This window comes from Hydra vulgaris, chromosome 11 (assembly GCF_038396675.1).
Source record: "Hydra vulgaris chromosome 11, alternate assembly HydraT2T_AEP".
NCBI classification, from domain to species: domain Eukaryota; kingdom Metazoa; phylum Cnidaria; class Hydrozoa; order Anthoathecata; family Hydridae; genus Hydra; species Hydra vulgaris.
This window is the reverse complement of record NC_088930.1, coordinates 9090340-9162428: the sequence shown is the minus strand read 5'-3', so window position 1 is coordinate 9162428 and position 72089 is coordinate 9090340. Positions and strand designations below refer to the sequence as shown.

The window sequence follows — 72089 nt, the reverse complement described above, 5'->3', positions numbered from 1 at the left end:
GTTTCATTTATAAAAATAGAAGAACCTTTGTTTGATGAAGAAACAGCTTTTAGTATACCAGTCTCAAGAACAAAGTAGTAGCATTGACCACCACACTTGCTTTTGACAGTAACTGATTTTTGAGTCTGATGCAAAGTTCTTTTATCAGACGATGCCCTTCTGAGAAGGGCATCGTCTGCCAGTTTTTGATTAAGTGAATCATAGTTTTTTTAAATTTCTACTGAGAAAAACACAGCGTCATTGTCACTTTGAGACAAATAATCATAAAGAAATTCTTCACTTTTATAATCAATTTCCGAATTTTTGTCTTTTTCTGCTTGAGTGATGTTTTGTGTAAGTTTTAAATTGTCATTATTTTTCTCGAGTTTCTCTTCTTCATTACAAGAAGATGATTCTGCTAGAGCTAGAACATTAGAGTGGCACTTTCGCCAGTTTCTTAAATAAGCCATTAATTTCTTTTATCATAAGAACAAGTAGAAATTTGAATACTACATAAAACATTTTTGAAATTTTAAAAATTTCATACATTAACACCTATGTGTTGCACATTATACTAAAATATTATTTTAATTACTTTTTTCGCTTTAACTAATTTTACTCTAAGCATCAACTCAACGTACAGTTTTTATAATTGAGTTTTTTTGTCAACGTTGATTTAACGTTGAAACAACGTTTAAACCGTAACGTTGTGACAAAGTTAAACAACGTTAAAACAACGCTTCAACCAAATTTCAACGTTTAAACAACGTAGAGATGCTGGCTTATATACGAGTTTATAAAAATACAGCTTTTTACGCCGTGACTCTTTTAATCTAAAAAAACATTTATTTTTTGAACAATAGTGTGTTGTTACGAGTAAGAAAAGAAACAATAATTCTTCATGAACTTTTAATAGCTGTCATAGTACAATATCTTATGCTATTGTACTGCACATCTTGTTACAGCTTTCACTTATTATTATTATTAGTATAATTAGATAACTTTATATTATAATACTAACTGTTGTTATAGTATACCAAATAATCTGCCCTGTACCATTTTTTTAATGCAGGTAGCTAAATTGAAAAGCAATTATTGAAAGAAGAAATTGAAAAGCAATTATTGAAAGCAAATAAAACTAAAAAAATAATTTTTACATTTTTAGAACAAAAACTTATACAAAATTAAAATTATTTTTAAAACAATCTTGATAAAAATATGATATCTTCATCATCAATATCAAATTCATATGTATTTTTATTGCCTTCTGTCATCAGACTCATTTTGATTTTTCCACGATCCAATCAATATGGTGCAAACTTCAAACAGTCTAAATTATATCTTTGTGCATTGTCTTTTTATTTAAGAACATCGGGTAACTGCATCTAAATAAAAATAAATTTAAAGTAAGGTACATTTGAACATTTTACAAGTATTATTATACTTCACATTGTTCACAAGCGAATGTGAACATTAAGTGATCAATACAAGGAAAAACGATATCTGTAATTAACTGTACTTATATATTCATATATGTATATATACATACATACACATACATATACATATATATATATACATATATATATATATATATATATATATATATATATATATATATATATATATATATATACATATATATATATATATATACATATATATATATATATATATATATATATATATATATATATATATATATATATATATATATATATATGTATATATATATTATATATATATAAAAATATATATACATATACATATATATATCATATATACATATATATAAATATATATATATATAAACATATATATATATATATATATATATATATATATATATATATATATATATTATATATATATATATGTATATATATATATATATATATATGTATATATATATATATATGTATATATATATATATGTATATATATATATATATATATATATATATATATATATATATATGTATATCTATAAATATATATATATATATATATATATACATATATATATATATATATATATATATATATATATATATATATATATATATTATATATATATATATGTATATATATATGTATATCTATAAATATATATATATATATATATATATACATATATATATATATATATATATATATATATATATATATATATATATATATATATATATACATATATATATATATACATATATATATATATATACATATATATATATATATATATATATACATATATATATATATAATATATATATATATATATATATATATATATATATATATATATATATATATATATATATATATATATGTATATATATATATATATATATATATATTTATAGATATACATATATATTTATAGATATACATATATATTGGTAGGAGCAGCACAAAGAAATATCTGGTTTTTCAGATCTTAATTAAGATTTTGTTTATTACATTTATTTTACCATCAACCTGTGAAATCAAAGTAAATTTAATTAAAAAAAAAAAAACAGTAAATATACAATCAAATCACAAATAAATTAAATTAATGAAATACTCAAATCACAAATTAACAAAAAATAATGAAATCATGGCAAAATAAATGTAATATACAAAATCTTAGTTAAGATCCGAAAAACCAAACATGAACAAGGTGGCCACTTAAAATTTTTATAAAAAAAAAGGATATAAGAGGATTTTAGAGGAGATTTTACATCTAATTTAGAGGGTTTTTTTTGCGTAACTACGAAATTTTGAAAAAAAGAGAAGATTTTAGAGGATTTTTTTTTACTATCATTGTCTGTGTTTCTACACTTGTGTGGTTTGGACATGTTTCAATAATGCTATTTTTCATGTTAAATGACATCGATTTGCTAAAGCTATTCTTTACGATCCAATGCCCTTTTAGATGTTAACCATTTGCAGAACAGGAGTGGGTATTTTAAAAACTATACTACCATCAAGAAATTATGAACTTTATTAGATGACTTAAAAAAAAAAAACTCATAAATTTACGATTAATGAATGCGTTCTTTAAGTTCTACCAACTTTACTTTCTTGCATTTTAGTTCCCTAAGAATACTCTCTTTATCAATTGCAGCCCTTCTCAAGGCATTACATTTGAATAAGATTGTTAAATCGTTCTTTTTTTCCTGCCTCAAAGTCAAATGCAAAATCAGCTTCTTTATTAAGCTCAATAATAATTTTCTCCAAAGTTTAATTTTAAATTTAAAGTTTTTCTTGAATTTCAATCTTAACCTCTTTTTCATTTTTCTCTTTAAAATTTTCTTTTCTCAAAAATTTTTTTTGCAAAACGTTTACGGATTGTGCTTATTTTTATCCTAAAGAATTTAAAAAAAAAAAATGTTATGAAAGGTTTTCTTTTTCAGAATGAAATTTAAAAAGTTCAAATCGAATTTCCACCTCAATATAAGAAGTTCTCCACCTCAATATAAGAAGTTTAAATTGGAATTTTGAAAAGCTTTTAAATCTTTTAAAAGAAGCAAAATATCTATTTATCATTGTTTGTTTAACTTCATTTCATTTTAGATTTATGAACAAGTGATTGTTGATATTTTTGACAAGAAGATTTGACATAAATTAACAAACTCCATGAAATTAGAAAACTGTGTGGTTCAAAGTTTTTTCATTTCATTGCCTTTTCTAAACTACCTTTCTTCAAAAAGCGGCTGTATAAATTACGAAGGACATTGTCTAATGATGGTAAGAATTGGAATCATCAGATTATCAGTTTGAAAAGTGATTAAGAACTCATTTAATGATGCTGCAATTTCCTTAAAAAATTTAAGTTTCAGCGGAATAGCCGGATCTTCCACAGCTTTAGCAAGACAATCGAAACTGGTGCTTTGTCCAGGCTTTCTATTTCATTGTTGCTTCTATTTTGGTAAACTTTTCCAAAACTTTACAACTTCAATTATCTTGGACCAAATCATTTGGGCGCGTTTGGCAACACTACTAATTTCAATACATCGATATGCGCAGAACTTAAGAGGATAATCTGAAAAAGTAGCAGCTATTGAACATTCATGGTCAGCTCTGCGGGAAGGAAGCTTATCAAATATTTTATACATAGAAATAAGTAAATTTTTAATTTTCCAGTCACTAGCCTTTTCTCCAGTTTGGAAAGAACAATGATATATAATGATATGGAGACTACATATCCCAATATTAATTATAAGATCAAGTAAATAGTCTATTCTGCTTTCATTTACCAGATTTAAAAATGCTAAATTTATATTAGGACCACCAACAGAAACTTGGAGGACTTTAGTATGATCCAAAGAATTTAAACAATTATTATATTTAGAAAAAACATCAACCGCTGATCCTTAACCTAAAAACTCAGAACTCTAACAAGTTGGTGTAATAAAGGACTTTGCTTAAATCATTTAGCATCGTCTATTTGACAAAAGGGGCCACACCATGACATAAAATGTAACTGCATTTTGTTTTTCCACATGTGAAACTTTCAGTATTTTTACTGTCTAGAAACATGGAACAGAACAGTTTACTTTTTGACTCTGAAGAACGGTAGGAATATTTACATCGTAAAACTTCTAGTGACCAAAACACCTTCGCATTTAATGTCTGATCTCTTGACATTATATCAATCAAATTCACTTGTTTTTGAGTTAGTTTCTTTTCAAGTGGATTAGTTACTGCAGATAACTTTAAAAAAAATTTGTTCTACTGCTATCACATGGACATCTTGCCACATGTTTCTTCCCTTTAGAATGCTGTTTTATATTTTATATTCCGCTGTTTGCTGAAGGACTTCGAACAAACTTTACAAAATGTATTTGTTTTATCCTTTTTATCTCTTTGCAACCAGCATTTGAACTCATCTTCAATGAGCCACAAGTCTTAAAATTTACTTTTATATTTAGGCATTATTTCTACTTTTCTAAAAAAAACAAATAAATTCTTTATGGTAGACATAACAGAAAATAACTACATTTAAACCATTTTCTACACTTAAAAATTGCTTAGCTCTATAATATTTTATAAGAATAATTAAAGATTTTCAAAAATCTTTTTAATTAATATAAAAATTTGCTAAACAATAACAACATTATTTTAAACAATTAAAAAAAAGCTTGTGAACCTAAAAAAAAAAAAAAAAAGGAGTTAAAGAGGAGATTTGATCACATTTTTAACTTTTTAGAGGAAAATAGAGGATTTTAGAGGAGCTGTGGCCACTCTGATGAATACAACTTAGAGGTTAGAGTTAGTAGACAAAGCAATCTAGACTAATTTATATAAATGTGATTTGATACTCGACAGATATATTGAAATATTAAAAAAAGAAGAAAGAAAGTTAAGGGAAAAACTGTTTATAAACAGCTTTTTCCCTAACTTTCTTTCTTCTTTTTTATAAATTTTTTGCTGTTTTAAAGTCTGTTTATAAGATATCTTAGCTCTAATTTGAGCATGCTGTTAGCAACTTTAAATAACTTTTTCTTTTTTTATAAATACTAACTTTTTATAAATACTAACTATTTATAAAATAATTAAATTTATTCACTGATAGTACCGCGCTCAACTTGTTTCTCCGCACAGTGACCTTGTTCGTCAAGGTTCGTTTTTTATAGTTATAGAGTTGAGAGAGGTTTATAACCACAATTAAGTAGCCTCCTCGCGTATAGTAGCCTTCTGGGTCTTAGGAAGGTAAATTAAAAAAAAAAAACGAAAACATCAACCTACTTTGGAGTTATGTTAACGCCTGCAATCTAGTTTATATACGTTTTTACTTTACCTGATGTTGTTATACCAATCCCAAACAAAAAGAATACAATACATACTTTACATAAGATTTGATAAAGATTAAATGGTCTTTAATACTACTTTTATAAATATAGATATGTTATAATCATTTATATATAATAGGTTATAATACCTGTAGTTTTATCACATTTTAGTTTAAACTTATACCAACCAACTGTTGTGTCATATTTTAATTTTTTACTGCAAATTTCACATTTCGATTCGGACAATTGACAAAACCATTCTTTATTAAACTTGATGGATTTTCATTCACACAAACAACATTGTCTTTTGAATATATAAACTAAAACATACTGGTCCACATTATAGTTTCATAATTATAATTAGACTTTGATTGTAAATTTTACATATATATAAAAACATCTTTAAATGATTTAAATTTCATCTCTAATCCACCATTTTTATATAAAATATGCAATTTAAAGTATTGTACACAATGTAAAAAGACTTTTAAAATGCTTGTGTATAATGCAAATTCTTATAAATTTTTGTAAAATTATACATCTTTTAATGTTTTTATTTTTATTACATAAATTTTTTTTTCTTTTATTACAAAATAATACATATTTACAATTTTTTCTTAAAAATTACACTAACTCAGGTTTTCTATAATTTTGCAATATATAGTTTTTTCAAATGTTCGTAAATATAGACATTTTCTTTTTTTTTTTTATTTTATTATATATTTTTTGTATTTTTGTATTTTTGATTTTTTTGTGTTTTTTGGTTTCATTTTTTTTTTTTTTTTTGTTTTTTATTTTTTTGCCGTTATGCGGAAAAAAATCGAGAGTTTGGATTAGGTTAAAAAAAGGAGAAATTCTAAAATAGGTTAAAGAAAGATTCATAAGGAAAAAAAGATTTATATCAAAACAAATTAAAAAAAATTACAGGACTTTTACACAAACATTACGTTACGAACACTATAGATAAACACTTATGTGTTAAATAATATTTCATAAAATAAGGGCTGGCAGTGATTTTCTAATCATATGTAATAATAATTTTGTTGTATAACATAGAAAAAATTGCAGAGGGAAGGAAATCTTTACTAAACATACAACGAGCCGTTGTTTTATTTCAGCTCATATGTTTAGTTTCAGATTTCTATTCTCTACTTGACAGAAAACATTTTTAATACAAAAATACTCACAGAAAATGTCCGCGGTGTTTCTACGGACATGATAATTATATTTTAAGGTAATAATATTCCTGATGTTCCTGATTATTACCCTGATCACTACCATTGGGTCAATTTTTATGTTACTAAACATGCAGCGGCATCTACTGTTACATATTGCACACATGATGGTTTGAGTGAGTGTCAACAGCAGCTGCGAAGTGGGGTTTTTCTCCGATTAACTCGCTGTTTCAATCGAGAAAATCGAATTTATCGGAGAAAAATTGTTTCGGGATGTCAAGGAGTTATATACATGTTTAAAATACTTCCAAATTTCAACAGAAGGAGGACATAAGGCAAAGATATGGATATTTTCCTCGATTTTACCACAAGTTTTGCATTTGTTATTTTTGACGATCTGTTGCCTTGTGCTTTTGGCTAGCAAGGCTGCAGAAGGTAAACTGCTGTGTAAAAAACGAAAGAGGATGTTTTGATTCGGTCCGCATGCGTGGGAGGTGAAGTTTTTTTTCCAAATTTGGGTCCACGGCATTATTTTTTTTGTTGAACCGTTCCAGAAAACTTCTGCTGGCACAACTGTCTTTTTGTTTTATGCCACTTCTAAGTAAAAATTTTTTGTTGCTTTTAGGGGGATGTTTAAAAGGGACCCGTTATTTGCCTAAAATTTCGATTGTTGTTTTGTAGTACTGAGACGTTTTGTTGTCCCAGTGTTTTGGAAAATTGTTCTGCTTTAAATAGATCCAGGTTTGGTTTTGGTTCGTAAATTTTATAAGTGAACTCGCCAACCAATACTTTGAAAAAGTAGTAATAATCGTGAGCTTTGTCCTCTTCGCATTCTTTTAGTTGAAAGAGTGTTTTGAGGCGAAGTGAAAGACTTTGCTCCTTCGGTGATAAAATTCCGAGACCCCCGCTTTTGATAGGTAAAAAAGTGTCTCTCTCTTGACCGGATTGAAATTGGTCTTTTGCCACAGATTTTCGAAAATGGCTCTGTGCAGACGTTCTATTGCCCATTCGAGAACGGGCAGCACGTTTGCCAGAAACCACACTTTTGACATTGCTAACTATTTATCAACATAGTCTTTCCCTTGAAACTTGAGTTTTTTCTCTATTTTGTTTAGAGTTACTAACCAGTTGAAATTGGTAGTATCGCTCAGTCTGGTGTAAAAAGTAACACCTAATATTTTGAAACCGGTGTTGTTGTTCCACTCTATGTCGTCCTATTCGGGGTACATTTTAGGATCAAAACCTCCAAGGGCGAGACCCTTGGTTTTTGAGGCATTGATTACTGAACCACTTGCTTTTTCAAACAGTTTTATTTTTTCGAAAAAAAAGCGGACTAATTTTACGTCCCTGGTAAAAAAGTTCGAATCGCCTGCGTACTGCTGTATTTTGAGGGGTTTAGGTGTACCTGGTAACGGGAAACCTTCTCTTTTGCTGTCTGCTCTGACCACCAAAGCGAGAGCTTTAGCGACAAAAACAAACAGCAAGAGAGAGAGGGGTCGCCCTGTCTAACTCCTCTTTCCGTAGGAAAGGAGGCTGACAGGAAACCGCAATTTAGAACAGATGCCGAAACTTCTGAATATAAGGTGTTGACAAAAGATACAAAATTTTGTCCGATATTGAATTTTCGGAGAATCTGAAGCAGAAACGCGCGATTGACTTTATCAAACGCCTTTTCTTGATCTATAGACAAAATGAAACTAGGTAGATTTTTAAATTCCGAGTAATCTATAAGATCACGGACTAAATGTAAATTTGAGAATATTGTTCTACCTGGAATTCCGCAGGTTTGATTTGGTTCTATAATTTTCCCCATTACTTTTGCAAGTTTTCGGGCCAGCGCTTTTGTGATTATTTTGTAATCAGCGCCGATTAAAGATATGGGCCTCCAGTTTTTTCATTCGGTAAGATCTCCTTGTTTGGGAATCAGTGAAATAATTGATTTTTTCATGGCTGGTCTTTTTTTCTATGAAAAATATTTCGTAGGCAAGTTCTTCAAAATCTTTTTCTAAAGTGTGCCAAAAGGTTTTATAAAGTTCAGCTGGAAGTCCGTTATAGCCCGAGATTTTCCGTTTTCAAATTTAAAAAGGGCTTTTTTTAATTCCACACCGGTTAGGCGGGTATTTAAAAATTGATTTTCATCATTACTTAAACGTTTAGTGATGTGTGACATAATTTTGGCTGTCTTTGCTAGTTTTGGTGTAAATGCTTTTATAGTATGAAACTAGGGAGTTTAGTATTTCACCAGGTTCATACGTCAATGTGCCGTCATTCTTGCGAATTTCGGTAATTGACTTGTTCCTCTGTTGAACTTTTTCCAAACTATACAAAAATTTTGAAGGGTTTCTCCTTCTTCAATTAGTTTTTGTTTCGTGCGAAACGCTCTGGGAAACTGGAGCAAGAAAAGATCATCGCGTTTTTCTTTGATGCTATCTAAATTCGGGTTAGCGTTTTGTCGCTCCCGTTGGATTTCGTTTTCAATCTTTTTGATGCGTTTTTTGTTTATCGCACTTTCCTGTATCGATATGTGTTGTAATTTAGCGTATCGATATGTGTTGTAATTTCCTGTATCGAAATGTGTTGTAATTTCCTGTATCGATATGTGTTGTAATTTAACCCTAACAAAAAGTTTGCAGTCGTCCCACCATTTTAAAATTGACGTATAGGACCGTTTTTTAGCTTGCCAATCTTGAATTAAGAGTTCAATTTTCTTCCTATGCACCTCCAAAAGGGAGCAATTTAATTTCCAGTATCCTGGTCCTCTCCTGGTTTTACTAAAATTGACAGTTGTTGATACAAACTCGTGGTCGGAAAAAGGGTTGGTGAGAATTTTTGTGTATGTTGTTTTTTTGGCGACTTTATCAGGGCAGTAGATTCTGTCGAGTCTACATTTAACCGTCTGATTGCGCCATGTGAATTCTCTTTTGTTGGGAAATTTGTAACGAAAAACATCTACCAGGTTATACCTATCTTGGAAGACCCCGAGTTCAGCAATGCCGTAGGTGTGATATTGTCATTGTTTGAGCCTTCTGTGTCAAGAGGCAGGCTTTCAACTATGTTGAAATCCCCGGCCATCAGGACGGGTAGTCCTGTGTCCTGCAAGAAGTCTCTAAGGTCGCCAAAAAAGAGGCGCCTTTCTCTTGGCACATTAGGCGCGTAAATATTCAGCACCTGCATTTCGTGTTCGTCAATTTTTATCATGACATTTAATATTATTTCGTTATTGTCCCTTTTTAGTTTTTAGTTTAGTTTTTAGTTTTAGTTACATTAATACTTTTAATAAAAGTATTACATTTATACTTTTATTAAAAGTTTTTAAAGAACCTTCCCACGCACGCTATGAGAAATATTAAATTTTAAATTAATACCTATTTTTTAGTACATTTGGGTCGGCAAACTTTAACTTATTTTCGACGTTTTTAACTAAATTTCAACGTTATTTCAACGTAATTTCAACGTTAATTCAACGTTTATTTTCAAGGTTACTTCAGCGTTTATTTTTAAAGTTTATTTTTAGTTAAAAAAAACGATGAATTAACGTTGAAATTTTCAACGATTTTTTTTAACGTTAAACTAACGTTGAAATAACGTTGAAATTTAGGTCGTTATTTTCAACCATATATCAACCATTTCGCAACGTTGAAATAACGTTGAAATAACGTTATGTGCTTGCTGGGTATTTTTTCATGCAAACTATTGATATTTACTAAAAACTACTAAAAAATTTCTAAATAATTTGGAAATAATTTCATAAATAACATCATTGAAAGGTTCACTCAGCAAAAATAATTTCTGATTAGTCTCGGTGTTTAAATATCTTTTAGTGAAGTTAAAGAGGTGTTAGAACATTTTTTTTTGCGAAGGTAAGGAATTTTTGTTTAAGTTTAAAGTACAACATTAAAATTTACAAATGCAATTATTTTTGCACCAGTATATATGGGTAACACAAATAATGTTGATTTTTTTAATTTAAGTTATTATATATAAAATTCCTAATAATTCCATTCCATTCGATTCATACTTAAAAACTTATGATAAATTTATGGATGAAACTGATTTAAAACTGAGTGAGTTGAGAACTGCTTTTAGCAGTCTTAAAAGTAAAAAAAGTTAAGGTTTTGATAGAATAAGTGTCAATATTGTAAAATCAGTATTTGACGTCATTAAACCTCCTTTATTTCATATTTTCAATCTCTCATTTAAGTCAGGTATTGTTCCTGATTAGTTGAAAATTGCCCGTATTACACCAATTTTTAAATCAAATATTTTAAGTCAAATATTTTAAATTACAGGCCTATATCAATATTACCATGTTTCTCAAAATTGCTAGAGAGAATAATGTATCACAGACTTTATAATCACCTGACTGAGAATGACATGTTGTATTGCAAACAATTTGGCTTTAAAAATAAACATTCTACTGAACACGCAGTATTTGAAATTTCCAATCAAATATCTAACGCCTTTGATAATGACTGTTTTACATTAGGAGTTTTCATTGATCTGTCCAAAGCTTTTGATACCGTAAATCATAATATTCTAATAACAAAACTCGAAAACTACGGAGTGAAAAACTTACTTTGGTTCAAAGGTTATCTGACAAACAGAAAGCAATTTTTATACTATGATCAAACAAATACAATTCCATACTCCATAACTTGCGGTGTTCCTCAGGGATCTATCTTAGGACCCCTTTTATTTCTGTTGTACATAAACGACTTATACTTATCAACAAATCTTTTAGACCTAATTTTGTTTGCTGATGATTCTAATCTTTTTTTTTCTCACAGAGATGTTAAATCACTTTTTAAAATAGTTAACGAACAGCTATGTAAAGTTAGTGAGTGGCTTGAAAGTAATAAACGTTTACTAAATGCGGATAAAACAAAATATATACTTTTTCATAAAGTATATAAATCTGAAAATATTCCTCTTAAATTAGCAGATTTTAAAATTAATAACACTTTCATTATAAAAGAATCATTCATAAATTTTTTTGGAGTAAAGTTTGATGAAAATTTACAGTGGTATTCACATATAAATGGTATTGAAAAAAAAATCTCAAAAAATATTGCAATGATGTTTAGGGCTAAACCTTTTCTAAATATATCATCCCTAAAAAAATCGTGTTTTGCCTTTATCCATAGTTATTTGTCTTATTGTAATATTGTGTGGGGTAGTACTAACCATACAAAGCTAAAGAAACTCTACAACAAACAAAAACATGCGTGCAGAATAGTATTTGGAGCCGACAGAAGTGTTCCTTGCGAACCACTTCTACGTGTGCTTGGTGTTTTAAATGTGTATAAACTTAATTAAACTAAGTTTTATTATTTATGTTTAAAACAAAAAATGAATTATCTCCAAAAATATTTCAATCTCATTTTAATAAAATTAACCATAAATACTCAACAAAGTTTTCAGATAACAATTTTATTGCTCCAAAATATAAATTAAAATTAACTTCATATTCAATTAAATACCGCAGACCTAATCTGTGGAAAAAGTTTCCAGATATTGTTAACAATAAACAGACTACATTAGAGCAATTTAAGGACGAATCAAAACGATTATTATTATTCATGGATATACCCAACTTTAAATGTTTAATTTAAACTAAAAACAATCATATAAAAAATAGATTTAATTGTATCAGTAATTAATATAAATTAATACAAAATACTTAAAATAAAAATATTTATATAAAATATCACTGATGATGCTAATAATTTATCTAGTGATTATATCCCTCTCAAGTTGCCTATCCTATCTCTAAATGATATACTAGTAAATAAGCAATCCAATATCAATACGCTCCTACGTCAATAAAAATAGTCTTAAATTAATCTACTTTGGGCTAATTCATAGCTTCATCAGCTATGCAAACATTTCATTGGCAAGTACTCAAGCGGCAAAGATTAAAAAAATTTATAGTCTACAAAAACATCCCAGAATCATTTACTCAAAAAATAGGCGTGAACACGCTAAGCCCTTAATGAAAGATATGAAAATGATGAATGTGTTTGAAATAAATATCTACCAGCATTTAATTTTCATGTATCGTTATAATCACAATATCTCTCCTATAAGCTTTAATAACAAGTTTAAAATAAATAAAAATGATAGCTATAATCTTATCTGTCCAACACATATAAACTCGGATGATAAACAAATATTCAGAGTACAGCATTCTATATCGAGGTCCAAAAGTATGGAATACTTTTCAAAAAGGATTCAAAGGTACGGTAAATTCGTTAAGTTCATTCAAGTTTTTAACAAAAAAAGAAATTTTTAAAATATAAGAAACGTTTTTGGTTAATGATACTTTGAATAATTTCTCATAAATCTGTTTTTGTTTTATTTCTACTTTTGTTGGTTGCTTATCAATTTTATTAGCGAATTACGCGTTTTATTACGATATTTTATTGAAATTTTTTTACGTATATTGTAACATATTACGATATTTTTTTGAAATCTTGTTATAGGGGCTCTATGAAAAGATTGCGATAACGTACTGTCATCCTCATCTTCTTTGAGCCCCTATCTGTTTTACTTATTTTATTTATTGAAATTTTATATTATTTATTGAAATATTATATTAAGACAGAGAAAGAAAAAAAAAAAAAAAATATTAATTATGAAATTTCATTTTTTGTTGTCTCTTATCTTCAAGTAATTTTATTTTTTTGACTTTTTTGTTTTTTATTAGTATATTTGTTAAACATTTTAGCAATTGTTTTCAACACTTCTTAAAAAAAACTATTTTTTATTTCTAATTATATTAGTTAATTTCGGTTTTCATTTCTATTTGTTATTTTATATATATTTTTACGCTACGGTAATGTAGAATTTATTGCTATTATTTTTTTTAAATAGGGCTCGGCGATAAGGCTGAATACGCCTTCTTTTTGCTCCAGCCAATAGTTTATATAAATGTATTTGCAATGCAAACATCTTTAAACGGCAAAATAAATTATTACAAAAAAAAACAAAAAAACAAAAAATTTTTTAATCAAATTATATGATTAAATTTTGATTTTCTTTTTTCTTTATTATTGCTTGTATATTAGACTTCATTGTATTTTATTTATCATTATGTTTTATTATTTACGAATGTTCCAATGACTTCATTGAAAAATGTGTATATAAACTATATCAAAGCATAATCAATAAAATAAAACGTAATTAACAATAAAAATTCTAAATAAAATATAAAATTACAATTAAAAATACCTAACTACATCATGCATTAAGATAATTAAACTTTTCAGTTTTTATTTGAAAATGGGAAAAGTAAAATGCATATCAAAATTGACCAAAACAATTTTATTCCAAAGATAGGCTGCACGATATGTAATACAAAACTTATTAAACTTGGTTCGACAAAAGGGTTCGTATATAAAATTATTATTTCTAGGTGTATATTTATTTATTGGTTTCAAATAAAAGAGATCTTTGAAAATGGGTAAAGATATGCCATTATTCCACATATATATAATGCATAAAACATTAAAAACATAAAGCTCATAAATATTGAGAACTTTCATTTCAATAAAAAATAGTTTGAAATGAGTGTATCGATCCGCAAAATTTATTCAACGGATCACATGTTTCTGACAGCTATAAAGACATTTCAACTTTTTTCAGTGCTTCCCCATGCAACATTAGCATAATTTAAATAACTATGAATTAATGAGTAATAAAGTTGAGTTAGACTTTTTTAACATATATATATTCTAGTTTTATATAAAATTCCAATATTTTTAGAAATTTTTGTACCAATATAGTTGATATGCGTTTTCAATGTGATGTTTCATCACATTGAAAAAGTGATGTTTCATCACATCACAATGAGTTTTTTCATCACATCAAGAAAAACACCTAAGAACTTTTTTTTTTATAGTTATATTAGGTGCTCCCAGAAGTCTTTACGGTCTTATCAAAGAGCACCATAGATGAGCATTTAATTGGAAGTTCACGCCTCCCTCCGTACGAATGTTGCTTATTGGGCTAGAGCTGGCGTTGAACCTCGGACCACTGGGTTCTTAGCCAGAACTCTAACCACTGCGTCACGGCTGTTCGAGCTATTGATGATGTTGAAATAAAAAGACATAATGTAACTTTGTTACATTATGTCTTTTTATTTCAACATCATCAATAAAAATTTTAGGCAAACTTAGTGGTAAATAAGCTTTTTTTGAGACTGGGTGGCAGAGAGACGCTTCTACAAATAAAATGAGAGGGAGTGGGGGGGGGGGGGTCAAAATGTGAAGGGGTGAATCCTTAAAAAGAACGACTGGCTTCTAAAATGAAAAAAAAAAAAAAGGTCCTCAAAACTAAAATTTACCCGACTGAATTGTGTCAATACCCGACTAACCAACTAAATTCATAAAAAAAACCAAACTATAACTTGAAAATCACCTTTTTTGGGGGGTGGCACATCCCCCCCCACCCCCACACACGCACACCATTTTACCATTTTAAAACTTTACAATTTATTCTATAATATTCTAGCTTGTGCAGTTAATTTTCACGATCAACTTTATCGAATGCGTTCTGTCGATGAAAACACCTAATGTGTATTTATATTTTTTAAAAAGAATTTGAGATTTTACGTACTAATTGAATAACTGCATGTTCTGTAGAATAATTTCTTTTAAAGCCGAACTGATAGTTGCTCCGGTTGATTTTATTTGTAAAAAGAGATTTGAAAGCTTTTTCAACTCTTATAAAGGTAGTTCAGAAGATAATTCGTTGGAACCAATGCAATTATGGTTTTTTAGAACAGGTGAAGTTCTAAAAAATCTGTAAATTTAGCATTTGTATAAGGAACTTTGTTTACTAGTTTCGGACCGATATCAACGAAGAATTTATTAAAATCATGAGCTATAGCGCTTGATTTGCATATGTTTATTATCAACTAAAATTGTTTTGGGAAATGAACCTTAGCATCTTTTTTATCTACCATTAATTTCATTCATTATTTGCCTTGTGCGTTTTGAGTTATTTTTAAATTTATCTACGAGTCTTGAATAATATTTTTGTTTCTCAAGTTTTAACAAATTTTTTAAATAGGTATTTGTATTATTTATATATTTTTTCATTTGCAGATGATTTTGTTTTAAGATATTTTATATAAAGCTTTTGCTTTGTCTTTGATGATTTTTAAAATCCCGAGGAAAAAAAGTTTTATAGAATTTCTATAAACTTTTGAAACATATAGCTTATAAAAGTTCTACAGAACTTCTATAAAATGTCTATTAATTTCTATAGAAATTGCTATACAACTTTTTTTTCTATAGAAAAAAAAAGTAAAAAAAATTTCTATAGAAATTAACAGAGGTTCTACAAAAATTCTATAGAATTTCTATAGGCCAAATGTTTCAAAATTTTATAGAAATACTATAAAACTTTTTTTCCTGGTTCCCCTGGTCACCCAAGGGTTGTTTATATTTATTGTTTTCACAATGATAAGAAAGTTAGCGTCATACACTGAATGAAATGTTTAAAAAAAAATTATCGTAAATTTTGTCTGCATAATCATTAAAGTTAATATGCTTCCAGTGTAGGAGTGATAATTGGTTTTTAAATTGTTTTATATTGGTTTCGTTATAAGTGCGTATTTTAACTTTATTTAATTTAGTTATATATATTTAGTGCACCATTAGTAGAAGCCACTATAAATAGCAAGTCGATAACTTTCCGACATGTTAATAGTGGCTAGTCATCGGCAAGCCACTTTTGGCGACTGCCACTAATGGTCCACTAAGTAACTGATGAATGCAAAGTTGTTACAAAAACTGGCAGATGTGCAACATGGCATAAGTGCGCCAAAAGAATTTGCAAACATTGGCATGAGTGCAAAGTGACATAAGTGCAAATCAGTTACAAAAATTGGCATAAGTGCTAATTGGCATAAGTGTGCCGAATAAATTTGCATAAGTGCGAAGCAGTTGCAAAACTGACATAAGTACGCCAAAAGAATTTGTAAACATTCTATTTCATTTGTAAACTAGCATAAATGTGAACTGGCATAAGTGCGAACTGGCATAAATGCGAACTGGCATAAGTGCATAAATGCGAACAGTTGCAAAATCTGGCATAAATGCAATCACTATGGCAATATTTTAAAGTTCTTTTGGCACACTTATGCCAGCTTGCTTTTGTCAGTTTTTGTAACTGCTTCGCACTTATGACAATGCTTGCAAATTCTTTTGGCGCACTTTTCTAATGTGTTTATAAATTCTTATGGTGCACTTATGCCAGTCTTTATTGTGCCAATATTTGAAAATTCTTTCGACGCACTTATGCCAGCATTTAACTAGCATAATTGCTGTTTGCTAATTCTTTTGGCGCACTTATAGCAGTTTTGCAACTGCCACTTATGCTAATGTTTGCCAATTCTTTTAACGCACTTGTCAGTTCGCATTTATGCCAGTTTTTATAACTGATTCGCACTTCTTCCAGTTCGCACTTATGCTAACTCCCACTTCTGCAACTTAGACTTTTTCAGTTGCCCCTGAGTGCGTATAAAGGAGAGGGGAGAAGGTGGATGGTAAAGACAGCGGTGTATTATCGGTAAGAATGTTAAAGACAGCGAATACGTACATACGTACGCGGTTTGGTTCTCCTAAAAGCTAATTTCTCTTTTCTTAACAAAAGCATTAAGTTATCAATTGAGAAAATATCGAACTAAATATAAGTTAATTTTGTTTTTAATGTTTTAAAAAATTCATGCACTGGGAAAAGGTGTAGATTGATTTTGTAATAAATAATGCGTAAGTTCGCAGTGGGTGGTGGTATCGTTAAAAGCGTACAGGTCAAGGAGGTCCTTAATCAGTGGTTATACTGCTTTCGTACTTTATGGTTGCACCATAGGCTGAGTAAAAACACAACAAAATCATTTAAATTCGATTGAAATTAAGTTTATCTATATACATACATACATACATATATACATATATATATATATACATATATATATATATATATATATATATATATATATATATATATATATATATATATATATATATATATATATATATATATATATATATATATATATATATATATATATATATACACACACATATATATACACATATATATACATATATATGCATTTATACGCACACGCGAAACTAAGGTGTACGAAGAGTATCCTCAAACGCTTTTGATACATTCCAAGATTGTTGTATGTTTAGAAGATTCTCTTGCACCCTATCGAATAAGCTTTTATCGCAAGTATTGGATTCCCTAAAAACAAAACTTTAAACACTTACATTTCAAATTATTTTAAATATAAAGAAATATATGTCACACATACATGTATACAAAACATGTGGTGAAAAACGCACATAATGAGCGGACATATAACACTTGTTAAAGTTTATTGCCTATTGTCGCGGTTTTGCCATTTTCTCCGGTAAAGAGTTATAAAACTGACAAGGAGTACGCTATAAAGCTAATAGGTCGGGTGAATAAAAATGAGCAATTGCTTTTACTCAATAATTGGTCAGCTTTACGTGAATAAAACCGTTAGTAGTTTTGCTTTAATTTTTATTCACGTAAAGTTAAGCAATTTACTCAGTAATTGTTCAGCTTTACGTAAACAAAAACTTAAACAAAATAGGTTAAGTTTTTATTCATGTAAAGCTAACCAATTACTGAGTAAAAGCAATTGCTCATTTTAATTCACCCGGCCTAATATTTATATTTTTACTTATCTTTTGTATTAGTAAGAAGAAAGGTAAAGATACCTATGATGGCATACATGCTTATACCAAAACAAAATTTATTTTGGGACCAAAACTAAAAATTGTAACTTAATAAACTAAAAAAACTATAAATATAATTTTTCAATTAACCTTTTAGGCCAACTAAAATTAGTCAACTAGCTTTTAGCTGGAGACTATAGAAGACACAAAAAGATTTAATTTAGTTTCAGAAGTATTTAAGTATTACCAGATTTTACATGGGGAAAGGGGTGGTTTGCTACTGTGTGACGTGACAAATAACATTTTAAATTAAATTTTTTATCACAGCGTAAATTGGTAAAATTGCTAACTCGAAGATGCTTATATATAATACGAAAATTTTCAAGAAAATGATACGCAACGACTTCACAAGTGGCTAGCGTTTTTTGTTTGACGGAGTCATAACAAATGAAAATAAAAAATTTAAATTAGTTTTTTTACACGTTCACCTTAAATGATCGGAAGAGATTTATCTGAATTTACGCCATAAGAAAATTAGTTGTGGTTAGGAATTGCATCTCGAAAATCAAAACTCGAGAATTCCGGAATTCGTTTTTATAATACAGTTTCGAATTTTTTCCAGCGAATTCCGAAATTAAAATTTATTTTTTCGTGCTCTCTCCAACTTTTAAGTTGTGTTTTTGTTTCTTTACATATAAATAGAATATAATTCTACATTCTAATTCTATAAGAAGAAATAAAGAAAACAATTGTAAATTACATTTATCCTGCATAATACAATTAAACACAGAAAACATTCCTAAATTGCAGTTAACGGTTTCATGTCTTCATTTCATATCCACATAAAATTTTTATATTTGGTAACTTCGCGTTCGTGTTTTATATCTTACAATTTTCAACAGTGTTGAGATTTGCTTATTGGAGTGCAGTGTGTATTGAATTATATGGATCAATATTTTTTAAATAGGTGAGCAAATAATAGCAGGAACGATTAAAATGAAATAGTTTGATAATTATTTAATTTTAATTTTGTTTTGTTTAAGTTAAATTATTATTAACAGTACATCCAAAAATGTCTTCAAAGGAAAGTCATTCGGAATACACAAAGTAATCTAAAAATCAAAATTTTGTTTGGATTCATTTTTTAAGAGGATCAAAAAAACTAACAGCAAAATGTAAAATATGTTATAAAATAGTAAAAACCGGTGGTTCAACGACAACACTGCATCACAAGCATTTAAAAACAATACACAATATTAATATATTAAAACAGGATGTTGTGCAAGATGAAGGTCCAGAAAGCAGCGCATCAAAAATGATGATTACAAACTATTTATTCAACAAAAAAGATAAATCACTTTTTGCAATCGTATCACGAATGTGTGTCTTAGATAACATGCCATTCAAAGTTTTCTGTACGTCTATTGATTTGAGAAATTTGTTTTTGGCTAGAGGCGTTCGAGATTATGTATTACCAAAATCACCTAACTCGATTCACAAAATGGTTTTAGAATACGCACAAAAAATGCGGGATAAAATGATGCAGGATTTTATAAATTTAAAAGAAGTTGGAACAACATTTTGCTTAACTCTAGATGAATGGACATCTTCAATAAACCGATGTTATCTAAATTAGAATGTCCGTGGCAAGAAACAGTTTGTGAATTTAGATTTAGTACCTGTTAAAGGACGTTTTCTGCAGAAAAATGCAACACGGCTCTGAAGACCACATTGCAAGAGAACAATCTAAATATCGATAAAGATATTACGTCTATAACAACTGATGGGACAGCTGCGATGCAAAAAGTTGGACGGCTTTTACCATGTAATCAGCAGTTGTGCTTTTGCACATGCGATACGTTTAGCTGTAATTTATGTTCTGTATAATAATTAGAATACAACTGAATTGGTGGCTCAAACATATACAGAAAATGTTAGTGTAGAAGATCAAGTAAGTGACTTCGATGAATCGGATGAGGAATACATTGAAGATGAAAATGTTGGTTTGATTGAACAAACTTATAATAAAGCTGAACTTGTTGAGACTGAAGAACTTAGATTTAGTTTTCTCATCAAAAAAGTTCGTTCGATTGTAAAGAAATTTTATTTTTCAAGAACATTAAATGATATTCTTCAAGTATACGTGAAATAAGAATTTGGAAAACAATTGAAATTTATTATGGACACTAGAACTAGATGGAATAGATAGTCGAAATGCTTGAAAGGTTTAACAAGCTAAAATGCTGTGTTACAAAAGCATTGATTGACATTGCATCAGATATCGTTATTCTAATGCTGAAATTTTTTCGATTAAAAACATTATCTCTGTACTTCTCCCAGCGAAGTTTATTCAGTGAAGCCTTTTGTCAAGAAGATGCAAACCTGCTTTCTGCTAATGCGGCATTTTCTTTTATGCTTGAGAATTTCGGATCTGATGAACTTTCATTAAAATTAAAGAAGAAATTAGAAGACCGAATAAGCCAAAGACGAACTAATGTCTAGAATTCTTCAGTATTTACACAATGGCAGAAAAAGTGAGATTCACACGTCTTTCACTAGACCATTGAAAAAAACAATAGCCAGAGTTATTGAAAACTTTGCACAAAGATTGATATTTAACACTAACATGGAAACTTCCTCAGGCGAGCAGTCAGAAGCTGACGATGTGATGGAAGTGATGTTGGAAGAACAAACTAAGCCCTTAACATCAATGCAAAAGTTGGAGAACAAAATTCAATTGAATTTATCGTCCAACATAACGTCCAACTCAACTCAACAAATAATAAATAGGAGCTTAATTTCTGAAATGAAATTCTTTGAGGAGAACAGCGTTCATGGCAAAATATTAGAGTCCGTCTACTCATATTTTGATTCCGCCATCGAGCGTGGAGTCTGAGCGAGCCTTCTCAATTGCTGGTAACTTTAGTACAAAAGTTCGAACGAGACTCGGAGACGCAGCTTTAAGTGTTCTCTGCTTCCTCAAGGCATATATTAGACAAATAAAACAATAATTTTATATTTTTAATTATTAAATGATATATCATATTAGAATGTTTCTATACTAATTGAATTTGGTATAACTTGATGTTCCATTTTTATTTTTAAAGAAAGTATTTTTTATGCAATAAATAGCAATGAATTATCTCAAATAAGTTATTTTTATTATTTTTATAGACATAAGTTTTTTTTTAATATTTTCAGAATTCGACCGAATTACGAAAAAATTTAATTTCGAATTCCGATCTTCTTATTTTCGTCAAAATTTGCATTCCCTACTCGTGGTAAATAAGAATTTTGATCCTACAAACATAAAAAAACCAGACAGTGGGCAATTATTTATAAGCAATTTGTTGTTGTTGTTGTTATAGATTAAAAATGTCAAGTGAAAAGAACAACTTTACAAATCAATTTAGGGGAGAGTGGGGTTATGGCGAACGCGGGGTAACTCCGAACATGGTCAAAACAGCATCGTAGAAAAAAAATTCGACAATTTCTTTTTTACCTGCTGAGAAGGGATCCGATGCTCAGTTCCAGACGTGCAGTAGTGTAATGAACCTGCGGATGTTGTTTACTATAATTTGATTATAACTTTTTCTGATAATTTTATGCAACTTTTTTCTTGAGTAACACTCTGTTTTAGCTTCTATGGAAATAAAGCCACTCCTTTTTTTTGTTGTTGCTCCATAATATAATTTTTAGACTTGGTTATTACAATTAGCATGTTATTCGTTATTACACAACAGTGTTTGTGATTGCCCCCCGATGTGATCGGAATTACCCCACGTAGGTAGGGTAATTCCGAACACCAATGGTTTTCTTTTTGCCATAAATTTTTATTTTATAATAAAATTTTTAAAAATTGCTTTTGAGGGTTTGTGACTTAATAGTTAAACTAATTGATAAGCAATAAATATGATCAATTTTGTATAACTGGTGTCTTTAATTCGTATTCCCGCTTAAGTGTTCGCCAATACCCCACTCTCCCCTATGAAGGATATTTAAAAGCATTTGCAAACAAACCAAAACAAAAGTCTCAAGAAGAAACAAAATCTGGTCTGAGATTGAAAACAAAGAGCAAAACATTATTCGAACTAAATGTAGAAGTTGAAAAAAATTGAAAGAGCTAAAACAAATCGAACTCCGAAATAAAATGGTATTTTATCTTACTGGACAGAATTACCGAGCCGTGTATCGAATATACCAAAAAAAAGCGTGCGGTTGAATCTAAAATCACTTTTGATGGCGTGACTGACGCAACCCCATCAATTAAAACAATTGAAGAGAGTGAAAAAGAAAACTCTAATTTTTCAAAAATTTTAATAAAACAAGCACCGAAACAAGATCAGCTAAAGAATGAAATTTTTATTTCACAAAAAGATATTGCATATCCTACTGAAAGAAGAAACTGCAACTTGTTGTCACAAGAAGACTACCAAATACTAGGGCAAAAGCAAAAACTTTTGGTAGAAAAAAACCGAGATTTTGCACTTCGTCAAAAAGCCACTGAATGTTAAACAGCAACCAGACTAAAAAGAAAAAAGCAATAGAAGCTTTAGATATTAGAAAAAAGTTGTGTGCAATTAAAAACTCATATTAAAAGGTCGACCGCTAGCCTGTGATCAGGACAGTTTAATAAAAGCAATTGTAGATATTGCCATGAGAGGTCGGCTTCTTTAGATTATAAATATTGCGACAAATATTAGCAATAAACAACTAAGTTTTGTTTGGTTTAAAATTCAATAGCCACTGCAAAGCCCTAATCAACAAATTTTAGTTAAATTAAAAAACTAATTGTCCAAAATATATTAATATTAAATAAATATTAGAAAACTAAAAAGTTAGCCGACTAATTTAAACATACTAAAAATTTAGCCAACTAATTTTAGTTGAACTAAAATCGACCTCACTAAACAAAACTAGTTACACATGGTTAGCACGGATCTTCATAATTTGGTGTAAAAAAAACATATGGCCACACCAAACTCTGGATAAAATTTCAATCGGATTGGTTTACTGTTTAAAGATTTATGGCAGTTTTAATTTATATTTTGTTAGTTTTTTGCGACTTATATTTCAAAACGTTACCGATTACTGTGATATTCGGTCACTATTTTCAAAATAATGGTTACATGAGTGTTCTACTATGTAATAACAACAATTTTTGTTACAATTATTTTATTGCTACATGTACCAATTTCATTCTAATGACAAAAATATTGATTTGCTATTTGAAGCGTGGTTTGAATTGGTCTATGCATTGTGTCAATATTTCAGCATTTTTTAAGGTATAAGCTACTGTCAAAAGTAATGAAAATGTTAAAAAATTGCTTTTATAAAGGTATCTATATTAAAAAAATGTGTATAATAAAAATAATTGACAAATAAAAAGTTTGGAGGGTTAGAGGAAAATGTTATGAAAGGAAGAACCTTTTGTAGGAATGTGTCATCAAATAAAATCTCATCTAAATTGTCAATAAGTATGACAAGTGTCATTAATTGAAATTATTATTTCTTTTAAAGGAAAGAATTATGTAAGAACTATTTCCTTGTAATTTAAGATATTATTTCCTTAATTTTAATCGTTTGTAATTAATAATATTTGCAGGTATGTTAATGGATTATTATCCGATATAAATTTTGATTAAATTATGTAAAAGGGATAGTTTAACTTAGTAATTTAGTAAAGTTGGATTTAGCGAATTGCCACAATGCCAAACCAAGCAAAGGTTCACAATGAAAATCGAAAATTTTTGAGCTTGCTCTGTCTGAAAAAAAAAGATGTTTAAGACATCTTACTGCTTTCCGAGCAGATTGAAATGCCAACTATACGAGACGAAGATCAATATCAGTGATTCTTGGGTACCACAAGGACTCTGAAAATCATGTAAAACAATTTTGCGCAGAAAACAAGAGGGAAAATTAGTTATACTCCCTCCTTTGTTTAATTTCCATTCAATACAAGTGAGACCTGAAACAAGAGGCACAATGTGTTATTACCTATTTTGCAAAATTTGGCCATTCAAAGCTGCAAGAAAAACAACCTATTGAAGAGCAAACCACCAATAAGAAAGAACCAAATGTACATTGCAGCACATACCTCTGCCTTTTAGGAAAAGGTTGGCCCCACCAATGCTTTCAAATAAAGTTCAGGGAAAACTATTAATTTTTAGCAGCAAAAGATGCCAGATAGATTTTAGGAAGTATATTTTTAATAAGTTTCTAATCACTTTAAAAACGAATAATTTGAAAGTTATAACCAAACTTTCTGGACAAAATTTAAAATAAAGATAAAATATGTATATTTTAGTTTAAGGTCAAAGTAGTACCCATCCACTATCAAGCACTCCAAAATTGACCACTCTAGCTCTTCTAAGTGTACAATTAAATATGGAAATATGAAATAACAGATTAAAGAAACTGGTCATAACCGTAAACCAAACATCAAGCAGCAACATGAGCACAATTTTTATAATAATTTTTTGAGAGCAGGTCAACATTGAGTGATTCCTTTACCTGGAGTGACTTAAGAATTACTAACGAAAAAGGAGATTCTGGTTCAGTTTAGGTTGTTGCTTGCTGCAAAGATTTATCAAGTCTTGTGAATCATGTTATTCAATCTCATAAAATTTTTTGTGAACATTTTGTTAAGTTCAGAGTCGATGTTAGTAAATTTTTTTCAACTTTTGTCTAGGTATTGTTGATAATGCGTTATGGGTTGATACCAGCTCACTGCCTCAAAAACAACCTCTCACTCAAAGGACTGGCAAAGAGACTGGAGTTTAGAGACAAATTCTTGATGCAGTATCAGAAGATTTGCCAAAAACTTACTCCAACATTGAACAAATTTGGTCACTGATTAATGCAATGGAGTTAAACTAATTTTGGCTTGCAATATGAAAGTTGCAATAATAATTTGTGGTCTTTAAACCCATTAAAGTATGCACCCTTGTACAAGGTGTGACATCAAATCCATGTGTCTTGCCAAATCTAGAAACTTGTGAACACTGGGTTCAATCAAATCTAGCCTTGAGTCTTTTCAGTAATCTGACGAGGTTGTTGGACGTGCAAAGTTGTTTGGCAATGTCATTTGAAAGCCAATTATTAGTGGGGTTGATAATGTTCTGATTTTGGAAATAATTCCACCAATGGAATTGTATCTTCTAATAGGACTTATCAGTCATCTTTTCAAGATACTTAAAGCTGCTTGGGTAGAAGATGTTAAGTGGCCAGCTGCCCTCCACATTTAACTGAGCCGGTATCACCGAATGCAGGAAGCTTCTTAAAAATGTGGATGTGCTCCAGCAACTTGCTGATACAAACTCAGTTCCCAACATTCTTCACATAATTAAGACATTCAAAAGTTTCAATTTATAAAATCTTGCTTTGGGTTTATCCTTCAGCTGGATTTTGCTGAAATAATTGAAAATTTCAAAAGATGTTACTTGATGATAACTGGTGCAAGAGTAACACTCGAAACTCACCGTCTTCAATGCATCAAAGCTTTCATCAGTCTCAAAGGATCTTCCTTGGGGTCCTATAGTGAAAAAACTGTCGAAACAGCTCATCAAGACTTTTATAAACATTGGTCAAGGTATAAAACAAACAATAATCATCCAGATTACAAAGAAAGATTGTTGCGCTGCATAACTGATCTGAACAGTAATCATCTTTAAAGAACTGCTAGCATAATTCGATTTATTAAATTAGTCAGCAGAAAATCATAGCTTATGGTTTATAATGAACATTTTAACCATTTTAATCCGTAACTGCTGTTAATTTGACTAAAAGAGTATTTATGTAAAAGAGTAAACTAAGCTATTTTAAATAAGTTTCTTGTTGAGAAAATCAAAGACCATGTCTTACAATTTAATCAGATGCTATTTGATGGTAACATAATATAAAAAATAGGGTTTATATAGTTATTTTTTCCCTTCATTTTGAAAGTCAATGTATTTAAGAAGGTTTCAAGGCCAAATAAAATTTCTTTTAACAGAAACGTTTTTTTTGTTTTTTCCCCAAATAATACTTTTGCCAAGTTTTGCACTTTTTTTTTACCACTTTTTATTGAATTTTGGCGGTAGTTTATACCTTAAGAAATGTTAGACTCCTTCGATAGACAAAATATTGAAAAGTCAATATTTTGTCTATAGAATGGAGATGGTACATGTAGCAATAAAACAATTATAATAAAAATTATTGATATCACATAGTAGGACACTCATGTAACCTTTATTTTAAAAATAGTGATTAAATATCACATTAATCGGTAATGTTTTAAGGTCTAAGTAGCAAAAAACAAACAAAGTATCAACTAAAACTGCCATAAATCCTTAACCAGTAAAACAATCCAACTGAAATTTTATCCAGTGTTTGGTGTTGCTTATGCTTTATTTGCACCAATTTTTATCAAATTATATGTAGTAGTTCACATTCTACAGGTGTTTTTATCATAGCATTATATAGTCAAAATTTTAATTAATTTGTACGTTTAAATTTAATTATTTTCTGTGGATAAAATTACAAAACTTCAAAATTTTACATCACAGGGTACCTTGATGTATACGGTATCACCCCATATAAGTGGCATTCTTGGGTCAGCTAGGTTAGCATTATCAGGATCCGTGCTAATTGTGTATGGTTAGCTACATTATTAATAGTAAATAAATATTAGCAAACTAAAATCTTAAATGGCTAATTTTAGTTAGACTTAAAAACAAGCTACGTTTAACTACACAAGTTAAATCGACTGAAACAACTGAAGTCTATTTTGTCGAATATATTTATATTTTATACAAGGTCGTCCAGAAGCTAGTAATCGTGCTGAATTGGTGGAAAAAGTCCGTGAAATCATTGGTATCGATGCAAATTTTACTACGAGAATGTTGGCTGGGGAATTAAATACAAGTAAAAACACTATTTGGAGAATTTTAACTCAAGATTTGGGTAAAAGAAAGGTATGTGCGCGTTTTGTTCCACATGAATTAAATGAAGACCGCTCGTGTGGAGCATTGCAAAGACATTGTTGAAACTGTTGAAAACGATCCAGACTTTTTGATTTGATCATAACTGGTGATGAGTCATGGTGCTTTAAATATGACGTTGAAACTAAGCGTCAATCTGCTTAATGGAAGTCCAAAGGCGAGCCAAAACCAAAAAAATTGCGTTTCCAGAAGTCTCGAATTAAGACAATGTTGATTACTTTTTATGATTCGAAGGGTATTGTCCACAAGGAATTTGTTCCAGAAGGTCGAACTGTTAATGGAGAATACTATTTAGGCATTTTAGATTGTTTGTGGAAAAGAATTTATTGTGTTAGACCTGAATATCCAGCTGGAAAACAACTGTTTTTATTGCACGACAATGCACTGCCTCACAAGACCAAAAAAGTGAACAAATTTTTGATGAAAAAACGGATTTCTCTCATCAACCACCCTCCATATTCGCCTGATCTATCACCATGTGACTATTTTCTATTTCCAAAACTGAAAACCAAGATGAAAGGAGCATTTTATGATGATATCCCAGCCAATCAAGCAGCTGTAACCGAGATGCTGAAGAACATTCCTATAAATGACATAAAAAAATCTATGCATGCGCTGGTTGATCGTGCCAAATGTTGTATTGAGTCTGATGGAACCTATTTTGAATAAATAATAACTTTCAATGATGATATAATGTGTGTTTTATTTTATATCCAAAAAGTTCGGTTATTTTTGGGACACACCGTATATATATATATATATATATATATATATATATATATATATATATATATATATATATATATATATATATATATATATATATATATATATATATATATATATATATTTGTATATTGAAGCGTTATATATACAGTGGGTGCAAAAAGTATCCAACACAAAGGAAAAACTTTATTTAATTAAAGACCATTCAACAAAATAACATAAACAAACATTATTCTAATGTAATTTTACATGGGAAATACAAATATCATATCAAAACAACAATATCATTAAATGTTGACTTGATAATTGCAATTTTGTAAAAGTTAAGGTTCAAAAAGTATCCAACACATCATAAAAAAAGAATTTGATTCGCCAATAATTTGTCATCCGTTATGTTTGAGGAAATATTCTATAATCAGAAAACATTTTAACATTCCAGAATGCAAAAGAACGTCATAGAATCTTTCTAACTGCAGTCATTCATTACCTGACATCTTCATTGAAAGGTGGCCTAAATTTTATGCTCTTCAACAATGCCTAAAACTGCAAAATTGTCTGAATCAACTAGAAAATCAATTATTCAGCTGCACAGAGATGGTTTGGGATACAGAAAAATTTCATCTGTGATAAATATCCCAATTTTGACAGTTGGTGATACTGTTCGGAGGTGGAAATCCTTCCATCTTTTGACTAGTCTGCCTAGTTCAGGACGCCCTACAAAAATATCTGACCGTACAGCTAGGAACTTAGTTCAAAAAGTACAGAATAATCCTCGACTGACTCACTCTGAACTGCAAAAGTATTTGCAATCATCTGGGACAAATATTTGCAAGAATACAATTAGGACAGTTCTTCGAAAGAGAGGATTCCACTCTCGATCACCAAGAAAAACCCCTCTCTTGAAGGAAATTCACGTAAAGAAACGCCGGAACTTTGCTAAAGAGCACTTGAGTAAACCTTCAAGCTTTTGGGATAAAATATTATAGTCAGATGAGACTAAAATAGAGTTGTTTGATCGGAACTGTGTCAGTTGTGTTTGGAGACAGAAGTAATATGCGTTTCACCCAAAGAATACCATCCCAACAGTGAAGTTTGGAGGTGGCAGCATAATGTTTTGGGGTTGTTTCTCTTCTGCAGGCCCTGGGGAATTGGAAATCATAGAAGGAAGGATGAACTCCGAAATGTATTGGGGCATTCTTGAGAGATGTCTCATGAAGTCAGCCAAAAAATTGAACCTTCCTCGAGGTTGGATATTCCAACAAGACAATGACCCTAAGCACACGGCTAGGGCAACTCGTGCATGGTTTCAGGAAAGGGAAATTGACTTATTGGAATGGCCAAGCCAATCACCTGACCTCAATCCAATTGAAAATCTGTGGCGGGAATTGAAATTGAGGGTACAGGAGAGAGATCTAAGAAATCTTATCCAATTGAAAGAAATATGCAAGGAAGAGGGGGCTAAAATTCCTATTAGCATATGTGCTAATCTTGTGAACAAGTATTCCAATCGCTTAGAAGTAGTTTTGGTTGTTAAAGGTCACATGGCAAAGTATTGAGTAAATTTTTTACAATGTGTTGGAACTTTTTGAACCTTAACTTTTACAAAATTGCAATTATCAAGTCAACATTTAATGATATTGTTGTTTTGATATGATATTTGTATTTTCCATGTAAAATTACATTAGAATAGTGTTTATGTTATTTTGTTGAATGTCTTTAATTAAATAAAGTTTTTCCTTTGTGTCGGATACTTTTTGCACCCACTGTATATTTGAAGCGTTATATTTGAAGTTTGATTTTAATATTTTTGTCGATCTCAAAAATGTCATATAAGCATTTTACTTGCATTTTATAGTCTCTGGAATAAAGAGAACTTTCTACAAACACAAACACTATTAGTCAACTTACTAAAAATACTTTCTACAAAAAACTTTTTACCAATACTTCTTCATAGTTATAAAAAAGCTTGTGACAAAAAACTTTTTGTAAATTTTCAAAATGGAATTTGCATCAATTCACTACTTATGAAAAGGAGTTTTCAACATTCGAAATAATTAACTTGAATGAATTAATTTCTGTAACATTTACCAAAAAAAAAAGTTTATTGAAAATATAAAATATTTTGTATTTAAATTTGCTCAATAACTTTGCATTGAAGTAATTTTTACTATTTTATTTATAATAAAAAATTGAATGAGATTTTTAGTACTATTATTGCATCCCATTTTTAATAGAGTAAAATATCATTTTACAAAATCAATAAGCTTGTCTCCGGTTACCATAAAAAATTGCATTAATAAGAACTTTATCCAAGCTCTAACAATCATTTATTCAAACTCTTACACTAGTTTATTCTAACTCCTACGCTTGTTTAAAAAGTGATGCCTAAGCCCTTTAACAATAATTTTATAAAATTATTTTATCTTAGTTTAAACAATAACTGATCTAAAATTTTATTCAAGCTTGTTAGAGGATGTTTGAAAGTAGTAGCCATTTAAAGTTTGCAAACTTTTAAATAAGAAATTATAAAAATATTATTGTAACTTAGAAAGCAAAAAAGACTAAGTTTGGGTCGCATTTTATTTGACTGAATCAAATGGATTATAGAGAAAAAAATTATTTTTATTGTTAAACTTCTTGGTTACTTCTTATTTATAAAATTTTCACTTATAAACTTATAAACTTAGAAAAACAAAAAAACAAAAAAAAACTAAATTACCTAGATACTAGTTTGCTATATGACTGTAACAGGGGTTGTGATGTGGAATCAGAAAAGCTGTAGATGTAAATAAAATACAAATATATAAAAAAAAACATAACTATAGAAATTATAAAAATTTATATCTATTAAATTTTTATTAAATGTTTTTTAATATAACAACATGCCATTCTGTGGTTACTTCTTTCTGGAGACAGAAACTTGTCTTAAAGTTGGACTTTACAAAATCCATTGTAGGATAATCAAAAAACTCCCTAAAAAACCCAATGTTTTAAAAAAACAGATGATTTAAAAAAATAAAATATATAATATTTATTAAAATTTTGTTTGTAGCTTACATTTCGCTGCATTCTTCCATTATGTCATCATCTGGCAAAGATTTTAGTATTGGTGGAATTTGCAATGACAAAAGGTCATTGTTAAAAAGACCATTTCTATTAAACAAATAAAAAATGTTACCTATATTTTAATACAAGTTAAAGAAATAAACTATTTAATTATAGGTTAAAACCAGTTTAATAAAAATTTATATTTAAGGTGAAATTATTTAGGATTGAGATAAAAATTCTCTTTTTCAAAAAGAAGAAATAAAAAAAACTATATTGCATAAATTTACACATTTTAATTAATTGTTTACATTTTTTTACAGAAAATATTTAAACAACTCATCGTTAGTGAAATGAAAACTTTTTAAATCGATAGAAGTTTATTTTTAGAAGTAATTGCATTCAGTCTATAACACTTTTTTAGAAGTAATTGCATTCAGTTTATAACATTTTTTAGAAGTAATTGCATTCAGTTTATAACATTTTTTAGAAGTAATTGCATTCAGTTTATAACATTTTTTAGAAGTAATTGCATTCAGTTTATAATGTTTTTTAGAATTTAGAAGTAATTGCATTCTTTGACATCATATTTGTAATGTCTTTAAAAAGAAGTTAACTCTTAAGTTTTGAAACTTTTTTCATTTTCCATTTGAAGATCGAGCTAAAAATTGGGAAAGCACAAGCATTATACTTTCCAGTTAAGGTAAAAAGAAGCAATTCTTCATCATGCACACAAGCAAAAAGAAAGAACTGGCAAAATAATGAACAAAAAAAAGTTATGAACATAAATATGTAAAGATCATATAAACACACATAACTCTAATAAACACATTTTCTGTTTTTTATTTCAGTTTTATTTCAGTTACTTAATAAAAATCCCAACAAAAGCTGAAAGCAAACACAAAATTAATAATTAACAGAAAAGAAAAAGAGCAAGTTAGGAAAATATGCAACAGACTTTCACAGCAACAGAGCTTAAGAGCAAGTATGCAACAGACTTTCACAGCAACAATGTTTGTTGGAAAAACAAAATGAATAAAAAAACAATTATAGCAAAAACTTACAGTTTAGAAAATCAAATTTTTTCAGTTTTTAATGCATAACTTTTCATAAACTTAAAATAGGTCGAAATTTTTACCAAATGTTCTTTATAATATTTCGATTCAAAATTTACTTGCAAAAGTAGTAACTTTAAAAGTTAACTAAAATTTAGTTTTTTTTTTGAAAAAACTTCCATTCAAAAAATTAAAAACAATCAAATTTTAATTTATATTTGTTTTAAAAAAGCTGAAATTATTACTAAAACTTACAAACTTATATATAAATTATATATAAATTATTACTAAAACTTACAAACTATATACATAATTTATACACATGATCTTATATACATGATATACATTGATTTACATACATGATTTGATTTATTATTATTTTGATCTTATTTTCTTTTTCGTGACAATGATTTTTTCAATGATGAGACAAAGTACTACATGTTTCATCATTGTAAGTTTGCATCTCTTTCTCTTTTTTACAAGCAATACCTGTCTCATCATTGTAAAGTTTTATCTCTTTCTCTTTTTTACAAGTACTACCATAGTACTTGTAAAAAATGCTGCTAAAATGAGTAATCATTTTTTAAGGCTTCTGTCAACTTTTATGCACTTTCTGTCAACTGCTTTTTTTTGCATTTTATGTCAACTGCTTTTTTTTGCACTTTCTGCCAAGTGCTTTTTTTTGCACTTTCTGTCAAGTGCTCTTTTTTGCACTTACAGCCTTTTTGGGAGTAAACTACTTTAAGAAAACAACTCAGCTTTTCATACTTAGCTAGATATTTCTAATTTCAAACATATATATTCAATATAAAATAAAAAAATGACCTCTACCTACTGTCATTATTTCTTCTAGTATTGAAAATACTTTTGATTATATTGAAGCACTGTTTTCAAAAAAATGTCAAATATAAGGTCAACTGCCTAAATATGTCTAATCATTGATTCCACCTGAGCTATCATTTTGCCTTTTATAAACTTGATCTCCGACTTTTCAGTCTAGAATGTACTATAAATGGTCAATGGTCAATGATTAAGGTCATTGGACTGGACAGGCCAGGACTCAAATATTTTGAAAAGAATGATATTAATGCAATGAAGTCATCACATTAATATAATTCTTAGCCACAGTATAGTTACAAACATCAACTTAAATAGGTATGAGGGAAGTGGAGAATACATATATAAATATTTTAAAATTAACAGCGACTAAACAAACAAATAACCTCCAAAGATATATTTAATTTTTGATAAATATATTATTCAAATAAATTCTTTAAAAATAAGTTAATGTTGCAGAATACCTGTAGTCGATTGTACAACTGAGGATTTATGTTTTAGGCTAGGCACTCTTTTAATCAATAGAAAAGATTTTCTACATTTGCAACTTTAAAAAATATTGCATCAGGAAACTGAATACCCCTTATCCCTGAAATAAATTATCATAAATTCCCCCCGCCCTCATCATTGCATGATATTATTTATGGATGACCCCTTAATCAAATCTGACATTAAATCTGACATTAAATAACAGAACTTGAAAAATCTTTAAGCAAATACATCAAGCAAGTAATATTTTGGCCATGAGCATCTTAATGCTTAAATTAAATTAAATCATTTCTTCCTTAAATTAAACCATTTCTTCCTTAAATTAAATCATTTCTTTCTTTATTTGTTCTGTGACAAATAAATTTGCATTTACTTACAGTTGATGTGTAGAAGTATTTTCAAAAGACCCCTTTTGCATCACAATGAGACCTTGCGATGCAAACTTTTTCCAACACATTATCTCTGGTATCATACTCTATAAGAAAGATAAAAACTTAAAAGATCATAACGAATAATTTTTATGAAAATAAAAAATAAAACCTTATTATATAAACAACTTTTTTTTTTAATTTTAAATTAATTTTTAATTAAGAATATAGAAAATTCTACAATTTTTAGTTAAATATTACACAAACATTGAGTGTTAATTATATTTTTTATAATGTACTTTTCATTGTTAAGTAATATAATTAAAAGATTTTATTTTTGTAAGAAACTTACTTTTTCATTTTGCATTGAATGGTTATACTGATTGGACATATTTAAAGGACACAATCCATAGTCATTATCAATTTCACTGTATGCTAATGGTTGAGGTTGTTTTAGGGTGCCAGGTAAAGGATTCTTCAAAAAATTTAACAAAAGTTAGCAAATTGAACAATCAATTTTAGCTAAACAAACAAAATTGAGTCTACTTGTACTTACAAAAATATGCAGGGGGTGATATTGTATAGATTCTTGGAAGAACGCTGGTGGTAGCAGAGGCTTTGAAACATTTTTTGCTTCTAAAGTACATGTCTTAGGGTTGATGGACTGCGCAAATAAGAAAAATGGTTGCTGATAACTTTTATTAAAAAATTCAAAACTTTTTTTTTTAATTTTAAAATACTTTTTTATTATTTTCAGAAAATAAGTTTCATAATGTTTTATATTTGAAACAAAATATAACACTGTATAAATGAACACTTAAATTCTTTTAATCTATCAATATATAAATATTTCAATGTAAATTTATGAATAAAACAAAAACCTCTAATCCAGTTTTAAATTTTCGAGGGAGACGTTTAGATATATGCTTTGTCACACTACGATCATATGGAACCTCTGTATATGAAAGAAGCTTGTATTGCTGTGGAACCTTAGATAAAAGATTTTGGTTAATAAATATCAGCGTAGTTACAGAAATAAATACCAGGGTAGCTACACAAATAATTATCAGGGTAGCTACACAAATAAATATCAGGGTAGCTACACAAATTATCATTAGGAAAAAAAGTATTAAAAGGTTTTAAAAAAAGATTTTGCATCTAATTTAGATAACTTTAAATTAGTAAAAATTTAAGAGAAAGACAAAAAAAAAGGCAACAGCTAAACGTTTTTAAACTTCTTGAGTTTAAAAACCAATTTTTGAGTTAAAAAAAAAATACTTTTAGAATACTTTTAAACTAATACTTTTAAACTATTAATTTGATATATATGAAGTATATATGAAAACTATTAATACTTTTAAACTATTAATTGGATAGATGAATCAAAAAACAATTTATGATTCATCTATCGAGAAATTAATAGTTAAAGCTAACTAATTAAAGATAAATCCACTTTAAACATATATATAATATATCCGGATACATAATAAGTATACCAAAAAAACTTTATTATATAAAACATTGAACACAACTCATGATTTTGTAATTAGTAAATTTGTTACTTAAGTTCTATTAACTTCTATCTTTCATTTCAATTCACTGAAAATACTCTTTTTAATGATTGTAGCTTTTTTCCATGCATTGCATTTGAATATTATTTGTTGTATCTCAACCTCAAATGTAAACTTATAGGCATCTTTTTAAGTTTAAAAACTGCTTTTTCTAAAGAGGAAACTTTAATATTAATTGTTAAAATTTTAAAACAACGTAAACCTGCTTTTTTATTTTTTTCTATGCTCAATTTTAATTTAAATTTAGTAAAAAGCAACGATGTTGATTTTTGTCAAGAGGATGTGATGTATATTATGAAACTCCTTGATATTGAAAAATGTTCTAAACTTTTTTTGTTTCATATAGTATAGTAATTTTTTTTTCTTTCATATATATACTTGGTAATAAACAAGTATATATATGAAAGAAAAAAAAGTTTTTTTTTAGTAAAATCATGTTCAACAGCCGCCCAGCGATAAAATAAAACTAAAACTATTTGGGCAACAGACCAAAGGGATTTACAATTGAGATGTGATCCCACATGCTTCCAAAAAAATGAGTTTAACTGATCTTTTGGAATTCACCAATCGAAAGCTGAATCACCAACTGAGGCTTTACATAAAAACTCAGAACTCTGAAGGTGATCAATAGTCTGCATTTTCCCAAAAGCAAGTATGTAAATCCATTTAATTTTAGAAATTTTGTCTATAAGAGTCATCAAATAATGGGGTTTAATAAGAGACTTTGTTTCAATTCAATTTACATTCATTAGCATTTATTTTCTTTAATAATAGAAGCAACACCATGACATAAAATGTAACTGCATATAATGTCTAATCTTTTGGCACCATACCAATCAAATTTGTTCACTTTTAATCTACTTTCTGTTCTGTTTGATTAGTTACTTCAGATTGCATTTTACAAAAAACATATTACTAAGACGTACAACTTTCCTTTACCTGTAAAATATCAGAGTACTAACAGTGCTATGTTGCATCACAATGAGACCTTGCGATGCAAACTTTTTCTAACACATCATCTCTGGTATCATACTCTATAAGAAAGATAAAAACTTAAAAGATCATAAATAATAACTTTTATGAAAGTATAATCTACAGCTGATTTGCTAACAGTAATAACCAATAGGTTTTATCGTGCATTAGATTTAGGTAGAGGTGGAGAGGTTAAGGCTATCACTCTTGACATTTCTAAAGCTTTTGATAAAGTTTGGCATGCTGGTCTTCTCCATAAGCTCTCTTCTCAGGTAACATCTTTACCTTTATCTCAGGTAACATCTTTAAGATTATTATTTCCTTCCTTACCAATTGTATTACAGTTATCCTTGATGGACAGCACTCTTCTTCATACCCTGTTACTTCAGGGGTTCCTCAAGGTTCTATCCTTGGCCTTATACTTTTTTTAATTTACATTAATGATTTTCCAGATATTCTCACACCTAAGGTGACATTGTTCGCTGATGAAACCACCATTTATTCTTGTCTTAATAAGAAGCCAACACTCTCTGATTGCTTAGAGGGGGCATTTGAGCTTGGAAATGAACTCACTCCTACTACAGCATGGGGCTTTTTTTAAAAAAAAAATCTTCTTAAAACCACAATCGCTTGTCCAAATTCAAATAAGATTATAAATAAATATGTTGTTTAGGTAAAATGAACATCATAGTTTAATAATATGATCTGTTCTAATCATTTATTGGCAATTTTTCTTAATTATAAGGATAAAAATGGGACTTTTTGGGAAATGGGAAATTTTAAGTCGTCTGTCAATCATTATCTTGCTCTGTAAACTTTATTTTTCCTCTTCCAGTAACTTCCAACTCTAATAGTGATTGCTTGCAGCCTTGTTGGAAGTGAAGATGGTGAAAAAAAACTAAAAAAAAAACTTGCTACTTTATATTTTCTATTGTTTGCAATGCTGAAGGACTTTAAATAAACTTTACAAAATGCATTTGTTTTATGCTTCCAATTACTTCTCAATAAAGCCACAAGATATAAAATTTACAGTACAGTTTTGAATTAAGTTTATTATATTTCAAGTCATTTTTAAGTATAAATATTATAAAAACATAAATACTACTATAAAAAATATAAAACCTCAAGATTAAATAACTCAGGTTTGGAAGTCAGCAAAACTTCTGTTGGTTTTATATCTATCAAACCCAACAAGTATGGCTCCTAAAAGAAAGATCAACTATTTTTGTTCATATCTATATGGGTGTGTGGGTGTGTGTGCGTGTGTATGTGTGTGTATCTATATGGGTGTGTGGGTGTGTTTGCGTGTGTATGTGTGTGTGTGCGTGTGTGTGTGTGTGCGTGTGTGTGTGTGTGTGTGTGTGTGTGTGTGTGTGTGCGTGTGTGTGTGTGTGTATATATATATATGTATATATAGACTAAATATATTTTTACTAATGAGTATTTAGATACAAATGATACTAATTTGTTCTGTCCACTGTCATCTAGACTTTATATGCAGATCACTTTAATTTTAAAAAACAGAAATTTAATCTATACTACTTTTCAGACAAATAAAACATAGAATAAAATAAAAAGTAAGAAGAGTAATAAGAAGTAGAAAAAAAATTTTTTTTTTTTCTTATCAAAGTAAATTATATTCACAAGTTTCTTTTAAGCACATGTGTAATATAATCAGAATAGTTTTTTTACTTTAAAACAGTTTTATACTATAACTATAAAAATCAGAACAGTTTTTTTAAATCTTTTAAAGCTATTTTTGTTAAAATACATAATCTAGGACATAATTATCCTAGGCTAAAATATAAGTAAAATATGTAATATAAATAAAAACAAATATCAAAAAAGTACAAAAGAGTACAAAAAAAAAAAGAAGAGAAACACTTAAGAAACTAAATTAATACTTTCAATTGCTCTCACTTTCGATAAGGTTACTAATTTTGTTATTAAAATTTTTTTTCTTCTTTGTCATAGCCCTATAATATCTCCATAATACAAATCTTAACAACCTTCAATAAGAAACAAGAACATTAAAATCAATGACCCATTATAACCACTTTATTTGGTTAAAAAACTCGATGAAAATTAAACTATTAAGTTTAAGTTATAATTAAGTTATAATTGAAATATATACAGGTCTATTTTTTTTCTAAATAAAAACAAACAAACAAAAAATTGATTACTGGTTCAACAATATCTCCATAATCCTTGACGAAGCTTTTGGTGCATGGTTTAATAAAGTTACACTCAAAAAACTTTTCCATAGTTTTGGAAGCAACATCTTCTTGGTAGGTTTCTAAATTGTTCAAAACTATTTCACTAAAGTATTAATAATATTATTTTTAGATCACTCTGTATATCATTTATATCATTTTAGTAAAAATTGACAATAGCTGCAATTTTTTTTTGCTTAACATTAAAACAGTGAGGCTTTTAGAAAATTTCTTTGATATCATATCTATAATAAAATTCACTAAAAATAAGGACAAATTATTTTTGAAAATACTTTAAATTAAATAACATATTATGATGGATGCTTTTGTTATATATAAAAATATACATAATTTTAAAACATTCTACCTTTAATATTAACATTGTTAACCTTTGTAACTAATTATTTATTTTCAATTAACAGTTGGATGCAACCATATTAGGCGTAAACTTTAAATACAAAGTTAAACCATAAAAAACATCCATATAAAACTAGTTCTTACTATAATCTATTGAAGCTATTCATGCAGTCTACTTATTAAACTTTTTTGAAAACATCCAAACAACACTAGCCTTTTTACTAAACTTCTTTGAAATTGTCCATACAACACTAGCCTTTTTACTAAACTTCTTTGAAATTGTTCATACAACACTAGCCTTTTTACAAAACTTCTGTGAAAATATCCAATAAAAAGATCTTTGAGTTTTTAATAATCAAAAATGACACATATCCAAACAAATATCAATTAAATTTAATTGTTATTAACCATCATCTTAAATTTATCAGTTTTTTTAAAACAAATATGAATTATAAAATTTTTATTACTGATGATTTGCAAACAATAATACAACAATTTCTTGATTTGTATAAATTTTACCACCAGCTTATAAATAATATTTATAAACTAGTGGTAGAATAAAGTTAGTATTTTTTATAAAGAGTATAAAATACACTAAATTTTTTAAAATTAGAATAAAACAAAAAACGCTTAATGCAGAGGGAATTAAGGAGGCAAAACCTTTTTTTTTTAATACTTGTTGTTACAATCTCAGCACAAACCTTGACAATTAAGGACTCAGTGCAAAACAAGATAAACATGGTACTGCCAAGGATTTTATGAGAACTAAAATCAAAACTTCTTGTTAATGAAGTATACTACTACACCACTTTAACCATACTACCATAATAAAGTAAAGTAAAAAGATACTATAATAAGGTGAGGTAAAAACATAGTGTTAAGGTGAAAAATATTATATTAAGGTAAAAAACAATACACAAAGCTAAAAAAGTTGTAGAAAATAACTTTAAAAGCTCACTTGTTTGCTGTAGTTCAAACTTTCCTTGCTTCCATTGCAGTAAGTGACTTGATAGAGACTTCAAAACTTTCAAAAGCCGATTGTGTATTATGACCTTTAAAAAAAAGTTTTAATCTTTTCATAACTTTTAAACTATTTTTTAATTTTTAAATAGCGAAAACAACATACTTTACGTGCAGCTTGTATAAATTTTTGTAAAAACATATGCCTTTTTTCCCAATCATCATTTTTATATAAAAGGAAAGATGGTTCTAAATCCAGTTCCTGAAAAAAAATGAAATGACTGATAGACCATAACAAACAAATGTGAAACCATTAGTATTATTTTACTAATATTAAGAGATAAACAATAGGTTAATCCTCAAAATCAGGAATCAGTCTATTTTGAAATCTTTTTTTAGTAATATTTTAGCAGATACCATAGCTATTGTAAAGTTAAAAATAATAATACACAATACAGCAGCCAAGAGCAGAAACAATCATAAAAATAACAAAAATAATTTATCTGGGATTAAAATACTTATTATAGTCTTGTATGCTGTAAAAAAACTGATTAAATTTTTTTTAATACTATCCCATTAAGAAACTAATAATAAAATTACTGAATTTGCAGGTCTACAAGTTTTCTTAAATAGTTTTTCAGTATTATATTTCTTTACTTGCTTTTGCATGTTCTAAAAATAAAAATGATTCATGACAGCTAAGAATCATAAAAGTAAAACAATCATGATGGTAAATAATAATCATGATGGTAAAAAAAAAATCATGATGGTAAAAAATAATCATGATAGTAAAAAAATATTTTATAATTGTGTTTACAACTGATACAAATATTACTAATATTAACACTAGCAATGTGTAAGGCTTACAGGGATCAGACAAGTCCTGGGCATTTCACATGTAAATATTGTAAGAAAAATCTTGAAGTTAAGTTGAACAACTGCTTCTCACTCAGATGTGCTTTTTTTTTGTAGAATTTCAATGATTTAGATATATGTAGTTATCTAGCTCATTTAAAAAAAATGCAACTCTCTCTCTCTCTCTCTCTCTCTCTCTCTCTCTCTCTCTCTCTCTCTCTCTCTCTATATATATATATATATATATATATATATATATATATATATATATATATATATATATATATGAGGCGCAAGATGAGATAAGGTACTAAGTCTATATTTCTAGATTCGGGGATATAAGCGTTTTAAGCAAGAGAGGTTGAAAAATTTGAAATTAGTTTTATTGTCTTTTCTAACAGTTAAATTATTATTTTTTATTATTGTTAAAAAAAAAGTAAAAAATTCAAGTGATGTTTGAGAAAAAGGAAAAATTTTATTAAAAAACCTTTTAATAAAATTTTAAAAAACTTTTCAAAATTTTATTAAAAGGTACTAAGTCTTTAAAACAATTCCTTGATTGTTTGACGTAAAGTGTTTACCATTACTTATAAAATTTATAAATAAAATTTATAAGGAAATGACGTTTATTACTGTTTATTTAATAAACAGTAATAAATGTTATTTCTGACTACAGTAGCATTAAAATTTTTTTATTTTTTTACATAAAGAAATATCTTATGTGCTCTAAAAACCTAATTTCGTATTGAAATTAGTCACTAATCTTTATCATTTTATAGCTTTTGCTTAATACTTTATTTGAGTTGGTGTGCTACATACAGGTTAGCAAACTTTAAATTGTATCACAATTATTATCTAATGTTTTTGTTGTAATTATTGGTCAGAGCAAGGATTATGTCAGAGCAAGTATTACGTAAAAAATGGCGTGTTTGAAGACTTGGTCCCTTTTCTGTTAAAAACATTTTTTATCTAATATGTCGTTTTTTTTATGCCAGACTTGAATTAACAATGCAATGCAATGCATTTACTTCTTTGACTTATGTTGCTCCTTTTTTTTCATCTTATTAGGGCTTATTATCTTATATAATGTTGATATCAATAATGTTACTAATCGAAGACAGTAGACTTGGTACCTTTTTATATTGACACTATTTAGAAATTTTTTTGAGTTTCTGTTTAAAACTTTGAAAAAATGCTTATTGTAATTGGTTTGCAATTGATAACAAACATACAAAATGTATTAACAATTCAAAGTATTCATTAACTTAATTACAACACTATGTAGAGGTAAAACTCTACTTTTTGTTAATAATCTTGAAAAATATTTATTGTAAAAGCTTTTCATTTCATTTCTAACATACTAATATGAGAAAAAATTCAAAATAAACACTAACTCTATTAATATGTGATAATAATACAATTTTAAAGTATGTCATATTTTCAAAATGTTTTTTCTCAATAATTTCATTTCTAAAGTGCTTCCATTCAAAATTCTGTAGAATTGCTGATAATGATCCTATCAAGCTGATAGGATGTGCTGATATGCTGATAATGATCCTATCAAGTTGATTTTTATTTTATTTTGTAGCTTACTCCTAACTCTATGCAGCTGTGTCAATAACTCCATTTCATAGACTTGGTACCTTATCTCATCTTGTGCCTCTAATATATATATATATATATTTATATATATATATATATATATATATATATATATATATATATATATATATATATATATATATATATATATATATATATATATATATGTATATATATATATATATATATATACATATCCTACAAATTTTTGTACAGACATAAATGCACCTCAAACTTATTCAGACATTCCTTCCACAGCTTAAAGATGCCTGTTCCAACTTCCACTAAAAAGGATCAGCTTTCTTTTAGAGTTACAAATTACAGTTTGGCAGGTGCAGTTGAGAAGTAAAGACCATACTTCCTTAACCAGAAAGAAGTCAACAACTTAATCAGAGTTTTTACAAAAATTATCAATCTTTTTCCAAAACTGTTTGAGTCTAAGATTAGAGCTAGTATCTTAATCATAAAACAGATCAAGAAGATTATAGAATGTGACAAGCTTTTTTGTTGCTGATGTTCATAACTCTCTGGGAAACCAAAAGAGTTAGTTTAGATTCTCATAAAAAACTATGCATAAATGGGATGCAGAATGTCACTCAAAGCCCATATCCTTAATGCTGAAATTTATGGGGAACATGTGAATTTACTTAGAGGAGCAAGGTGAACACTTTCATTATAATATATTGGACTTTGAACATCATTATAAGGAACAGCATACCAATAATAAAATATGGACTACTTCATAAAAGTGATTTACAGTATATTCACAAATATAGAAAGTCTACTCATGAAGCTTTTTGTGTGATTTTATTTTCTTTGTCTATTCAATAAAAAATAAATTTTTGATTCAACAAACAATGAATGAACAAAATTTTTTTGTTTGGATTCAAAGTGTTGCACATTTTGAATCCAAGCAAAAAATTTTGTTGCTTGGTATAATAAGATAGAAAAAAGTTTTAACATTACATAACTAAATTTCATTGATTTCTTTTACCTCACTTTTAACAAATCCGTGAGTGCGATCATTAATGACTTTGTCTTTGTATGTTTCAGACACAATTTCTTCGCCTAAATGTACATGCCTAAAAGACATTTGGTTTTTTTTAATTTTTTTAACTTTTTAAAAAATGAAAAGATTACAAATAAATGTTTACCAGCTGATATGATTCCTTTGCTCTTCTTTAACATTTTTATTAACAATATCTTCAAAAAGCACTTCCTGTAAAAATTTGCATTAAAAGACATATTAAAAAAAAAATTTTTATGCCATGAGTTTATATACTATTTACATAAATAAATCAAAACTTATATTTTTCATGTTAAAAATACATATTATAAAAAACTGACTTTCATTTGTTTTGATGGAGGCTTTGAAATTGAATCACTGCAATCTAACTCAAGACTGATAGTGGCATCTTCTTTTCTTGGATTTGGTTTTTGCATCAAGACATAATTGACAGCAGCAATGCTGTGTAAATTATTTGGGAAGCGTATTCCATTAACTTCAATTTCCTTAACAATGCATTAACAATGAATTAATAATAATAGTAATTAGCTGTTCAAACCCGCAAAATTTGAGCTGTTTTTAATACCGGGTTTGTTGAATTATCAAAAATAAGACATAAATTTTGCCAAACAGAACTATCAAGAAGGGAAGGGGGGGGGGGGGGTAGGAGGAGGGAGAGTCACGGCAAATTAATAACTATTGTTATAAATTTTTATAAAACTATTTATTTTATTATCTTAATGAAAGCATTAGTAGTTCAGTGATTAGGTGTGATGTTCTCTGAGCAGTAAGGTGTGATGTGCAGTAAGGTAATAGTCATCAAAGGTCCACATGAATAATAAAATATTTTTTAATCTTGATTTGCTTAAAATAAAATAACATAAATACAAAATTTCAAAACAAAACAGTTTAAGCAAAAAGACTTTTAATTGTCAAAAAAGTTTTAAAAGTTTCCTTATATTATACATACACAATACTTATATACTTATATTATACATACACAATAAATATATGATCTGCAAACTCAACTTACTTTCTGTCAGTAGTATTGAATTTTTTACTTACAGATGTTTGTACATTATATATATATATATATATATATATATATATATATATATATATATATTATATATATATATATATATATATATATATATATATATATACATATATTTAATTTAAAAAAATCTATAGATTTTTAATCTAAATTATTTGAATAAAGCAAAAACACAAAACTTAATGATTAATTTATTCAACAAAACACTTACTAATAACGACTTCTTTTCTGTTTTTATTTTTTTTTGGAAACAAAGTTTGATGTAAATGCATTGTAAACATAGTTTTGGAAACAAAGTTTGATGTAAACACATTGTAAACATTGTTGGAACTGCTCTTGCAGCCAACCTCCAACCATTATCACATCATTGTAATGTTGTTTCTCTTTCTCTTTTCTACAAATATTATAATGAGCACTGCTCTAAAGAGCTAGTGCCTCTTGTGCCATCTACTAAAATTCTTTCTCATGTTACTTGTCATTCAATTAAGTCTCATCCTTTTTCTGTGACTATTCCTAAGTGCTCCAAAAACTCTTATTCGTCTAGTTTTTTTTCGTTGAACATCAGTTCTTTGGAGTTTGCTTCATTCATCTTGCTTTCTTGATTCATATAATTTGCAAGTCGGCAATCGTTACCTTGCTCTATAAACTTCGTCTTTTCTCTTCCAATAACTTCCAACTCTAATAGTATTGCTTGCAGCCTTGTTGGAAGCAAAAATGTTGAAAAAAAAATGTTCTGAAGTTTTAAAACTGATTTTCATCTGAGCTATTCATATTAAAATATAACAAACTAATTAAAATATTTAGTACACTGCTGTCATTTATACTTTATATAACTTTAACATAACGGCAACATACTATGCTGTGGATCAGCAGCAAAGTATGCTGCAGCATACTATGCTATTTATATTTAGCATAAACTAAAGCAGCATTCTAGATTTTAATTTTTTATTTTCAATCTGTTAATATAATTAATAGTTGTTATTTTTTTAATTTATACTTTAAATTAAACAGCAGCAATATAATTTACTACAAAATAAATTACGCTTAAAAAAAATGTAGTTGAAAGAATTAAATGCATAGGAAATTTTATTATATATAAAGACTTTGTTTTGAAATGACTTCCCAGTGAATATCTTTTATCCTTCCTCATATGCTAGATAAGACTCGGCAATATGCTTATCATAAGCTTATGTTTCAACAAACTTGGCTAACTAAGATGTCTATAACAATTTTTTTTTAAAAAACAATCATGAATCACGATTGATAAATAAGTATACTTTTTATAAGAAAGTTTATCCCTTGTAAATAATTATTACTATATTATACAATTTATATGATAAAACTAAAAATTTGGTCTTAAAAATTTATTGATATTATAATTATACTCATGTTCAAATTTGCTTTAAAAAAAAAGTCAATCAACATGTTTTACATATATACATTTTTCTATTACTATAAAACAGGGTGAATAGGGACAGTAAAGTGAATATAGAAAGAAACAAGAAAAGTTTTTCAGATGTTTATAAAATGGGAGACAGCTCAAGACCAGTGATATTTAAGTTCGAAATATACTTTCTATTTCAGTTTCTATTCAGTTTTTGTGGCATTGATTTAATTTCTAATTCTAATTTTACTTATAAAATTATTCCTATTTCAGTTTTAAATCAGTTCTCTTAAAATCAATTTCAGTTCTTATGATTTCAACAATTTTACTTCTTAATTCAGTTGTTAATTCAGATAATATTTCACTTCTACCTAGTTTTTTTGGAACTTTTTAACAAAATATTAACTTATTAAGTATCACTACTAAAGTTTCAACACATCAATATTAAGGTAATTTCTTAATATAATATAATACGATATAAATAATCAAACAATAATTGTAAAACAGTCATTTGAGAATTCAATTGAACTGAGATGAGATTTTTTTTGAAACTGTAAGAAAATATACGCTTGAATTTCAATCATATATTCTTGTTTAGTTTCATAAAAGCTCTCTTGTTTTTCAAGAGAGCTTTTATGAAACTAAACAAGAATATTTTTCAAAAAATGAAATTTTTTCAAAAAATCTCTAATAATGTCTTCATCATCTCGTTCATTTTATCAACTCTTTAGTGTTTTGAAATATTTATGTTTTTTGTAACAAAATATTAAATTATCGTTGACGTAAGAGCTTTACTGTCAAGGATGCATTTAATCTTCTGTTATAAAAGCATGGCAAACAAGCCAAAAAGCACATGACCAGCTTGGTGGTCAGACATGTGCAACAACTATAAAGGAAGCTTAAATAAAAAATTTTTTTGTTAACTTTTACTTTTGAATTCAATAATTTTCGTTCAGTAATAATAAATAATTTAACTACTATTTTTGTTTCTGATGTTGATATTCAATTCTATTTCAGTTTATGTTCTTCAAATAATTCCTAATTTCAGTTTTAACGAAATCGATAATTTTTACTTCTAATTTTACTTAAATTTCACTGTCATAGACTAGTGAAACTTTTTTCCTATCAAGTATGACTTGGGCCAATATAATTGGTAACATTTTGATGTGGCTGAGACATTACCTATTGCAGTTAATCAAGTTAAAAAAAACATCTGAAGATGTCAAAAAAAGTAAGTTTAAAAATGTTTTTTTGGCACAAGCAAAAGCAATAAAGATGTAACTGTCAAACTTTGCCATGTTGTTACATAGCAACTTGATCAAACTGTGAGAAATTACAGAAAATACACATAGAGTTGCAAAAAAACATATTTTTTTCATTTGGCATTTTTTTGGGTAAAAAAAACACATGTTTTTTTAGTTTTTTGGCAATTTTTTGTTTTTTTCTACTTTTTTTGAGCAATTTTTTAGTTTTTTTTGGCATAAACTTTGGAATAGTTCTCTATATTCTAGTATATTTTTAGTATACGATCATTATAAGCACAGTTACATGTATAAACACCAATTTAACTTATACTTTTAATAAAAAATTAAACTAGCAATAAGTTAGTTATATATCTAGGCATACTGTATGGGAATATTTATTTGTCATGCTGTGCTTCCTAACAACTGTGATATGCTCATTAAATATAGAAACTATTCTTATCCTATAAGAAAGTAACCTTTTAAAATTTGACAATGTAAATATATTAGTATATAATACCATGGCAATTTAATATCAGACTTCAAATGCTCAAAGAAATAAGCAATCTATAGAGATTTTTTATTTCTTTGAGCATTTGTATATTGTGTAGTAACTTAGTCTTACTTGTTATATTTGTCAAAAAAATATATCACTAGTAGGCCCTTATAAAAAAAGCCCTTTACTAACTTAATTTCAAGGAAAATTTAAAATTTTTGAATAATTACCATTTAATGAGTTTCCCAGACCACCTTCATCTGATGATTTGCAATTTATTTATTCATAATTTATTTTTTTATCTGCCTTTTTTTTCTAATTATATGATTTATTTATCTAGACATTTTCATAAAGTACTATATCAGGACACTTGCAAAATTTTTTAACAAGGTTTGTTGTTAAAGTTCAATTTTTATGCATAATCATATGGTAAAAGGAACATTGTACTTTTCCCATTTTGCTAATTTGGTTCAGAGGTTTAAATAAATGGGCAACTAAGGTTTTATTTCTGCCTTCTGTACGGAGAGGATAATCATAATTGATTGCCAACAAGAAGAACAATAATAAATCATTCAATAATTTAAAGATATTATTTCTCTCTCTATGTGTATATATATGTATGTATATATAGATACTATGGTGCCTTAAAACCCTCTTTTTTTAAAAAAAAAAAATTCTGATTCACTCCCAACAAGGTTGCAAGCAACCACTATTAAGTATGGGAGTTACTAGAAAAAAAGAATAGAGTTAAAGAGCAAAGAAACGATTGATGGAAGACTTGAAAATTTAAAGGTTGTATTAGTCAAAAAAACATGATGTTTTATGAGCATGCAGGGACAGATACAGTAAAAGAATGAGACTTTGATGAATAACAAGTCAAGTAAGAATGAGTTTTAGTTGATGGAACTAGATATGATAGCTCCTTTGAGTAGTGACCGTGGTAGTATTTGTAGAAAAGAGAAAGAGATGCAACTTTACAACAATGGGAAAGATGCTCAAGCTTATTAGATAGACCGGGTCCAACTATGTTTACAACGCGTTTTTGGACCTTGCCTAGAAGAGAAAGAGCATCATTAGAAGAACCAGCTCAAATATGATAACAGTATTCTGTACAGGGGCGAATAAGAGACTTGTAGAGGTAGAGAATGGAATCAGGAGAGAGAAAATGGTGAGCCCCAATATGTTACAGAAGTGAAATCAGATTCAAGATCGGCAACCTGTTCTAAGCGATCGAAATGAGAAGACTTTTTGTCAAAACAGGAGTATAAACTTAAGTCATCAGCAAAAAGAGCCACCCTAGATGTAAGGTTATCGGGAAGGTCATTAATGTAGATAAGAAACAAAATAGACCAAATAGGACCAAGTATAGAACCTTGAGGTACCCCAGAAGTTACTGGAAATAAAGAAGAGTGTTGGCCTTCGAGGATGACTTTAATAAAGCAGTAAGAAAGAAACAATTTGATAATCTCAAAAACTTTTCCAGATACACCTTATGAAACAAGCTTATGGAGAAGATCAGAGTGCCAAACTTTGTCGAAAGCCTTAGGTATGTCAAGCGCAATAGCCCTAACCTCTCCGCCTCCATCTAAAGCATGATAAAATCTTTCAGTCACAGTAGTTAGCAAGTCAGCCGTACAGCAAGAGGATCAAAAACCGTATTGATTATCTGACAGTAAGTTATTTGACTCAAGGTGAGATGTGAGAAATTTGTTTATCAAAAACTCAAAGACCTTGCTAATAACAGAAAGAAGACTGATCGGACGATAATTGGAGGGATCAGAGGGGTCTTACAAAAGTGCTCTCCAGAACTCCCTTCAATTCTCTCTAAACTTTTTAATAAGTTGACTAAATTCCTTGTTTTTCTGCCTGCTTGAAAATGGCATCTGTGGTTCCAATTTTTAAAAACTCTGGAGAACATTCTCTTTTTTGTAACAGTTTGGAGCTTGAAGTGGCTTGTGAATTTTGACTCCAACAAAACTCAGTTATTTACTGCAAACAACTATTGCAATATTTTCAACATTCCTAAATTGATGAATGGCAACCATCTCACTGAGTCCTCTACATTACATCTTTTTGGATTATCATTCACTACTGACCTCTCATGGGAACCATATATACAATCGCTTGCAAAATTAGCATCTGCTAAAGTTGTTTCTCTTTATCGTACTCATCATTATCTTACTCCAGATTCGATTCTCTACCTCTACAAATCTCTTATTCACCCATGTATGGAATACTGTTGTCATATTTGGGTTGGTTCTTCTAATGATGCTTTTTTTCTTCTCAACAAGAACCAAAAATACATCGCATATGTAGTTGAACCTGCTCTATCTAACAATCTTGAGCCACTCTCTCATCATCCTAAGGTCACATCTCTTTCACTTTTCTACAAACACTATCATGATTGCTGCTCAAATGAGCTATCATCCTTAGTTCCGTCAATCAAAACTCATTCTTGCTTGACTTATCTTTTTACTGTATCTGTCCCTTCATGCTCTTAAAACTTTAAGATTTTTTCCTTGCACATAAATACTTTGGAACTCTCTTTCAACTTCATCTGTTTCCTTGACTAATGCAGCCTTCAACTTTTTAAGTCTTCTGTCAACCATTTCTTTGATAACACTATTCTTTGTTTTCTAGTAACTTAATAGTGTATGCTTGCAGTCTTGTTAGGAGTGAAAAATTTTTTTGAAAATAGTTCAGATGAGGAAGAAGGCCAAACAAATGAAATTGAAAAGAATGATAAAAATACCATAGGTGCTTATGACAATGAAACTCAATTAGAAGAACATGATGCACATAGTAAAGAACCTGACAAAGAGGAGAAAGAGTAGACAGAGATAAAACATGAGCCTTTCATTAATATTGAAATAAGCACATGGGTTTTTGTCAACTTTGCCCAACACTTAGAAAGAAGCAAAAATCTTGCCTGAGTTGATCAAGTTTTGTACTTGAAAGAATGTCTTAGAATATTTCTGCCTTTCGCAAAATACGGGGATGGGTTTCACTTTGTTTTTCCTCAAGTTAAGGACAAATCACTTTTCAGTTGCTCTTAAATAATAGGATTTTTGAATCAACAGACTCTTGAACGTAGAGAGTTTTGAAATTCAATATAGACTCTAGGCAATGGTGATAACTCCCATTTTGTTAATACAATAGACAGTGGTACCTGTATCAATTTTTTTTACTATTAATTAGAAATATATTGCACTACTAAAAGAACAGTTAAGTTTAACTATTTGTTATTTTAATGTAAATAAAAAATACATATCTTACTGCTGACCTAATAGTGTTTGAGGTCAGCAAAAAGTTGCTGACCTAGTTTTTATGTTTTATGGTTACTCCTTTGTGGCAAATTTTTTTTTGTCAACCTGATGCAAACCACTAATGATTTTAACTCTGTAATTTATTGCCGACCTTATTTCAGGGTTGCCACTGAAATCTGGAATAAAATTCCCTGATTTTCCCTGATTTTTTCAATGACACTTTGCTTATCTTCCTCTGACATTTCTATCATTTTTACTCCAATAACGTTGCATTAAAACTTCAACATTACCCCCAGACATGCTATTTTTACCCCCCTAAAGAAAACAGAAAGCCCGCTTTCTATATATAAGAAATTTTTATATTTCTGTTTTAAATGGAAAACCAATGATTTGTTTGATAAAAAAAAAAAAGATTAAATACTTTGTACCTTCTAAAACTCAGTTGAAATTAGCAAATTGGTCTATGAAACGAATATAAAAACTAATACTAAACATAAAGATTGTAAAAATAAAAAGCTCGAAAGAACCAACATTTAAAATATTTTAAATAATTAGAAAGGCAATAATAATTTGCATTTTATACTTTATACTTAACTCAAAACTTTTTCCTGCTCCTTAAGTCTTAATACTACTTGATTCAACATTATCACATTACTTTCAATTCCTTTTGTTTGCAAATTTCTATTTTCCTCTAGATATTATTATTATTTCAACGAGGTGTTACAAACAGTCTTTCATTGTTGATTTTATTTGCTAAGCCTTCAATTTGTTAGATATCATGAGATCTTCGATAGTCACTTGTCTTTTTTCACAAAAGACAAGTGACTTTTCTTTCATGTTTTCCCTAAGCATATTACTATTTATACTAAATCCCCTCTCAACTAATGCTTGGCCATGGTCTAACAGAAAAAATACTTTCACGACTTTTGACACTTGCATTTTATACCAACTTTGATGGTTTTAAAACTCGTCTAAACAATTTCTAGTGTGATTCATGTATATATTGATCACATCTTGAGATCACACCTTTTCTTCTTTAATTCCATAACGTTATGTTATGCAGTAAAACCAATTGTCATTGATTTTAACAGTAGAAACTCCTGCTTTCTAGTGAAATAAAATTTCAGAAGTTACCTCTCATTGATGATGCTGCATAAAACATCTTGTTTAGTTATTAAACTCATTAAGATTTAACCAGTTGAAAACGAATCTTTAGAGAGATGGAATCATTGAGGTGTCTGTCTGATATCTCACTAAAATTTTATGCAACAAACTAGCAATGAAACCAAAAAGAATTTAGTGAAAGTTAATTTATCTTTAGTTCAGTGACAGTTACATAATCAGCTCTTCTAGCAGGAGAACCATGGAAAAGGTTGCAAAAATTGCTTTCATTAACTTCCTTGATTGAAAACCAGCTTTAAAAGCACCATGGATTAAATGAAGGTTGCAACTCTTAATTTTAAGAAGTTTAGGTAGCTCTGGTTGCTCAGGCTGCTTTTTAAAAAGATCAAGAAGTAACCAGTTTATTTTAGGAAATCTGTACACAGTTTTTGTCAGATTTATGCAATTAATCATTGCCAAAGATGTGGTCATACTTTCAAGTAATTTTTAGAGTCAAAGTATTTGTATTCAACACAATTTAGATCAATGTTCCAAAAATGAATACTTAGGTGCATTTGACAATTTTGAAAAGAATCTTCATCAAATCAGGCTTTCATCAAATGAAAAGATATAAAAAGAAGATTTCCTGATATTTATTGTTAAAAGTATGTGTAAACAATGCCCAAACCCAAAATTAATAACCAAGTTTTTTTCTACCCATCTCATAAGATTTAACAGTTGTGTTATGACGAAACATTTTTTAATATAGCAGTCCATTCTCATTACACAATTTCAATGAGAAATTCTTTTATACTGCATGCAAAAGAGATACCTGCACAAGTTTTATCAGATTGTTCAACTATAAGAACTCCTTGGTTTTTAGATGTAGACTGTGCAGGTTTGAAGTAGCAGGATAATAGTTTTGACTTTCTGAATATGTTTTTTCCTCTCCATGTGACTTGTCACAGCTCTCTGATCTATATTTGATAAGTTGACATGTTTTGCATTTGACTGACTTTTTATCTGTGCCATTTACCAGCCATTTTTTAAACAACGGATCAATCAAACATTCTTTATTGAAATAAACTGTCATTTAAAAATTTCAAATTTTTATTTATTCTAAAAAAATAAAACAAAAATACAATATGATTTAAAGAAACTTTGAAAGTCTTCACATGTTGCAGCTATTTTTACACAAAAAAACACCTAATAAATTCATTTAAACTATTAATAATGGTTCCACTCAAACCTACATAAATGTTTTGCATAAACTTTTTATTTGGTTTATACTGTAAATAAATGACCAGAATAAAACTTAATTTTTTTATAATGATCAAATATAAAACATTTGAACAATCATTTGAGTTGTAAATTATTTAATTTGTTAACTAAAAAATGAATACTTTTTACTACAAAACCTTTAAAACATTAAAATAAAATAGTACAAAATTAAAAAATTCCTGATTTTCCCTGACTTTTAACTAAATCAATCTTTTTTCCCTGATTTCTCCTGATCATATCTAAATTTCCCAGACTTTCCCTGAATTTCTTGATTTGGTGGCAACCCTGTATTTTCCTGATTGTGAGAGTGTGTATATACATATATATATATATATATATATATATATATATATATATATATATATATATATATATATATATATATATATATATATATATATATATATATATATATATATATGTATGTATATATATATATATATATATATATATATATACATATATATATATGTACATATATATATATGTACATATATATATATATATATATATATATATATATATATATATATATATATATATATATATATATATATATATATATATACACACACATACATATATATACATATACAGTAGAATCCCGTTAACTCGGACTCTGAACAGGTATATATATTTTATCCAACTTAGCAAATGTCCGAGTTAACCGAAGTTTTTGGTATGTATAGAGAATTCAAGGGGAATTGAAAATTAGTCCGACTTAGTAAAAGTCCTACTTATCCAGGTTCTGAGTTAACGGGACTCTACTGTATAATATACACACACACATATATATACAAATATATAAATAAAAAAATTATTCAATTACTTATTTGTATCAAGCTAATAAAGTTTTGGTATTTAAAGTTAGCTTTAACTTTTAAAACAAAAATCTTGTTTAAAAAAATTACATTTGTTTTGCAATTCTGCTTTGATATAGATTTAGAAACCAACTTCTTAACACGCAGGCGACCAAGAGGACTAACAACCTCGGGGTCTAATCCCATTTTTGGAATAAGTTCTTGTTCTTTCTCCTTTAATCTAATATATAAAAAATCTAGAAGACTTGAAATAAAGTTTACAAAAAAATGTTTTGTCAATCAAAATAACAAAACAACTAAAATAAGCGTATTCCGACTAAACTATTAAAGCTGTACACAAAACTGTAAACTGACTATTAAAGCTGTACACAAAACTGTAAACTGACCATTAAAGCTGTACACAAAACTGTAAACTGACTATTAAAGCTGTACACAAAACTGTAAACTGACTATTAAAGCTGTACACAAAACTGTAAACTGACTATTAAAGCTGTACACAAAACTGTAAACTGACTATTAAAGCTGTACACAAAACTGTAAACTGACTATTAAAGCTGTACACAAAACTGTAAACTGACCATTAAAGCTGTACACAAAACTGTAAACTGACCATTAAAGCTGTACACAAAACTGTAAACTGACTATTAAAGCTGTACACAAAACTGTAAACTGACTATTAAAGCTGTACACAAAACTGTAAACTGACCATTAAAGCTGTACACAAAACTGTAAACTGACTATTAAAGCTGTACACAAAACTGTAAACTGACTATTAAAGCTGTACACAAAACTGTAAACTGACCATTAAAGCTGTACACAAAACTGTAAACTGACTATTAAAGCTGTACACAAAACTGTAAACTGACTATTAAAGCTGTACACAAAACTGTAAACTGACCATTAAAGCTGTACACAAAACTGTGAACTGACTATTAAAGCTGTACACAAAACTGTAAACTGACTATTAAAGCTGTACACAAAACTGTAAACTGACTATTAAAGCTGTACACAAAACTGTAAACTGACCATTAAAGCTGTACACAAAACTGTGAACTGACTATTAAAGCTGTACACAAAACTGTAAACTGACTATTAAAGCTGTACACAAAACTGTAAACTGACTATTAAAGCTGTACACAAAACAAACTATAATGGCTTCCAAAACTGTATTTAAAAAAAATATATAACAGCCATCAAAACTGTAGTCAAAACTAACCATAATGGAATCAAATAGTTAGTAAACAAATGTAAAACTGAAATCACACTAACTTTGCAGCTAATCCAGGTTGACATGAACCAATTAATGTACAAGTATGTGGCTTGGAGTTAAATTGGGATATTAAAATCTAATTAAAAAAAAAACGCTTTTACTCAAGACAAGAAAATGGTTAATGAATTGAAAAAAAAGAACATGTAAATTTAGTTTTCATTTACCTGCAATTTTGAAACAGATGTACTAAACTCTAAAGGTGAATACTTCAGTGTGATGTTTATGCAACTATTTCCAGGTAATACACCTAAGAAAGAAAAATAATTAATAACATCAAAACTTATAATAAAATATTATAAGTAATGGTTTTCATTCAAATAATTTTAGGCAAATAAACCAAATAAAACTTTCTTGAGTTCAATAAATTTTTTGAATCAATATAAAATCAAGTAGAACATGGGAGGAATGCACATACATTGACTGAAGGTTTTGGTTTGGGTAGGTAATTTAAGGTTAAAAAGTTCATTATTAATTTCACAATTCAAAAATATTTTTTCGTAAAAACCAGCATTTATGCAAAAATAAATAACAAACAATATTTATAAAAACCCTAAAAAATATTTTTTTCTGGTGTCATGTTTCTTTTATCAAAATAAAACAGCTAAAGAAGATTTAAGAAAATGATAGTTATTATGTAAGATAATTAGAAATATTAAATCTTATTGGAATGCAAAAAAAAAAAAAAAAAAAAAATCACACACAAAATCATAGTTAAAATTTTATTTACACTTTTTTAAAGTCAATATAATTTGATTGTCAAAATAATGGGTTCTAATATACTGTTATTGGAATTGATTGTAGTAAATGATTTTTATAATAATTCTGTATTAACCAAATATAAAAATATGTTACTAGCCAGCTATTTGATATTTAGACCTTCGAGTGGGCTTGCGTTAAAGAAAGCATTCTTCTCAATAAACACAATTTGAAAATCAAAATTAACAGGTGTGTTGTTCTGCAGTGGAACATTTTTAACATCACTAAACAAATAAAGTTTTACATATTATATACTACTTATTGTATGTTATTTATATATATTGCTTATTATATTAGTTGTTATGCAATATTTACTATGTATTATTCCCTTAATATATACAATAATATATATATATATATATATATATATATATATATATATATATATATATATATATATATATATATAATATATATATATATGTATATATATATATTATTTTTATATTATTTTATATATATTAGTTTTATACACTATTTATTACTTAATATACCATAGGATTACCTTGAAAACCTCATACCTAATTTTAAATTAGTTTTTTTTATTATAAATTGGATATATTTTATTATCAATTCAATAATACAATTTATATATTTTTTATGAATTATAATGACATATAAGCATTTAACTAATAATCCTATACTAACCTAAATCCAACAACAGTAGGTTTAAAAGTTAATAAAGTTGGAAAAGTTGATGCCAAATCCAGATATAAATATGCATATATAGGAACATTAAGATCTGATATATCCTAAATCAAAGTGAAATATAAGATTATTTAAATAATATCATGAGATTTCTATAATTTCCTTGTAGCACAAAGTAGGTAAAACAATTGGGAAATAAGATATTATATATTTTCTGAACAAGTTATTTTACAAAAAAGACTTGTGAAGGAATGGTATCAGTATTACTGTGCCAAATCCAAAGTTGTTTATGTACATAGTGGATTAATAAAAAAACACAAGACAAACAAAAGCAATGAATAGAAACCATAATGTTTATGTTACCACATTTTGAATAACATTAACTCAGGCTTTAATGTTTCTCCTTACAACTTGATGATCATATTGCTCCCTAAAATTTCTTTTATTTCTCATTGCAATTTGTTTTTGTTATTTTATTTTAATTTTTTTGAATTCTCTCCTATCTGCACTAATATAAAAAGTTCCAAAGCTGCCAATTTTAGTTCTCTGAGAGTGGAGAGATTAAAGCTCTAAAACTGGTATTTTCTCATCTCTCTTACATTTATACTTTATATGAAATTTTTCTATACACTCTGAATCACATTTGTATTCTAAACACAGGATTAGTATACATTTGCAAAATAAGATGTCCACAAGCTTGTCTCGCTTTAAATTAAATCTTTCTTTTTTAGTTTTTTTTTCCATGTCCAATACTAGCATCAACTGCTGCTTCCATAAACACTTAAGTTTTTTATAACTTTTTTTTCATGAATTACAACAGGATATGTAAAGAGTGCATTTGCTTTTATCCATTGAACAAGTAAAGCAGGTAACATACCAGTTACTAAGCTGATCTGCATTGCAGCTTCCGATAATTTTCTCATTATTTTATTTTATAAATATACCATATCTCAGCATATCTCTAGCTGTTAGAAGCTCAGATGTATAAAGTTCTTTTCCATTCCCTACAAGTTTGCTCATTTTAATTGATAATGCATTTCTCGTACTTTTTGACATTTTTAATAAACAAAATACGTTTACTGGCGCTTTCCTTTTGGTCTGACTATGAATTATTAATTACTTTTGAAAGAAAAAAATGGCTACCAGCAGATTATTATTAATAACCAAAACAAGTTTTAAAAAAATGACTAAGTTATACTTTTTCACTACTCTTTTTTCTTAATTTGAAAAAATATATTTTATCTAAAAAATTGACACACCCTAATAATCGACACACCCTAATAACATAGTTGCTGTAAAGATAATAACGTTACACAAATATTACACAAGAAAAAAATCTAAAAAAAAAAATTAATACTCAAAAAGAAAATCTAAATGAAAATAAATAAAAATTTCAATTTATATAATAATAAAACAAAAAACTTACTTTGCAGGTTATTCTAATACTATCTTTTAAAAAATTATTTTCTTTAGGTTTAAATTCAATAAGAACTTTAAGAGACATTCCAGGGTAAAGCTTGTGCTAAATGATGAACAACAATTTTCACAACAAAAAACATAGTAATACTAATTAAGAATAGAGATCACATAAATATAAAAAAAACAAACTTTTATTTAGAAAATCCTAAACTACCTTATTCTCATGCTTAATATTAAATTCTTTACAGATGGGCGCAAAAATATGGATTCTTTGACATTCTTGAGAAACATTGATAACGGTCTTTTAAAAAAATTATAACAAAAATTTATTCAACTGAAAATATTTTCATAAAACATATCTTACTCAAAATTTTTTGATTTGCAGTTTATTTTTAAATAAGTTAAACTTATTTAAAAGTAAACTGGATAAAACACATATTTTTAATTTAGCGTTTATTGAATGTAATTATTGGTTAATATGTTCATCAGTTTTTAAAAACTGTTTAAAAAAAATGTTTAAAAACTTTGAAGATAATTGTAACTTTTCTAAATTTTGCACAACTGGTTTTCTTGCTACAACTATCAACATTTTTTAGTCTGACTAATGAACCTAATGAACCTCTAATATCTCAACTTAAGTTTAACAACTTACATGTTTTTTTTTAATATGAAACCAAGGAAATAGGTTAGTACAAGAAAGACTCTTATTTTAAGGGTACTTTTTCTAAACATAGTACTAAAAGTTTCTTAAAATTTTCTTAAATTTCAGATTATTAAAAGATTGAAAAAGCGAATAAAATACAATTTGAATACAAGTTGTTTTTTTTTTTAAAATAAGAAATCAAACAAATTCGAATACATGTTATTATGTATCATTCAAAGTAATATAATTTTCAGATTTGTCATTAAACAGAACACGATATTCTCCTAATTTTGTGTTATACCACGTAATTCTATCAATGTACCACCATTCGTAATATCCACAAAATTTCCTGATTAACCAAACATTTTTCAAAAAACCCGTTCTTTAGGGTCATCCACTCATTATGATATATCTAAATCAACCTCTGTTGATTCAGGCCCTTCTTTTGGTAACATGTCTTCCGGCTTTTTGGCAGGTATTGATGGAGCACATTGAATGGATTCTTGACCAATTTTAATCAGCAATAGGGGTGGTACAACATAATTCCCAATACCTTCTGTATTTATTTAATAATCTTCCATTCCATCTGTCATAATCAACCATACAGCTTTTCAAAGCATCTTCACTGAGTTTGTGCATATTCACCCATTATTTGGTGATGAGCCTCTCCTACCCAATGAGTATAATTAAATCCTTCACACTTTAACATCCAGTTGAAAGTTCAAAGTTGTCACCATCGCCCAACCACTTTTCTTGATTATTTGCAACAACTCGTTTGAGCATCTGACCTATACCACAATCAACAGGTTGCCATATATCCGTAGCAACAAATACACCAAACTAATTCTTTTTTTTGCACAGAGGTAAAGTCAAACATATTGACTTTACTTTATTTACCTCTGCGCAAAATAATTCACTAGTTGTGCAGTTGGATTTTTTTTTTTTAATTTCAATTTATCTCCCCAAGGCCATTACAGTCAAGGAGGCTACTTTTAGTTGTGGTTATACAACCCTCTCTCCGAAATAACTCCGAAAAACGAACCTTGATGAACAAGGCCCCTGCATGGAGAAACAAGTTGAGCATGGTACTACCAGAGACATGGTGGGGCAAGTGCTCTACCACTACAACACTACATCATATAATTATATTAGATTATCACAAAATAATATAAACTTATCATTGCTATGAGTTTTAAAAGCTGGTTTCAAAGTTTTTCTAACACATTCAATACTAAACTCCATTTTTGCCCATGCATTTGGTTGCCAACACACATCAATGTCTTTGTGTTAAGATTCCTTCTCATCAGGACTAATTCGCTTTCCTTTTCCGCAAAAAATCACCTCCAAACAAACTTTGCTCTTAGACAAAATACAAACTTGAAGAGTACATTGTCTTTTGCATAGACCTGGCCCTGCTTGGCTTACCCAAGTTCTATAACCTCTGTGTTCAGTTTTTGGTATACTTATATCATAGGTTTTCTTCTGATCTACTATGAACAACATGGGTACTTGATCAAAGTTGAATTGACAGCTAGGTGCAAATCTGCCCCATTTAGAATGGAATGATGATTTTTTGTTATCTGATTTTATAACGCCTTAGCAAAGTCGTGTATAAAAATTTATTAATTCCGGCAAGTATTCGCTTCTATCGATCTGCTTATTGTGTTGCATCTTAACTTGATTTTGTAGTTGAATAAATCTAGTAATTGCACTTATAGGAATTTCCCCCCAGCTTTTGGATGAATTTGATTGAGGATCTTATTCGTATTTACGTAAAACCATGTAAAACTTTCAAACATTTCATTCATGCACCAAAAACTTTTCATTCAGCTTTATGAAAATATGTTTATATCTAGTACCGGGTCTGTTCTTTTTTATAATTTTTTTAAGTCCAATAACCACAGCATCAATTATAAAACGGTGATTATTTTGCCATCTAGTAATCAAGGATTTGTCACATTCCGTGATTACTTTTCATCTAAAATGATTGGTCTATGATTGCCATCTATCTGCACCACAGCAACCCTTTGTTTTTCTCGCCATCAGAAACCAACCGAATGGAAATCCATTCTATGGCGCGTGCAAATTAGATACTTATAATTAGAAAATATTGCTTGAACTCTTAAATAAGTTTCTTATTGAAAACTAACTTATTACTAAAAGTTTCTTAAAATTTTGGAGCTTCTAGTAAAAAGTTTCTTTTAAATAAATTTAAAAAAAACGTGTACTATCTGACAATTAATAGATTTCAACCCTATTGTTTCACTGCTTACTTGTTAAACATAACAGAAAGGTTATAATGTGCATTAAATAAAATTAGTGAAACAGATATATTGGTTTTTACATGTCAAAGATTTTTGATGTGCCATTCTCCATAAGCTCTTTTTATATAGTACTTCTTCAAAAATTATAAAATTATCAAATCGTTCCTGTCTAACCGCAGTATTAAAGTCATCCTTGATGAAAAATATTATTCTTTATTTTTAGTGACTTTTGGAGTTTTACAAAGCTCCGCCCTTGGTCCTGTGTTGTTTCTTATCTATTTTAATGATCTCTCTGAAAAAATAACCTCTAAAGTATATACTCCAGCCTGTAAAAAAGTCATTACTTTTTGATTACTTAGAACAGGAAGCTATTCTTGAAGATAATGTCTCATGTGACTCACAATGAATCACAATGAGTCACAATGAATCACAATGAATCACAATGAATCACAATGAGGCTCACAATGACTGGTGAATTATAAACAAAAAAAAATCAGTTACTTACTGGTAATATTGGTATATGTTTTTTATTTTAATGTTGTTAATACTCATAAATTGATAAATGGCAATTCTCAATAATCTGAATCTTCTATTTGAATCTTCTTAGATCATTTTTTAATACTGAATCTTTCCGGAATTATACACAATTCAAAAAATTAACATCTGCTAAGTTGCCTCTTTTTATTGTGTTTTTTTCCATTTTCTTTCTCCTAATTCTATCTCTGTATATTGTTTTTCATATTTGGGCTGGTTTTTTTAATGATACCCTTTCACTTTTAGACAAGATCCAAATTACTTTGTAAATTTAATTGAAACTGTCCTTTCTACAAAGTAAAAATCTTTGCACCATCATTTTAAGGTTGTATCTCTTTCTTCTGTTATCTCTTGCTCTATCAAACAAAACTTATTCTTACAAATTGTAGCTGTTTCTTCATGCTCTAAAAACTTTTATTCATTGAATTCCTTACCTCAAATGTCAGTGCTTTTTTCTTTTTACAGTTTCTTGACTTTTCCTCGCTTTCTAGACTTTTCGTGACTACAATGTACAATTTTTTCAGCCTACTGTCAAGCTCTTTCTCATTCTTTAACACTCTTTTTTGTTTGCTGCTAACTTCCAATTAGTGGTTGCGTGCAGCCTTGTTTGGATTGAATTTAACAATAAAGGGTTATCCTGCAGTTAAGTGGCGTAAAATAAATTTATTACTTTATTAGATTATTAGCTCTTTATATTCTTGTCCATAGAGACTTTTTTAATGTTCTATAAAACAATAATAAAATGTTTAAAAAATGCTAATAAATTGTTTATAAACCATTTCTTTTAATAATAACTTAAGTTCTATGTTTAATTATTTTCAGAAATGTTTACTAATTAATTCCTTTTAGTTACAACAATTTCAATTTCACTTCATCACCATAGAGTTTATTTAAACTAATTAAATGATTTTGCGTTGCTTAACAGCAGGATAAGCTAATAAAGGTACTCAATCCTGACAAGTTGCTTCAACTGACTAATTTTTATAATATCATAAATAAACAAAAAAATGCCATTATGGAAACTTGTTCAAATTGCACAAGTGTTGAGTCATAGATATTCAATACTAAAATAAACTTTAAAAAAACAAACTAATGTCATCATTATAGCTTATATATTAAACAAACTAATGTCATCATCATCATTATAAGTGCGTACCTAATTAATAGTTCAGTTATTTTTTAATTCATATTAACAATCAATTTATGGTAATTCTACATTTAAGCAGCCTAAAATAAGTTTATTTTTTTGCTTATTGCGCTCTTGTCAGTGGAGACTTTTTGAACATAAGGAATATTTATTAGAATAATAAAAGAAAAAAGATTGCTGCCCCTCGTCAAACCCTCAATCAATGTAGCAACACCCAATTAATATTTGAACTATTTTGAAAACAACTTGAAATGTAGAAATTTATTCATTAATCTATTAAACACTTGATTTTCTTACAAAAATATAAACCTATATAAAATACTTATAAAAAAAATTATACTTATATATACATTTGACATTAAGTCAACTATATTTTGAACTTAAAAAACTCACAAGAATTTGACAATATCTAGCGCCAAGTTCAAATCCATGAAAAAAAATAGATTGAGGATTTACTTGAAGGATGTCTTTTCTACCAGTTAACTCGTATTTCTCTAGAATATTTTTTCTTCATTTATAAAAAAATTATTTAATTATTTATATAAAAAGATATTTTATAAAATAATAGAAAAAAACTTAAACTTATACAGTTTATTTAAAAAGATAAAATCATTATAACAATTTTAATAAAGTCTTAAAATAGTTCTAACAATAGTTTCATAACCTAATTACTTTTATAAATAAAAAATATATGACCTTAATTAAACTCACTAACTTTTAACAAAAAAACTATATACTAACGTATGTCTTCAATTCGATTATTAACCACCGATTTCTCAGAAGTTGAAATACAATGTAACGATGAATTTATATTATATTCAGGATAGTTTTCTACTCCTACGTTTATCGCCATCTTTGTTTATCGTTGCCTGGTTTTTTTAAAACAAGGGTGCATAATTAAATAGTAGGACATCAGAGGCGTATCCAATGAACTTTCATTAAAACAAACGAGTTTAGCAGCTATCTTTTATAAATAAAATAGGCATATTTTTTGATAAAATAAAACTTTCATTAAATAAAACTTTATTAAAATTTAATAGGGAAGAGTAGAGTATGGGGTTTTGGATGTGACACAGTGGCGGATTCAGCATGTGTTGTAGAGGAGGGGAGGGGAGGGGAGGAGGAGGCTCCCATAGTCAGTAAACTTGCGCCCCCTAAAATATAACTTTCTCATTACAAAAATCTGCGTTTATTTTAAACGAAGATAGCAAAATCTAGGTAACAACAAATCATCATTTACATAGTTGCTTTACAAATTTGCCCGCATTTCTGACAGAAAAAAAAACGGAGACGTTTTGTTTTAAGAAAATATCTCTTATAATCACAATGCACACAATCAATGCATTTTTGAATCAGTTCGGCGTATCAAAACTACCGTGACGGTACAGTGACAGATGTTCATAAAACCACAAAGTTCAAAAAACTTTGCAAACAGTAACTTTAAAAACTTTTTTTTTTTAAGGAGAAAAAAAAAAATTATAAATGAACTGATTTCAACATAGTCGAGCAAGTTAGATTTTTTTTTTATGTGTTTTAAACGTTTTTGGCAAAAACCCATATGTCCTTCCCTCCCCACTTGAAATCTACTCGTGCCGGCGCGATCTTTTTTTCCGTAAACGGTGGCTCCTGATTTAAACGGTGGCTCCCATTTTCGTTAAAAGTAAATTTTGAACCATCTAAATAATTTTAAAAATTATAAACAAACGCTATGTAGGTTAAACATGCACGTGATTTTGAACGAAAATTTTAATGAGTATTCTGAAAATATAAACTTTTTTAAATCAACTATTTAAATGTTTTTATTTTAAAACATTAACTATACTTTAAGGAAAATGAGCTATTAGTAGCAATTTCACTTTTAATTTTAGTTTAATTTTATTGGTTAAAATGCAATTAATATTTTGTTATATTATGATGCATTTTTTTTTTTTTTATAACTGATATAATAAGTTATAATTTATGATTCTCAATTGACAATAGACTATAATCGAGTGAAACTTTACTTAATTATAAGATTTACAAATCATATACAGAGTTTATTAAATGTCAAAAATAAAAATAAATAACCATAATTTAGTTTTATAAATTAAATTATACTAAAATATTTTCTATTACTGGACGTTAAAAATGATCTCACTGCAAATTACTGTGAGATTTAGGATTGTACACTAAATTTTAATCTCTGTCCCTAAGTGTCACTGTAATTTACATAAATTATATAAACTACACTGTAATTTATAACATGTATAAACTACACTGTAATTTATATAACTTATAAAATTACAGTGAGATTCAGAATTGTCCAGTAATAGAATTACAATATAATTCAATTGCAAACATTATTTATTACAGTGATAAACAAGCAGTGACAATCTAATATGTCGTTTATATAATCTAATGTAGTTTTTAGCGCTGATTTCAAATCTGAAAACCATTTTTTTGTATCACATCAGGTTTTTGAGATATCCGTAAAATTGTATTTTCTACGTTTTTACTAAGCATAGAAATATATATTTCTATATTTTGTTATATTTTATTCATTTTTTTAATTTATTCTAAAAAGGTTTACATAGTTTTATCATTATTTAAATTTAAGTTGAATTGTAAGTTAATATCATGGCTTTCAGATGCTATATGATTCAAAAGATATGTTTTATTGTGTCTGCGGCTATCTAACAGACAAATCTCATCGGAAAACGTTTACACTTTCTAAAAAAAGCTTATCAGTTATATTTTGATTCAAAAGTAGATTTGGATAAGACTTGGGTACCAAATTTTATCTGCTCAGCATGTGCATGCAACTTGCGTGGTTGGATAAAAAAAGAAAAAAAGAACAATCATTCTTTGTTTGGTGTTCCAATGATATGGCGGGAGTCTAGCAACCATGCTACAGGTTGTTATTTCGGTTCTGTAAATATTGCTGGATTTTCATATATAACTCAATTGTCTGTTAAATATCCTGAAGTGGCATCAGTTTTAAAGTCAATACTCCATAATCCTGCCACTTTGCCAATACCTGCTGCACCTACTGAATATAATACCAATGTAGAAATGTTGGACGAATTTCAAATTACGTCTTCTGTCAGTAGCTCAGACTCTGATTACAACGAACATGACAAAAACGTCCATTTAATTAATAATGCAGAACTTTGCGATCCTGTGCGAGACTTGGCAATGACAAAAGGCCAAGCTGAATTACTTGGATCTCGACTTCAAGAATTTAATTTATTGACACCAGGTACAACAGTTTCTAAATTTCGAAATCGTCACAAAGAATTGGTTAAGTTTTTTTAGTTAATGAGAATATATGTTATTGCACAGATATTGGAAATCTTATGAAAAACTTTGGCATTGAACTTAATATAGAATCATGGAGATTATTTATTGATTCATCAAAGACCATTTTAAAAGCAGTATTGCTTCACAACGGAAATATATATGCGTCTGTACCAATTGCATATTCTGCCAATCTAAAAGAAACATGCAAAACAATGTCGCTGCTATTAAATAAAATTGATTATGGCAAAATTTAACTCGAGAATATGTGGTGATTTAAAAGTAATTACAAGAGATAGAAAGCAACACTATATAAAGAAGGATTGACCAATCAGAGATAGAATGCAGCCAGGAAATAAAAATGTCCTTCGATTGCTATGAGTTTAACATGATAAAATAATTATGCCATCACTTTATTTAAATTAGGACTTAAGAAAAATTTTGTTAAGGCGCTACACAATGACTCAGAGTCGTTTATGTACTTACGTAACAAATTTCCTGAACTGAGTGATGCTAAAGTGAAAGAAGGTATATTAATAGGTCCTCAAATAAAAAAGATTTTTGCTGACATCCACTTTGAAAATTTACTTAGTAGATTTGAAAAAAATGCATGGCTTGCATTTAAACCCGTCATTGCTAACTTTCTTGGAAATAACAAATCTGTAAGTTTTGAAGATGTGTTTAAAAATTGCATAAACGCCTATAGAGATATGGGATGCAACATGTCCCTCAAATTTCATCTCCTTGACTCGCATCTTAATTTCTTTTCAGGAAACCTTGGTTCTGTAAGCAACAAACATGGTGAACGCTTTCATCAAGATATAATAGTAATGGAGTCGCGTTATCAAGGTCGTTGGAGTGTAACAATGTTAGCGGATTACTGCTGGACACTTCGTCGCAAGCGTAAATCCAAAGCCAAAAAACTTAAACCAGACAATATTTATTAATATCAAACTTTATTTTTAATATAAAAAAATTGTGTTTTTATGTGTCTTTAATCGAACTAAAAAATAAAAAAAGTTTATATATAATACAATTATAGTTAAAAAACCATTTTTAGGATTTAATTAACTACGTTTTAAATTTATAATCACGAAGTTATAAGTTATAAATATTATAATTGTTTTAAATTATTTAAAACAATTATAATATTTACTTAACTTATAAAAAACAAAATATAATACTAAAATAATGATATATTAATAACTTAAATTGCTTAAAATTATATTAAATAATACATGTAAATCATTATAGTAATATGTCACTATAAAGATTTCCATGTATTATATTATATTAAAATTGATTTCACGTGCATTATGCCCTTTATCTCATGCCCTATGCCCTATATTTATGCCTTATGCCCTATATCTCAAAAACTGAGGGTGATAGAAAGAAATGGTTTGCATATTTGAAATCAGCATATTTAATTTGATTTAATAAACCACCTAGTTTATAAGATTTCAACAAAAAAACTTTATTTGTTTATAAGTGTTATTTGAATAATAATAATCCACCGCATAGTTTTTTTTCCAGACGCACTTGGAACCTCAAAAACGTTGCAACCGATATTTTGTGTATCACGTAGCATTGTGCTAATGGTTTAACAAATGCGATTCCTACTTTGTTTTTTATGGGTTTAACAAAATATCGAGGAGTATTGTAACTATCAAAAGATCCACTAGCTACAGATAACAATTTATTTTAACATATTGATCTATCTCGTCGGTAAAACTATCAAGTAATACGTTAATATTATATGCTCTCACTCTTTGCAAAATTAAATCTTTCATGACTAAATATTGAGCTTCGGTTTAATTATTAGTGTTATTACCACGTGTTTGTAAAGTCTAGCGAAATGGTAATGCCCAATATCTTTTCATTTCATAAATGTTTTTTAAATAAAATATTAGATTAGGGCATTTTTTAACGATATCGTCGCATAACAATTGCGAAAAAGCAGCCTCAATTTTCTCTATTGTTTCAGAGTAAACGGTGTTTTTTTTAAATTTGACATAGCCGGTCAATCCACTTTTTCGGTATGGTGTTTGATATCGAACAGCAATTGCCAAACTTGTTGCAAAAGATGAAAAGTACATAATAATAATAATGAGCAAGGCCAAACGTTTGATAATGCATCTCTTAACTCTGAACAGCTGTCTGTGAGCATAACATCAGGACCAGTTATATTTCTTTTATTGGAAAAAGCATTTTCGGGTAATAAAATTTTGTATGCTTCAAAGGCCTTTATTAAGGTGTCAATTTTTTTGTCGCTGCAAAATGAGTACAAAGGAGAAAAACCCTATGATTGTTTGCATCCATATTTGAAGGAGTCAACAAAGACTATTTCTGAAAATTGACTTTCCTATAATTAGCGTTCAAAGTATAAAATCATAATTAAAGAACTTAAAAAAAAATAACACTGTTTAATAGATAAGAAAGTAGTCACCATAGCATGAACTCTTTTCGTTCAGGGCATTACTTTAACTAAGATTAAAGGTGTTATTATCAAATCATTTTCTTCGTATCGTTGGAAATGCCCAGCACTATCGGGAAATTTATCAACATAAAAAGCTATTTTTTCTTCGAAACGCTCAAACATTTCTTTCGGGTTTTCAGATCCATATTTCTCTTTATATTAAGAGTTACATAACCTGTCAAAATCCCTAAATCTGTCTTGGACAAATTGAACGATCAGGTCTTAACTGATAATATTTAAGCTCATCTTTGCATTCAAACAGTAGATTTTGATTGAATTCTTTATATGCAAATCCCTTTAAAATAAAATTAAACACATTTTGGAACCCTATTTTGTATAATTAGGGTCCCAAAATGTCCCAATAAAACCTTACCATTCACAAAACAAAATAGTTTACATTTTATTAAGTGGTTTAAACCTACCTGTTGTGAAACCTTTATCAAAAAGTGTTTAAACTTTTTCTGCTGTTTCGGGTAATACATCTTTAAAATTATTCACTTGTAATGAGTTTAAGGAGTGATTGTGGCAGTATTTAAAAATAATATGACAGGGATATGCATCCTTATTATTTTTAATTTTAATTATCATGGAATATCGACAATCTGTATTTTTGATTCTTCTTGAAAGATTTTCTTTCAAAATAGAGGAAGCATTAGATGTCGGATTATATCTGGTCTTATGGTGACAGCGATATCTCTTATAAAAATTGAATTAGCTTTTAATTTCAAGATGCCTATGAGAATAATCAATAAACTATTGCATATAAAAGATTTGCATAAATAATTCGTGAAAACTTACACTGTAGTTATATAGGTCAATATAGTTAGTAATCGACATTATTTCCAACAGAACGCTAGTTACAAATATTTTGTATTATTTAAAAACCTCAATACCTTGATGTTGCAACCTTTAAAACTTCTTTATTTCTTTCACAGTAATCATTTAAAAATTTTTCAGATTCTTTTTCATTTGTAAGCAATGCAGAAATATCTGCCTTAAAACATTGATTTGTCCCTCAACACTATTGATTTTACCATTAGCAAATGCAAACAACTCTAACGTGGTTTTTTTTAGACAATTAAGTTTCATATCTGAAACAACTGATGCAATGAAAAGTGGTTCACTTATGTCAACGTTTTCGCTAGTATGACCTACATTTGCTAAACCTTCTTCTATTTGAATAAGTTTTTCTTCTTTGCCTAATTTATTCTTCAAGGTACTCATATTTTTTGCACTATTAAAAAATTATAAAGATAAAATTAGCTTCTGCTCAATGAACAGTGTTAAATTAAATAATATAGCTCCGGGCCCCGCCCTTGTAGAAGCCCCGAAAATTTAAAGCCTTAGGCTCTGAGGTCTTGAATTGCACAATGAATAGCAAAGTTATAACACTGAATGAATAGCACAGCTATTCATTTAACTGAATGCCTTCTCATAACTAATTTATTTCTATATTTTTGTTACATTCTATTGCCAAGGGCAACAAAGCTAAATTAATTAGTATTTACTGTTGGTTGCTAAAGTCAAAAAATCCCACAAACAATATATAACATAACTTTTGTGATACTTAATGGACAATATCATAAACATTTCAAAACAACAGAAAAATTTATTTATTTTGAAATATAAATTATAGCTACAAATATTTACTCAACAAAAAGATTTTCGGGACAGAGAATTTTTTTGTGATAACCGTTGTCTTTTTTGTGTGACATTTTTATAATTTACATTACATTTTCAATACATAAATATTTTCTGTGGCATTTGGCCCATACCTATTAAAGATAAAACAGAATTTCGTAAGAAAAATGAAAAATAGTCAACATATTATAAGACAACATCTAGTCGACAAATAACTTTATCAGGGTCATGTTTTTCGTTTTTCATCCCGAAGTTTCGGCAGCTCTACAAAAGAAAACAAAAATTACTCAATAATCTGAAATCAAAAAGTTCTTTCTCTCTCTCTCTCTCTCTCTCTCTCTCTCTCTCTCTCTATATATATATATATATATATATATATATATATATATATATATATATATATATATATATATATATATATATATATATATATATATATATATATATATATATATATATATATATATATATATATATATTCTAGAGGTGTGACATTTTGTAACTCCAGCTTCCAATATAAAAAACAGATTAACTTTTGTTTGAAAGTAACTGAAAACTCAGATGAACTTTGGTTTGAAAGTAGCTGAAAAGTCATTGGTTTTATTTAATTTTTGAAAAAGGTCACCCACCATAACCCTTGATTACACACTGGCTCCCATATATCAGTGATTTTTTTTTTTCAAAATTATATTAACCTGGGTCTCAAAAGAACCAAAACTATATAGTGATTTTAAAATTCATAATCTTTTCTATTAAAACATTTAAAAAAATAATTTTTTGCCAACAATATATCATAAAAAAGGACCTTTTCAATTTTTAGTTAAAAATTGTTGTTTTTTGTAAATTTCAAGCGATTCATTTTTATTTAAAACCATTGTTATTTTTTAAATTCGCATGAAATTCTGTTTCTTTTGAGATCCAGGTGGATATACTTTTGAAGAAAAAAAGTTCACTGATATATGGGAGCCAGTGTGTAATCAAAGGTCATGGTGGGTGATCTTTTTCAAAAATTAAATAAAACCAATGACTTTACAGCTACTTTCAAACCAAAGTTCATCTGTTTTTTATATTGGAAATTGGAGATACCAAAAATTTAGCAAATAGTCACATCCCTAGTATATATATATATATATATATATATATATATATATATATATATATATATATATATATATATATATATATATATATATATATATATATATATATATATATATATATATATATATATATATATATATATATATATATATATATATATATATTTATGCTCCTAGTCGGCGTTTACGGTGACATTTTTTTCTATTCCAGAAAACTTATTCTTATTTTTACTTTTTTTTCAATCTCATTTTTCAATTAATTTTTATATTTATAATTTTATTTTCTGTTTATTTATATTTATACAAATTAAAATTTAATATTTTGTTATAAATGTATGTTTTTTATAATTATTTTGTTAGTTTTATTTAATTATTATACATTATAATTCAAATAGTTTTTTCTTCTATTTACAAAACAATTAATTACAGTTATATAACCATATTTAAACCTTGCCCTAACCCTAAACCTAACCTAGATGCTGACCATAACCAGACCCTCAGTCGATGTAAGGGCGCTTCCTTGTAGCAGCACGCTATAAAATAGTTTTTTCATTTTTTTTTTTTATTAGATTGGTAATAAAAA

General features: G+C 28.0%; 1 protein-coding gene and 1 long non-coding RNA gene across 2 annotated transcripts; both read right to left on the bottom strand.

Annotated features, from left to right (window-relative positions):
- Window positions 1-1126: 1126 nt before the first annotated feature.
- Window positions 1127-7151, bottom strand: LOC136087385 (uncharacterized). Its single transcript, XR_010641765.1, has 3 exons — window positions 6944-7151; window positions 5906-6076; window positions 1127-1364 (listed from the first exon to the last, which is right to left on the bottom strand). It is a non-coding gene; the product is annotated as an uncharacterized LOC136087385 (long non-coding RNA).
- A 10867-nt stretch (window positions 7152-18018) lies between these two features.
- On the bottom strand, window positions 18019-63952 carry LOC105844319 (cilia- and flagella-associated protein 221). The gene is made up of 25 exons (XM_065810020.1): window positions 63755-63952; window positions 63407-63507; window positions 58640-58726; window positions 58433-58528; window positions 57007-57110; window positions 56479-56582; window positions 55767-55849; window positions 55602-55678; window positions 54423-54552; window positions 44027-44191; window positions 43834-43898; window positions 43674-43761; window positions 40823-40894; window positions 40389-40484; window positions 40221-40314; window positions 38876-38988; window positions 37815-37895; window positions 35031-35138; window positions 34706-34813; window positions 34502-34624; window positions 34159-34256; window positions 31413-31508; window positions 31242-31328; window positions 31075-31131; window positions 18019-18187 (listed from the first exon to the last, which is right to left on the bottom strand). The coding sequence occupies exons 1-25, from the start codon at window positions 63864-63866 to the stop codon at window positions 18073-18075; spliced, it is 2460 nt and encodes an 819-aa protein (XP_065666092.1). The 5' UTR covers window positions 63867-63952; the 3' UTR covers window positions 18019-18072.
- Window positions 63953-72089: the final 8137 nt, after the last annotated feature.

What these genes read in the sequence shown, in the direction of transcription:
- LOC105844319 (XM_065810020.1), bottom strand. Translation starts at nt 63,866, where the DNA reads ATGGCGATAAACGTAGGAGTAGAAAACTATCCTGAATATAATATAAAT. An exon ending in CCTACTGTTGTTGGATTTAG is followed by an intron (nt 56,583 to 57,006) that starts GTTAGTATAGGA and finishes TTATTTGTTTAG; the next exon opens with TGATGTTAAAAATGTTCCAC. An exon ending in CTCCATCAAAACAAATGAAA is followed by an intron (nt 43,899 to 44,026) that starts GTCAGTTTTTTA and finishes AAATTTTTACAG; the next exon opens with GAAGTGCTTTTTGAAGATAT.